General features: G+C 31.1%; 3 protein-coding genes and 1 non-coding gene across 8 annotated transcripts; 2 read left to right on the forward strand and 2 right to left on the reverse strand.

Moving 5' to 3' along the window:
• Positions 1-502: 502 nt before the first annotated feature.
• LOC112789377 (probable glycerol-3-phosphate dehydrogenase [NAD(+)] 1, cytosolic) lies at positions 503-3,258 on the forward strand. 2 transcript variants are annotated; one of them, XM_025831238.2, is made up of 6 exons: positions 521-859; positions 948-1,771; positions 1,981-2,202; positions 2,359-2,606; positions 2,704-2,843; positions 2,933-3,258. In XM_025831238.2, exons 2-6 carry the CDS (start codon positions 1,000-1,002, stop codon positions 3,057-3,059), a joined length of 1,509 nt encoding a protein of 502 aa, XP_025687023.1. In that variant the 5' UTR covers positions 521-859; positions 948-999; the 3' UTR covers positions 3,060-3,258. The 2 variants fall into 2 exon arrangements, with proteins under 2 accessions (XP_025687022.1, XP_025687023.1); XM_025831237.2 differs by having other exon boundaries at positions 503-1,771.
• A 14,978-nt stretch (positions 3,259-18,236) lies between these two features.
• On the reverse strand, positions 18,237-18,343 carry LOC112793687 (small nucleolar RNA R71). Its single transcript, XR_003198388.1, has one exon. It is a non-coding gene; the product is annotated as a small nucleolar RNA R71 (small nucleolar RNA).
• Positions 18,344-25,933: 7,590 nt separating this feature from the next.
• Positions 25,934-32,523, forward strand: LOC112789378 (putative calcium-transporting ATPase 11, plasma membrane-type). The gene is made up of 7 exons (XM_025831239.3): positions 25,934-26,242; positions 28,209-28,263; positions 28,375-30,326; positions 30,438-30,596; positions 30,850-31,021; positions 31,106-31,401; positions 31,967-32,523. The coding sequence occupies exons 1-7, from the start codon at positions 26,069-26,071 to the stop codon at positions 32,279-32,281; spliced, it is 3,123 nt and encodes a 1,040-aa protein (XP_025687024.1). The 5' UTR covers positions 25,934-26,068; the 3' UTR covers positions 32,282-32,523.
• Positions 32,524-37,471: 4,948 nt separating this feature from the next.
• On the reverse strand, positions 37,472-42,660 carry LOC112789379 (zinc finger CCCH domain-containing protein 53). 4 transcript variants are annotated; one of them, XM_025831242.3, is made up of 9 exons: positions 40,363-42,660; positions 40,105-40,284; positions 39,832-40,011; positions 39,625-39,713; positions 39,278-39,529; positions 39,015-39,186; positions 38,601-38,816; positions 38,402-38,491; positions 37,472-38,298 (listed from the first exon to the last, which is right to left on the reverse strand). In XM_025831242.3, exons 1-8 carry the CDS (start codon positions 41,424-41,426, stop codon positions 38,428-38,430), a joined length of 2,217 nt encoding a protein of 738 aa, XP_025687027.1. In that variant the 5' UTR covers positions 41,427-42,660; the 3' UTR covers positions 37,472-38,298; positions 38,402-38,427. The 4 variants fall into 4 exon arrangements, with proteins under 4 accessions (XP_025687027.1, XP_072088443.1, XP_029151772.1 ...); XM_072232342.1 differs by having other exon boundaries at positions 38,379-38,491; positions 40,363-42,652; XM_029295939.2 differs by having other exon boundaries at positions 39,826-40,011; positions 40,363-42,578.
• Positions 42,661-72,089: the final 29,429 nt, after the last annotated feature.

Genomic DNA, 72,089 nt, shown 5'->3' on the forward strand with positions numbered 1-72,089 from the left:
TGATAAGGTAGGAGAGTTCAAAATTTTATAAGATTTTTTTTCAAGTGTTGACCTCTCCATATAGACTCCTTTTTAAAAATTAATCTTATGAGACTATAATTTCTAGTATTAAATTAATGGAATATTTCACACACCATTAAATAATAAAAACAAATTTTAAAATCTGTTCGAGAGAAATAAATTCATCTTATTTATTACTCTCCATGCTTTTTAAATAAGTATTCACAGTCAAATTTTTACTTATTAAAAAAAATTGAAATATGTCAGAATTATAAAAATTGAAATGAATTTATAAAATTATCCTTTAAATATTATATTAATAATTCTTTCTATGATTGAAAAAAAATTATTTGCTAAATGAACACCTAATTTAAAAGTAGACTAAAAACAGAATAAATTCCCATTTTTTATCAATACTTTTATTTAAAATACAAACTAAAAAATAAATATGGTTAAAAACTTAAAATTACTAATAACACTGTTGCGGTAAGTACTAAGTAGTAAGAAACTAAGAACAGATGAAGAGAAGTGTCACGAATGTTCATCATATACTCTCTACTTTCGACAGAGACAACAACATAAACACAAACACAACTTGGTACTTGTCGCTGCTTCAATTTAGAACGAAGGCAAGCAAGGAAGGAAGACACACTCAACTCACTCTCTTCTATCTTCGTCTATGCACATTCCAACCAACCAAGAAAAGTCTCAAACTTCTCTTCACTTTGGGGAATCAAACTCAACTTCACGCCGCCCACTTTCTCAGCATTCAATGCTCTTCATCTATTGGGATTGCATTGCTCATTATTAGTTCAGTAATTCACTGCTTCTCTCACCTCTGATTCTCAAAATCCATTTGGTAACTCTTCATCATTTTCCTTAATTTCCCTTTTGTTTGCGATTGGTACTGGGGCATACTTGATTGACTTTCAATTTCCATGTTTTAGAGGATTTTAGTTTCTTGGGGTTCATAATTAGCTTACAAAGCTTCAAGCTTTGATGAGATTTCCCACCAAAATTTCTGGGTATACTAGATCTTTGGTTGTCAACAATCATAGGCATTTATACTGTAAGCCCTGTGCTCTTTCTTTGTCGTTTGGAACAAATACGAATCAATCAAAGATGAATCACACTGAAAATTCAAATTCAAATGGATCTCTTCATAATGTAAATGGTGGTGGTTTGGAATTGAAGCTTGATGAGCTTCGTCAGCTTATGGGGAAAGTGGATGGTGATCCATTGAGAATAGTTGGTGTTGGAGCTGGTGCTTGGGGTAGTGTCTTCACAGCTATGTTGCAAGAAGCTTATGGTTCCTTAAGGGAAAAAGTTCTTATAAGGATATGGAGGAGACCGGGGAGGATGGTTGATAAGGCCACTGCTCAGCACTTGTTTGAGGTTATCAATTCAAGGGAGGATGTATTGAGGAGGCTGATTAGGAGGTGTGCTTATTTGAAATATGTCGAGGCGAGGTTAGGGGATAGGTTTCTTTATGCTGATGAGATCTTGAAAGATGGGTTCTGCTTGAACATGATTGACACACCTCTTTGCCCTCTCAAGGTTGTCACCAATTTGCAGGAAGCTGTGTGGGATGCTGACATTGTGATCAATGGCTTGCCTTCGACGGAAACAAGCGAGGTTTTTGAAGAGATTAGTAAGTACTGGAAAGAGAGGATCACGGTTCCTGTCATTATTTCATTGGCAAAGGGTGTGGAGGCCGAATTAGGTAGCGAGCCGCGAATAATAACTCCGACTCTTATGATCAATCGAGCAAGTAAGACGTGGCTATATTTGTTTCTTTACCTCCATTATGTAATGGTCTAATGGGCTTGAATTAACTTCACTTTACTATGGTTCTGAGCAACCTGGACTACTTAATTTGTTTTCTTAGTTTTCAATTTAACGTTGTCAGAACATTTATACTTAATGTTTTTGTTGCTTCTCTTTATGGCTCACTTCATTGTCAACTATCATGTTTTGCAGCCGGAGTCCCCATTGAGAACATCCTTTATTTGGGAGGACCTAACATTGCCTCAGAAATTTACAACAAAGAATATGCAAATGCTCGGATATGTGGAGCAGAGAAATGGCGGAAACCATTGGCAAAGTTTCTGAGGCAGCCCCATTTTATAGTATGGGATAATGGTGACCTTGTTACTCATGAAGTTATGGGTGGATTAAAGAATGTATACGCCATTGGAGCAGGTTAGTTTAGTTTTATTTGATCCACACTAGATGTTATTCAGGATTCGGTGCTTTCATGTCCTGTTCTTTGAATTATTTTATGTTATATCACATCGAAAGGCTCTCTTAATGTTTTGAAAACTTGTAATTTGTATTGATGAGTTTAAGATTTGATAGGAATGGTAGCTGCTTTGACAAATGAAAGTGCCACCAGCAAATCGGTCTACTTTGCTCATTGCACATCGGAGATGATTTTCATCACTCATCTATTGGCAGAAGAGCCAGAGAAACTTGCAGGACCTCTCTTGGCTGATACCTATGTAACGTTGTTGAAAGGTCGTAATGCTTGGTATGGACAAAAGTTGGCCAAAGGAGAGTTGAGCCTCGAAATGGGCGACAGCATCAAGGGCAAGGGGATGATTCAGGTATTAGATTTTTGTCATTCAACACTCGATAATGCTCGTTTCAAGTTTCGACTTTGCTGCTTATCAATGATATTTTATGTTGCTTCAAATTTCATAGGGAATCTCAGCAGTTAAAGCATTTTACGAGCTACTTAGTCAGTCCAGCTTAAATGTCCTAAATCCAGAAGAAAACAAGCATGTTGCCCCAGTGGAGCTTTGTCCCATCTTGAAGATGTTATATAGAATACTGATTACAAGGTAAATAAGTGTTTCAAGAATTGAACTAACTAACCAACCAACTAACTAAAATTAACTTTTTCTATGGTTTGCTGAAATCTGATGTTCAGGGAATCTCCAGTACAAGCCATCCTTCAAGCGTTGCGAGATGAGACCATGAACGATCCGCGTGACCGTATTGAGATTGCTCAAAGCCAAGTGTTTTATAGGCCGTCTCTTCTTGGTCAGAACCCTTAGCTAGAACCCTAGATGCATAATGAGTTTGACAGTTAGTTTTGAAGTTTGGTCAATGTATATTTCAGTGAGTTTGTGGACTTTTCAGTTGAGGCAGGCTTTAGTTTAGGGAAGGTGTTTGATTATATATTTAATGAAACCTTAATATTACTCTTTGATTGATTTTTCCTTTCATATATATGAATACATATGCCTTCAACAATTTTATGCCTTCGATCTGGCAATTAACATGATGAAAGCAGGAAATGAATCTGCTGTTGTGTTCATAATTCTGTATAGGGCTGTTGCAAGTTTGAAACACCACAATTAATTTGCCTAGGATCGTCTGCTGAGATAAATACTTCAACAACAATACAACGTGATCTTAATATATTTTTTTTTCTCAAACTATAAAGAGGAATAATATTACAACAATAAGAGATATCTCTGTTCTACTAACTCTCTTAATAGGGAGAAAGTTAACTTAAGCCCGGATTTACTAATGAACTTCACTTGAATAATCCAGTTAAATATAATATTTATTTATTAACTTGAATATGTTCATTTTTTTAATTATTAAGTCATTCCTAATTTTGATAAGTATGCCAACATATGATGACATAATTGTGATAAATTCTAGCCATAAATTCTGACTTTAAACATTGAGTCATACTTGATAAGTTTGGTGCAATTTTTGACTCTTTTTGACTGTCAACTTATTTAGTAGATACCATTCTCGTTTCTGTTGGTAACTTGTAGCATCATCTTTGAATATTTTAAATACTTTAGACTTGTTAATAAAATAATAAGCTTAGTTTAATAGTAAATAGCTATCAAAATGGGTTAATTTTGTCGGATTAATCCATTTAACAATATTAAATGAACAAGTTTTTAGCTTTAAAAATAGAAACGTGAAAATGATATATTTAACAAGTTTAACTAAAAGCTTTGATTGAATGGTTAAATATGTTGTCTGTTAATATGTTACACTTGGGTTAAATGTGTGCGAGTGTGTGATGTCTAAAATTGAGGATTGTCTAATTAATTCAATAAAAAAAAACAAGTTCGGCCTAATTAACTTGTGTATTAAACAGATTCACCTGCAAAATAAACAATTATCTCAATTAATTAGTTTAATTTTTTCATATTTTTTTTAGTTTTTTGAAGTTTTTAACAATTATTTTAATAATTCAATTCAAATATCTCAAATTTAATCCAATAACCTATTAAAAAGATAAAAAAAAAAAGGGGTCAAAATTAATATTTTAGCCAAATAAAAATTTTTTCAAACAAAAAAGTAAATAGTCCCAAAAAAACAAAAAAAGTAAATGGGATGATTTAGTCTGACAGACTTCCTTTAAATGGGTTGGATCTCTAATTTAAAAGCCCATATATATTTTATATTAATTTATTCGATGGGGTTTTTCTTTTTTTTTTTTTTTGAATGGATCCAAACCGAGTTTGGCATCTCTAATTTTCCGTAGCACATAATGCATTTTCATGTGGCTTACAACATTTATGTTAGGTGGGTTGCGAATCTAGAATACAATTAACTTTTCTTTTTCAAGGAACTTATATCTTGTACAAGGAACATCATAATGAGGTCCACAAAGCAACATAGCAAGGGAACTGGAAGGCTTAAAGGTATAATCTTATACAGTTATACCATCTTTTTTCGCGGCTCATTTTTTATAATATGAAAATATTATTGGTGTTTTTAATGGAAATAGGTGTATTTGGTATATTCATAAATCAGTGAACGTATCAGTTAAATAATTTCAACACATGGGGGCATCCTGACTCAACACGTGGGAGGCATGCTGCCAACACGAGAAGAATATGCTGACTCAGCACGTGGAGAATGTGATGTTTACATATCGCACTCTGATTCGTTGGCGATGCAACATGTGGTCTGCGTGTTGAGTAAAATTCAATAAATTAAACTTACAAAAGAGTAATTAAAAATTAAACTTAATTACTAAACCCCTGCTTACTTCTTTCCAAGCATCCAATTAAGTCCTTTGTCCATCATGTCCTGACCAAACCGCGACGGAGTAAACTTATAAGGTGGATTTAGGTTATATAGATGACCCCGAACTGAATTACCGACATCCGCGATGGCCGACCCACCTGCCTCTGTCGGAGCAAATGCACCGGGGTTGTACTCCTCAACAACCTCATGCTCATTCATGTTTAACTCAAAAGTGCTCGACCTAGTAGGTGGTAGATTGAGACGAGCAGTATCGAATACCATCTGAGTAACGATGAAATCGCTCTGTCGGGAATCACACGATGCCTGCCCTGAAGTGCGATCAAAAGCAGATTCTTGTCGACCAGACTCTAGTGGTAAAGGGATAATGCTTAAATCTAGAACAGAACCCACACCAGTGTTAACCCATTACTGAATATGATCATCCCCATCCCCATCAACGGGAATCTAGGATGGGATCGACAAAAAGTCAACCAATTGTTATCCAGGTTGAATGTGCTATGTGGGCTAAATCTGCTGGCTAGACTGACTCTGACGGCTGTACTGATTGTGCTAACTGTTACGGCTGCGACGGCTGGGCTCACCGTGGTTGCTGGACTGGCCGTGTTAGACTGTTGGTTGTATTGACTGTGTTGGCTGCGACGGCTGAGCTCGCCGTGGTCGCTGGATTAGCCATGATGGCTGTGCTGACTGTGCTCTAGTTTCTATGAGAGATAATAAGAAAACGATTCAAACACTTCATACTGAGGTGGTCCTTGAGGTGGATGCTGAGGAACTTACTTCGACAATTTCAGCAGATGCCCGAACAAATCCACATACCAATCACGATACTCAGCCGACGGTCTAAAGTCCCAAGTCGGAAGGGGGTGCAGATCCCGCAATCGAGTGTTATGACGGTTGCTCCATTCCTCTATCCATCCCGCATGTAAAACCATCCAGTCATGAAGTTGCACTCTGTAAAGAGTGATGCAAATCTCTTCCGGTAGAATGATTTTTGCTAGCTCTGCAGTGGGTTGTGCATACCCGAACTGACACATCACTCGGTTCGTAGGGTGTCATTTGACACACTCTAACGATAATAACGGAGCAACGGTGTCACACACCTCGGATATGATTAATCATTCGTATGGCCGTCAGACAAACTTCACCGTATTATTAGAAAATTAGAAACATAATATTAATGTTGGATATTAACACACAAAGCAAAAATATTAACCTCGTCCATGTAGTCTATTTCTTGCCTAAATATCTCTGTGGTCTTCGATAACCACGATGTGTATCGTGCAGAATGACTCCACTTGCAACATATAACATTGAAAAATTTTAAAAATGTGACGTCAATCTAGTATGCATCGTCAATAAAATACACAACTAAAATAAGAACTATTAGCTCCGAACAACTAGTACGTCAGCCGCTGGATGGTACTGTCTTGAAACGGGCGCAATATACGGTATTCGCTCCCTTGTCCAAACAAACAAAAGATTAAGAGGGTCATCCATCTCCTTAGTATCATACCATGATTCACGGCACAGTTCTCTGTAAAGATGCGTGAGACATGCTGCCCCCCAATTGTAGGTGTGGATCCGCTGAAAATTGCGGAGCAACGGTAGATACTTCGCGTGGGTATATGTTGTCGACTTATCGCGAATAGGGTCGAACTAGCAAACAGAAAATCTGGCATCTGACGTATCTTTGAATAAAGTCCAAAGTGTCCGATGACTCTGTGTCTTTGATACGACGAACCCATGCCAGCTTTATTTAAGAGTTGGAGCAACTACTGACAATGGGTTCACTACCGAAAATCGCAATGCTCTGGCTCTGCAAGAAGTCATAACTGCTATCTGTTCAGCTGCTCATAATCTTTCCATCAATGGTAAGCTAAATATATGAGCCACGTCCTCCAATGTAATGGTAACCTCACCCACCGGTAATACAAAAGTGTGAGTCTCCGACCTCCACATTTTCATGAGAACAGATAGTAAAGGGTAAAATTCTCTGATCACCCCAATTCTCGAAACGTGGTAGAATTCAGTTGCTTGTAAGGCGTCTTCTACCATCGGATTTTATGTGTCTGGTAAATCAAGTTTACAGACCATAAATTTCTATTAGACTAGTCCAACAAAAATATACCGTTAAATATACATATTAGTTTAAATGAACGAAGATTATAACAAATAATTATTTATTAACTACACTACTTTACATAAATAAAAAAATAAAATAAAAGATATTATATTATACTATTCACTCACTAGCTTAAATAATATTTAATATAAATATGGTCATAAATAAAAAAAATAAAATATAATAATATTATTATCCTTGATAATTATTATAAAAAATAATCGAACAATTTTTTTATATTGATATTATTTATTTATTTTCATAAATAAAAATATTCATTAATATTCATTAAGTTAACTAAACACAAATTAAAATAAAAATATATTGTGACAACAGAAAATTAAAATAAAAAAATAGAAATTCGAAAAATAATAATATTATTTATTTGTTAATATTTAAATTATTTATTAAATCTAGAGAAAAATAATCACATTATAATAAAATATTCAAAAAAATTTATATGATCATATTTATATTATTTCTTTGTTTATTACTTACAAATATAAAATAAAATAATAATATACTGATAAAATAAAAATATTATCCGATAATAGTTTAATATTTATATTATTTATTAAATTTAATAATTATAAATTTAAATAACATAGTAATATTAATTAGTACAAAGAAAAATAATAATAATACTAAAATAACAATGTTATATCATCATATGATGCTAACACAAAAAAATTAATATGAGTTAAAATTAACAAAATTACATTACAAAAAAAAATTATCAACTTACATGAACTGGATTGTCACGGTCCAAAATGAATCATGACCAGTGCTCAGAGAAACAGTTCCCTAGCAAGCCTATCAGACTCAAATATAAATTAAATAAGAAAGCTACAAAGATTTTAAATAATTTACAAACTCTAAAATAAATAGTTATACATTTTTAACAAAAATTAAAATAATTAAGAATGGTTGAATCCTGCATGTGACATATAGAGCATACAACGTCTAGCAACTCAACAAGAAACAGATACCCATTGCAGGTCATAATTCTTGAATAGAAGGGCTCACATATTCAAGTATTTATTCTTGAAAAATATTTTTAGAAAAACAGAATGAGTTTTGCAACTCAGTGACTAGACAATACATCTATAATTCACATGAGATCATATAAACGTTATTATAAAAATAATTTTATTTAGAAAATAATAATTTATATGAATGAGCGAATCAATAAGGGAGTTCGCATACAGAAATCAAATCAAATAGTCCATACTTGGGTGGCTCCACCTCTAAAGGTAGCCATTTCCTCTCGTGTATCTTTACAGAATAACAGATCCACCGTGTGTCCTACACGTTAGGCTAGTGGTGCCGAAATTTATAACCACAAACTAACCGGCAAGTGCACCGGATCGTACCAAGTAGTACCTCAAGTGAATGAGGGTCGATCCCACGAGGATTGATGGACTAAGCAACAATGGTTGATTAATTTACTTAGTTAGACAAGTAAAAAATGGTGTTTAGAGAGTTCAAAAGCATTAACAGTAAATTCAGAATATCAGAAAGCAAGTAGTAAATAAGTTGCGAATAATATATGGAGAAACAGTTAAGGCTTTAGAGTTATCTATTTTTCGGATTGACTTTTCTTACTAACTATTTTAGTCATGCAATATTTAATTCATGGCAAACTGTATGTGACTAAATCCTAATTTCTTAGACCTTTTTAGTCTCCTCTAAAATTCATCAACTGCCAATTCTTTGGTCACTTAATTCCATTAGATGGTGAAGTTCAATTCTAGTTTATATGCCAAAAAAATCATAATTACCCAAATATAAAAGAATTATATATCACGTATTCCGTTAAGTCCAGATAATTAGAATTTAGGAGAATGTGTTTTCAAGTTGTTGTTCAAGTAAAGAACTTTTCCAAGTTATACAAGAACTCAATTAGAACAAGGGTCATACTTCCGTTCCACCCAAATTCATAAGATAACGAACGAAAATAATTCTTGAAATATAAATCAGTACATGAATTAAAATAGAATAATAGTATCAATCCATACAATAGACAGAGCTCCTAACCTTAACAATGGAGGTTTAGTTGCTCGTGGTTCAGAGAGAAAACTAGGATTTGTAAAACTGTAAAGTACGGAATGAGGTTGAAGAGAAGAGAAGAGCCCAAAGGCTGATTCTTTTTCCTTTTATATCTAATCCAAATTAATATAAAATATATTTTCTAAAGCTAAAATAATATATTTTCCTAATTATAAATAAAATAAAATTAATCAAAATTTATTAAACATGCACAGCCTTGTATGAGTGCATGGGGACCATTGGATTCGTTCAGGTCCACGCTGAACTTGGGAATTCTCAAGTTCAGCATGGGTGAGAGCAATATGTGTCCTTTGGAGCTTTGAATCCACGCTGAACTTGGAAATTCTCAAGTTCAGTGTGGATTGATACGCACATTCCCCTTTTGATTCTTCAAGTTCAAAGTGGAGTGATCGCACAAAGTGGAAGAAAAAGGTATACTATTATATATTGTTGGAAAGATATGGAAATTAGCTTTTCAATGCCGCTGAAATCACGTCAATTGGACCTTGTAGCTCAAGTTATTTTTGTTTGAGTTCAAGGAGGTCAGGGTTGACAGCATCATTTGCTTTCTTCCTTTTCTGCTACAAAACTCCGTCAAATCCATCCAAATGCTACCTGAAAAAAATAGAAATTGCACACAACTCAAAGTAGCATTCATAGTGGCTAAAAGTAGTTAAATCTTGATTAAAAATAGTAATTCAAATGCAAATTCACTAGGAAAAGATAGAAAAGATGCTCACGCATCACAACACCAAACTTGAATTGTTGCTTGTCCTCAAGCAACCAAAATTAGTACATGATTAAGATGTGAATTTGCATGAGAAGTGAGAGTTCAGTTATGCTCATGTCTATTCTTGAAGTGGGGATTATCTCTTGTAATTCTGAACAGTTTTGGCATCTCACTCTCCTTTGAATTAAAGTAGTGTCACTGTCATTTGGAATTAGAATCCGGATTATATTATGAATTCTCTGATCTTTATACTTCAGTTTAATCCTTGAACACAGCAGATATCCTTTAATTCTCAAGGAATTGGTTCTTTTCACCTTGAGTCTAGTCGTGACTTTAAATGTCTTGTCTCAAGCTTCACTTGACACAAAAATACCACAAGCACTTGACTGTGAAACTCTCTTTAAGTTATGATTTTTCTTTCAGTTACTCCCAGACAGTGGTGCTCAAAGCCTTTGGCATACTCTGCTAAATATATTTGGTCTCGACTCTAGATATTCTGTCTCAAGGATCACTTGACACAAGAACACCACAAGCATATGACTAAGGAAACAACTTTTTGAGCTTTTAATCATGTCTGACCTCCTTAGTCATTGATGCTCAGAGCCTTGGACCTTGCTTTTATTTTTCTTTTGCTATTTATTTTGCTTCAAGGATTAAGCTTTCACTAATTTCAGAGAAGTCATAATAGTTTTCTAAATTCCTGTTCCTTATACATCAACATCCTTTGATTTTAATTCAGATATGCATTGTTCATGTCATGCATTCAGGATTACAGAAAACACCACCACATTCAAGTAAATAAGACTACTCTTCAATATAACTCCATCTCTCATGCAATACATCACTTCTTTCTTTTCTTTTTGATTTCAAGCTCAGTGAGTGATACATGAGACACCTTTTTGAATTAAAATCAAATAACAAAATAAAAACAGAAACTAAAATAGAACCTAGGAATTGAAATAACAATAACTAAAACAAAACAACAGAAAACTGGAACATAACATAGTAAAAATAGGAAGGAATATAGAATGAAAGGAACTCAACCACCTCAGTTATCCTAGTGGCCATTTCATTCTTCAGGCTGTACTCCTTCGTGAAGATAATTCACCTCCCTTGGTGCCATTAAAATAAACAGAAAAGTTACAAGCGAAGCGACAATACCAAACTTAAAAGTTTGCTTGTCCTCAAGCAAAGAAAATCTGAAAACAGGGAGGCACAGAAAAAGTGTGTGAAAGATATCTCTGAGGAATAGACTGTTTTGCTAGTGCTTGAACTTGCTTTTCTTGGGAGTGAGAGAAAGGAACGTCGTCTTCTTGTAAGGACGGCGGCGTTGGACACCTGCAAAGGGACTCCAACGCTCAAGTTAGTAAAAGCAGAAGATATATGAAGTTATTCAGAATGAATAACGTACTTGTGACCTAGTGAGTCACTTATATTTATAAAGTTGTACTTGAAACGGATACGAAGTCATTCGGAATGAATAATGTACTTGTGACCTAGTGAGTCACTTATATTTATAAAGTTGTACTTAAAACGGTTATCAGCATTTCCATAACTGTTTTGAAGTGTTATGGCTGATCATGCGGTAATTGTGTTTTAGTGATTCGCTTGGGGTTTGTGTGGAGAGATTTGCAGAGAGATTTCTGTGCCGATTTGGGTTGGCATGTGGTTATTTGATTTTTATCAGATAAGTCGGTAGGAGAGCAAAACACGTACTCCACGTACTACTGATGCAGAATGTGTTTATTTAGTTTTAAGCAGATTCTGATTTATAGGTTTATTTGAGCCGAGTTATAGCCTACGGATCATAGCCCCCAAGCTTGACTTGTGAAAGTTTTCAATTAAACAGGTTGAGCTTATGAGTTTTTGTGGTGAATGGTAAATATACCTCGGAATAGTGATTGTAATCATAGTTTGGAATGGTGATAGTAATAGTAGTAGCCCCCAAGCTCAACTTGTTGTATGTTGAAAAGTGATAGTCATGCTTGGAATTTTGGTGCAGGTGAATAGTAAGGTAAAAAAAATTTAAGAATGATTAAGAATAATGGTTAAATAATAAGGATAAGCTCCCAAGTTTAATCTAATGGCATGAAAAATAAAATTTATTTTTTTGAAAAAAGGTTCTTGGTATACATCGGCTTAATTTTGACTAATTTCAGCTTATAAATGCAAATTTGTGGAGTTGTTCCGACGTATAAGTGTATTGTTTGGATTGAATCAGACTTATAGATGAAAATATGATTGGATTTGTTCCGACATATAACTATTACTGCATGTTTGAGTATAGTGAGATTGACAGAGGTAGCAAGTATATTGAGATTGACAGAGGTAGCATGATTTGCATGATAATTATTCTGTATACCATTTGATGGAAATATTGATGAGAAAAGAGGTAAAGATAGACCTGGTTTGGCAAGTGTCAATAAATAATTATATAAGATAGGCTAAGTGACCATTGTTGATAGGTCAAATGAATGTCGTCGGTTGTTGTTGAGTTGTTTGAAAAATTGGTGAACCAATGTAATAAACCGGTTTAGAATTGGGCATAGCATATTTGGAGTTGTACAACTTATAGATCGATTTACTTGAAATTATTTTGACTCATAGGTGTTGGGTTGTTTGAAATGAGTTCGACTTGTAGATGTCGGTTTGTTTGAATTGATAGATAGCTTGGTAGCTTGCGCATTTGAAAATTGAAGTATAGCTCTGTTTTAATTAGTTGATTAAGCCACAGATATTTGTTTGTGGATAGTATCTTCAGAAGATAGAGGAGTAAAAGTCATGATTTACTTGAAAACCAAATTATAATTAGTAAGGAGAGCTGAATTTGAATAATGGATTGGATATCCTTTTAGATAAGTTTGAGCGGTTGATTCTATGTCAATGGATTTGTAAATTACTTTTAGAATTTGACAATCAGAATTGTAGGTTTGTTTTGGTATGAAAAGAATTGGTGATATGTAACTTGGTAATGTGTTTTATGGGGGAGTATATCTTGGCCGAAGATTTGTACATGATTCTGAAGATTCGTGGCGGAGCGGTCTAAATTTATCATGTATGAGATACTTATATATCAATTAGGAATGACGAAAATGATAGAAAAAATTGAAAGTAAAAGAGTAAAGATATTTCATTAATAAAAATAACACATCACCATATTGTCGTCTTATAAGCTAGGTTGTGATATACCTGTTAGGCTAGCCTTTGTATGTTGATTTTGGTGTCGAGTGGTCGTTGAAAAGTGCAAACTGTCCGAATTATAATATAATCTGCATGGTCTATAGCATGCCATATATGCTTAAAAAAGGTCAATCAACAATGAAATATAGATTGATAATATTGATAATCAACAATAAAATATAGATTGATAATATTGATAATATACAACTAAATATAACATGTCCAAGGTTGTTATATGAAATGGTAAGATACATTAAGGTAAAATGGTTCAAGTAAATAGGTTAATGTATATCTTATAATAGGCCATGTCATATTGAAGATGAAAATAAAAGAATATTTTAAGCGCTTATTCGCCTCTCAATTGACATTCAATTTAATTTTTGAATTTTTTTATTGTATTGTAAATTCATGTTTTGAATTCGTCGGTTAAAACTATAACTGAATCCCTTTATTATGGGAGCAAAATAATTGAAGAAAATAAAAGAAAAAGACTTAAATAAAATAGCATGAATTAAATACTGAGCAATCAAAAAGTTGTTTCAAAAGAAAAAAGAAATAATAATCATTAGCAATAGCAATGTAAACAAGAACGGAAAAATTTTGTTGTCATCACCGCAATAGCAATAGCAATGTAAACTGCAGTCATTATCTTTAAGGTGTGGTCATCACTGTCTCTGAGTTGATTTTAAATTTGTCTTTTTATATTGACCTCAGCATTTCATGATATGGTAATATACAAGGCATTTTGAATTTAGAAAGGAAGTTAAATGTGACAATGCAAACATTGAAGAAACAAATAATTGAAATTACCAAAGGAACAACACAAATAGGACCATATGAATATCGAGCAATTAAAATGCAATTGAAAAATAGGATAGTACTTACTAGCAATAGAAATTTGCGATAGATAAAAATAATTGAGAATAAATGTATCTCATTGTGTCAGTAAAAATTGTTAATAAAAATTAAGTAATTTTGCATTTATGCTACTTTATTGAAAACTAATTAAAAATTATTATAAGAAGGAAAAGAATAATTAGTATAAGAATAAATATTATGAATAGAGTAAAGATTGTAAAGCAATGAGAAATAAAAAATAAGATAGAACTTGTATTCACAAATAATATATGAATTCTAAATGAGTTTGAAAGATTCCCTATTACTAAAGGAGTAGAATATAAGAGAAGTCTTTTTGAACTAACATCTTGAAAGTACGAAATTATTCATGTTCAAATTGTTTAGATTTTATAAAATTTTATTCTTGATCAAAGATAATGAAATTAATTTTGCTATTTGGTCAAATAGTTATATAATCTTACAAAGCCAACATTTTTTATGTAAATATGAAAACCGAAAATGTGTAGCATGTAATTAAAATTGCATACCGCTAAATAATGTTACCGGAAAATTTGAAATTTATAGTGCGTTGTAGGATTTTTTTCTTCCGCCATTAATTACATCCTATAAAAGAAGGTAAAAATCAGGCAGAGAAGATGGTGGGGTTAGATATACGACCCACGGTGGGCGTCAAATGTTCCTGTGTGAAAGATATTTCCGAGGAATAGCCTATTCTGCTAGTGCTTGAACTTGTTTTCCTTGGGAGTGAGAGGAAAGAACGTCGTCTTCTTGTAAGGACAGCGGCGTTGGACACCTGCAAAGGGACTCCAACATTCAAGTTAGTAAGAGCAGAAGATATACGAAGTTATTCAGAATGAATAACGTACTTGTGACCTAATGAGTCACTTATATTTATAAAGTTGTATTTGAAACGGTTATCAGAATATCTGTAACTATTTTTAAGTGTTAAGGCTGATCATGCGGTAACTGTGTTTTAGTGATTCGCGGAGATTTCTGTGCCGATTTAGGTTGACACGTAGTTATTTGATTTTATCAGATAAATTGGTTAGGAGAGCAAAACACGTACTCTACTTACTACTAAATGTAGGACGTACTTATTTAGTTTTAAGCAGATTCCAATTTATAAGTTTATTTGAGTCGAGTTATAGCCAACGGATCCTACATATATATATATATATATATATATATATATATATATATATATATATATATATATATAACCAGGTGGAGGGATAGGTACGTTGTTGTTATGGGGGGTGTTGCTTTGGTTAACGTATATATATGGGAAAGGGATGAAGGGAAGCGGGGTGTATTGTAATGCTGGGAGGGGAGCACAGGTATGGTGGGAAAAAGAATGGGAATCTGGGGATGGCAGGATTGACGTGGGGGCAAATAGTATGGGGATTTGATCATGTAAATAGGAGATTGTGTTTGGATTTGGCTAAGAATAGGGATTTGGCGCCGAACGTGGGGGGTGGGCAAGTTCAGCGCCATGATGCACTTAATGGAACTCTTCTCTCCACGCTGAATTTGGTGTAGCCCAAGTTCGGCGTGGGTTCACTCCTTTTTTTTCTTTTTAACCCCCACGCTAAACTTAGAGGAAGGCAAGTTCGGCGCTACTGCTTGTCGCATGTACTCCCCTTTTTTGACGTCGTTCTCCATGCTGAACTTGGGATTTTCCAAGTTCAGCGTGGGTCTTTGATGCTTGAGCATCTTCTCTATCTTTTCCAAATGAATTTGCATTCAAATTGTTGAGTTTAATCAAGATTTAAATATCTTTTAGCCACTATAGATGCTACTTTGAGTTGTGTACATTTCCGTTTATTTCAGGTAGCATTTGGATGGATTTGACGAAGTTTTGTAGCAGAAAAGGAAGAAAGCGAATGATACTGTTAACCCCAACCTCCTTGCAATCAAATAGGAATAACTTGAGCTACAGAAATCCACTTGACGTGATTCTAGTAGCATTGGAAAGATAACTTCCAGATCTTTTCAACGATATATAATAGTATACATTTTTCTTCCATTTCGCACGGCCTCCTCCACGCTGAACTTGGCTCTTCCAAGTTCAGCGTGGACTCAAAGGAAAACCAAAGAAGAAGCCACTGCCTCCTCCAGGCTGAATTTGGAAATTCTCAAGTTCAGCATGGACCTTAAGTGCAAGAGTGGTCCCCATGTACGTCCAAGGGCTTGCATGAGTATTTAATTAATTTTAATTAAACTTTTATTTTATTTATAATTAGGAAAAGATATTATTTTAGTTTTAGGAAATATATTTTACATTAATTAAGATTAGATATAAAAGGGAAAAGAATCAGCCCTTCGGGCTCTTCTCTTCTACCTCACTCCACAATTTACAGATTTTACGAATCCTAGTTTTTCTCTCTGAACCATGAGTAACTAAACCTCCAATGTTAAGGTTAGGAGCTCTGTCTATTGTATGGATTGATACTATTATTTTTCTATTTTAATTCATGTACTGATTTATATTTCAAGAATTATTTTTGTTCTTTATCTTATGAATTTGGGTGGAACGAAAGTATGACCCTTGTTCTAATTGAGTTCTTGTATAACTTGGAAAAGCTCTTTACTTGAACAACAGTTTGAAAACATATTCTCCTAAATGTCTAATTATCTGGACTTAACGGGATACGTGACATATAATCCTCTTATATTTGGGTAATTAGGATTTCTGTGGCCTATAAACTAGAATTGAACTTCACCCTCTAATTGGAATCAAGTGACAAAGAAATTGGCAGTTAATAAATTTTAGAGGAGACTAAAAATGTCTAAGGAATTAGGGTTTGGTCACATACAGTTTGCCATGAATTAAATCTTACATGATTAAAATAGTTAGTAAGAAAAGTCAATCCAGAAGATAGATATCTCTGAAGTCTTAACTGTTTCTCCATATATTATTCACAACTTATTTACTGCTTGCTATTCTGATTTTCTGATTTACTGTTTACTACTTTTAAACTCTCAACCATCATTTTCTGCTTGTCTAACTAAGTAAATTAATCAACCATTATTGCTATCAATCTTCGTGGGATCGACCCTCATTCATCTGAGGTACTACTTGGTACGACCCGATGCACTTGCCGGTTAGTTTGTAGTTATAATTTTCGAACCAAATTTTCGAAGATTGACTGTGATTGACAACTACTCGTTATTTAATTGCTTAAATTAGATAATTTTTCTTTTAATTGGTTTGTTTTAGCATTATTAATTTTTATTTTCCATTTCTTCTTGTTCCTTTAATTTTTCTCTTTTTTTTTTCATTAGCTTTTCCCCTCTCTTATTTCTTTCTTTTTCTTTTATTTTATTGTTTATTTTTAATATATATATATATATATATATATATATATATATAAAAGACTTTCGTTCTTTTTCTATTATTTATTCCTCTTTTGATATTTCACTTTTTTTATAGCCTCTGCTTTAGTTTTAACTATATTTGTCCCTAATTTTCGAATATTGCAGTATTTGTTTTTTTTTTTATTTCTGAAATTAAGTTTGGTGTTACCTAGTCAATTCTATTTTAATTTTTTACTTAATTTTTCTTTATATATTTCGAATTCTTTACTTAAATTTAGTTATAATTTTCAAAAAATTCCTAGAGTTAATTATTTAGTATTTTTATTTTATTTCTTTACACAGGTTATCTTACTGGAAATTCTCTGCACTATGACGTAGAAAATATCATCTTTTCTTGTCTTCTATCTGTTTATGAGTAGGAATAGGGATAAGGAACCTCTGTTAGACTTTGATCTTGAACCTGAAAGGACTTTCAGGCGGCGTTTACAACAAGCAAGACTTTACAAGGATGCAGAGTCAACTATGGATCAAAATAATGCTGCTAATGCCAATATGGCAAATCCAGTTGGGAATGAACAACCCAGAATAGTGCTTGGCTCATACATTGCTTCTAATGCAGATCTTTATGGAAAAAGCATTGTGGTGCATCCTATAGCTGCAAATAACTTTGAGCTGAAGCCACAGCTAGTCACTTTGGTGCAACACAACTGTCAGTATCATGGACTCCCTCAGGAAGATCCCAATAAATTTATCTCTAAATTTCTGCAGATTTGTGACACTGTGAAAACTAATGGGGTGAATCTTGAGGTGTACAAACTCATGCTCTTCCCATTTGCCTTGAGGGACAGAGCAAAGCTGTGGCTAGATTCTCAACCCAAGGAGAGTCTGGATACTTGGGATAAGGTTGTCACTGGGTTTCTTACTAAATTTTTTCTACCAAAGAAGCTGACTAAGCTTAGGGTGGAGGTTCAGACTTTCAGACAGAAGGATGGTGAGACCCTTTATGAAGCTTGGGAGAGGTACAAGTTGCTGACTAGGCAATGCCCTCCGGACATGTTCTCTAAATAGACCCAACTAGATATCTTTTATGAAGGCTTGGGTGAAATGTCCAAGATGTGCTTAGATAATTCTACAGGTGGTTCATTACATATGAAGAAGACACCGAAGGAAACTATTAATCTTATTGAGTTGGTTGCTAGCAACCAATATTTATACTTATCTAACATGAATCCTGTGAATTCTGAGACTCCTCAGAAGAGAGGCGTTTTGGAAGTGGAAGCTGTTGATGCTCTTCTTGTTCAAAACAAGCTTTTGTCTCAGCAAATATATCTAATTACTCAACAGTTGAGTGGAATGCAAGTTTCAACTGTCAACACTCAGAATGCACATCAAGAGGTCCCTTATGACATGACAGGTAATTTTATGCAAAATAAAAATTATGATTATGCTTAATCTTCTTCTGAACAGGTCAATTACATGGGGAGTGCTCCTAGAAATCCCAATAATGATCCCTATTCTAAGACCTACAATCAGGGGTGGAGAAATTACCCAAATTTTGGGTGGAGAGAGCAACCTCAGAGGCCACAAAATTTTAATAATAATTCTCATGGTGGTTTTCAATAGAATAATTTTAATAACCACCAGTTTCAGTCATCTCAGCAAGCAACTTCTCAGCCCTAGCAAAACAATGATTTGGAAGCAATATTGACAAATTTTAGACAGAAAACCAGAGCATCAATCAAGAACTTGGAGATTCAGATGGGTCAATTAGCCACAAAAGTTAATGAAATTGATCAGAGGACCACTAATAGCCTTCCTGGTAACACAATTCCAAATCCAAGAGAGGAATGCAAAGCTATCACCTTGATAAGTGGACAAGTGGCAAGTACGGAAGCACAAGTTAATGAAGAGCCAGTTGAAAAAGAAGCTCCAGAGGAGAAGAATGAAGAAGTAGAGCACGTCCCTCCAAAGTGTGCGAAAAACCCATTCCCAGACTCTCTTGACACTTATCCTACATTGCCAAAGGCTCCTGAGTACAAGCTTAAAATGTCATATCCTTAGAGACTTCAAAAGGAGACCAAGGACAAGCAGTTTTCAAAGTTCTTGGAAGTCTTCAAAAAGTTACAAATCAATATTCCTTTTGCTGAGGTTTTGGAGCAAATGCCTCTCTATGTCAAATTCATGAAGGAGTTGTTGTCAAAGAAGAAGCCTTTAAAGGGAGACGAGACAGTGGATTGATGCACACATTCCCCTTTTGATTCTTCAAACTAGCGCTGAACTTGAATAACTTCAAGTTCAGCGTGAAGTGCTCACACAAAGTTGAAAAAAATGGTATACTATTATATATCGTTGGAAAGCTCTGAAAGTTAGCTTTCCAATGCCGCTGAAATAAAATCAATTGGACTTCTGTAGCTCAAGTTATTCTTGTTTGAGTTCAAGGAGGTCGGGGTTGACAGCATCATTCGCTTTCTTCCTTTTCTGCTACAAAACTCCATTAAATCCATCCAAATGCTACCTAAAATAAATAGAAATTGTAAACAACTCAAATTAGCATTCATAGTGGCTAAAAGTAGTTAAATCTTGATTAAACATAGTAATTCAAATGTAAATTCACTAGGAAAAGATAGAAATATGCTCACGCATCAGCTAGCAACGCCCCTGCTAGTTGAGGTCTGAGCCAGATGCATCTAGGTTAACGTCATAACCGTTGTTAACTACGGTTTTCTAATACGAGCCTCCCAAACCAATTCAAAACATATAATTTCAAATATAACCAATCTTTTGATCTTTCAAATATATACAATATCAAATCAAATCAAATAATACTTTCTCATCAAAAATTCCTTTCAATCATATGAAATGTCGAATATACTTTACAAATTCAGAGTATATAAGTGAGTATCAATAATATTTCAACATTCCAGAAACAGATATTCAAATAAAATCGAACATTTTAAAATAATACAAAACTTCACCAAACATGTATACAATCTTATGTGCAAATTGAAAATCTGTATTTCATAGAAATAAATATTTAGTTCTAATAAATCCATTATTAAAATCAAATTCAAATCTTTGTTGGTAACTTGTAAGTATAGTCACAAATTCAAGCAGTATATATCAAAATAATTATAGATGTAAAATCAAATAATTATAAATGTAAAGCTTACTCACAATGTGGTCCCAATAGACCGAAAATACCAAAGCCGGAGTGCCAAATTCAAGGTGAGGAGGATTGAAGTAGAATAAAACGAATGACCACAGAATTTGGATCGGAGTAGCGACAAGATAGAGTTGGCAATAGTTCTGGAAATCTAAAACAAGCAAAACTAAAATCGAATTAAAACAAGGACAAGACAGATTAAATGGTGGCATAATAGGACTTGAAAGTTAGAGCAGAATCAAGGAAAAAGGCTGGACCGGGATAATGACAGGAACGGTTCAGCTCCTGCAGCTCCAACAACTCCGGCAGCAAGGACGATGGCTTGGTTCAGAAGACATCCAAATGGCGACAGGAACAACGCAGCAGCGAACGGTCCCTCCTCCTTGGCGTTTCTCTCTCTCCGGGAACTCCTCTCTCTTCGAAGCTCCAAATTTGCAACTATGACAACGACGGTGAGGCTGGTTTCGGCGACGGCGGCTAGGCGTTTCTTGGCGGCAGAGGCGCAGCGGCCATGGCAACAGCAGCAGCGGAGTTCCAACGGTGGCGGAACTTCCCTGCAACCCCTTCTCTCTCCACGTGCGTTCTGTTTTCTCCCGGCGATGGCGACAGATCTGGCGGCGCAAAACGGAGGCACGAACAGCGGCAATGGTGGTTGGGCTTGACAGCGATGACCCTTCCCGCGGCGGCTCTGGTTAGAACGGCACATCTTCCTTCTGTTCTTGAACCTCCATGGACCGCGACGATGAAAACCTTGACGGTGACGACAGCGACGCAGGCTCTACGGGACGGTGACGCCTTCTTCTCCTTGGTTCTGGCCTTCCTCGCGACGACACGACGGCGGCAACGGTGGCAATGACGCCCACCGGCGCCACCTCCCTTCTTTCCTCTTCTCTTCCCTCTCCGGTTTTCCCCCTGTTCTCAGTTTCCTTTCTGTTCTTTTGTTCTGTTATTGGGTAAGGGGTAAGGGCGGCTAGGATTTTGGTGAGTGTGTGTGAGGGAGTGTGTTATGTCAAAATTAGGGTTAGGATTTTGGTTTGGAAAAAAAAGAGAAGTAAGGATATTTTAGAAATTTTACATGGATAATCCAAATAATTGATAATATTTTATTCGGTATCATATAATTACATACCATTTTTTATTAATACAAACTGCTAATTTTTTTATGTATAATCACTCTTTTTTTAAACACACTACTAACCATCTTCTTTTTCACTTTAGTACTTTTCTCTCTCAAAATAGTGATTCTCTTCAACAAATGCATCAAAAAAAGGAGGGTTGAGCTCTATTTAAAAAAGTTCAACCTTGCGTCGCTGATTCTCGGAGAAAGGAGCTGTCCTTTGCATTCAAACTAGTTCCAATACGTTCTCCCGTGTTAAAAGAATACCTACAACTCTTTGAAAATATGCGTAAATCTTTGTAAAGTCTGGTTGGAATTTTTGAGGCAACATATCCCCGACGTGTTAGCAGGGTGCATTTGTTTTTTGGTGTACAATAGTAAGTCATCTTTTAGATTAATTGTAAGTCGGTCACACAATACCAAATCTGAATTTTGGGCCTTAGAGAGCAGATCTCAGAAGTATAATACTATAGTTACCAACGCAAGTTGGCACAGATGGATGAGGGTCTGTGTTCTTTAACCATTTCTTCCGGGTTCGATACTCACTGGAGGATGAAAACGGAGCTTGCTTGCTTGGGAGGGTCGCCCACTTTGTGTGCCTCTACAGTACTCGAAGGATTAGTCATTGGACTTCCGGTCTGATGGATACCCTGGTGCAAACCAAAAAAAAAAAGATTCGTATAGTTCGCCGAATGTTTTTTGGCCTCAAGATAAAATTTGCAAGAATGTGAAAGACATATATGATTATTGAAATAAAATAAAATTATGTTATCATGTTATATTAATATTTAGAACAAAATTCTCGAAAATATCTTAATTTTAAAAAAGTTTATAAAACATTCTAGATAGACAATTTATATTAACAAACATCTATAAAATACGAATATTTTCTTAATTTATCATATTTGTATGTCGAATATTTAAATATATTTTAGACATGATATTCAATGATACTTGTTCGACGCATATATATTTTGTGTCCAACTATGTTTTAATAAAAAAAAACTAATGTATGAACACGTGCTCAATATGAAAAAATTTATAAAAATAAAAAATTATATGTTTGGATATTTTAAAAAAACACAAAATAATTATTATTTTAAAAAATTTATAAAATTATTATCAAAATCAAAGTTTAACTTAAAAATAATAAGTAATATTCATTTTATACTTTTTTTTAAGTAAAATAATTATACATTGATAAAGAATTTAAAATAAAATTAAAATATTTACAATAGAATCCTATTTTTTCAAAAGCTTCTCTATAAACAATATTAATGGTTGAATTTACAGACATTCCTACGTGATTCATAAGTAAAACTTTTAAACCTCTCTTAATCTTAACTCTTGAAGATACCACATATAGTTGGCCATGTGTAAAAACTAGTTTGAGTAAGTACAATTCAACATGAGATAAAGTTTGTCCCTAAGACTTATTAATTATCATGGTAAACGATACTATTATGGAAAACTGTCTTCGTTAAAATCTAAGGTTTCATTTGTTGGTACCATATTCATTTTTGGAATCAAAGCAATATGACCAATGACGGAACTTGAAACAAAATTTTAGAGAACCATATTTAACATAAAAATTTAATAATAATATTTATATTAAAATAAAATTTATAAATATAATTATTTTTTAAGTTTGGTACTAATAAGATAATAAATAAATAATTTTACAGATAAAAAATATAAAATAATTTACAATAACACTCTTCGAATCTTTAGTAATTTAAAATCTTATTTCTTAACTTTGTCTTTATTATTTTCATGGTAAAAAATAATCGTTTTATAAAAATATTAAAATATTATTATAATTTATCTAAACATATTATATATATATATATATATATATATATATATATATATATATATATATATATATTACTTTTGTATCTTATAAAAATTTTAAATTCATAAATACAAGTATACGTATCCTATGTCGCTTGGCATCCAGAATACCAGGGTCCTTCCATCTTCCGTCTATAAGCATGTCTAGAGTCTAGACTCAGTGTTGGAATTATCATTCGGCCATTCTTCTACGGTAAGTGTTGGGGAACTTTCTACGGCACTATATAAAGAGGAGGATTGGAGGATCATACCCAATAAGTCAAGTTAGAAAAGACCTAATAAGTTCTCCACCCATACACCAAGTTCTTTTTCGTTGTACTTTTAAGTTTCCGTGTGGAAATGGGCTAATTATTTTTGTTATAGAAGTAGAAGTGGTGATATATTTTAGTACTGTAATTTTTGGTATTTTTTAAAATTATGAAAAATATATAAATAGAAGGATTCAATTTTTATACCTCAAATTTTTTAATTTTTTTAACCACAAATTAGACGGTTCGATTTGTGTACTTCTCACAAATTAGATGATCTAATTTATGTACATCTACAAATCAAATAGTTCAATTTCTGTATCTCTATAAATCAGACAGTCTAATTTGTGTATCTCTGGAAATCAAACGATTCGATTTTTGTACCTCTAATAAATCAGACGGTTCGATTTCTATTTCTCTAATTAAATGATTTAACATTTGAGTATAACACCTCAACAACCACTCCAATATTTAAAATAAAAAGTTCGTGGAAATGATGTTGGCCCCGCCGGGGGAGAGGGGGCGAAGAAGGAAAAAACACTTGGCGTTTGTGTTAGAAATTAAAATAAAAATATAAAAATATAAAATTATATTTAACAGACAAAATTAGATAAAAATATTATATATAAAAATATTAAATTAGTATATTTTATATTTATTTATTTAATAAAAAATACAAAAATATTAATAAAAATATACTTTTTATTTTTTATTATTTTTATTAATTTTTATAATTATATTTTTTAAAATTTTTTAAATAAAAAAATAAAAATAAATTAAATTTTTATAATTTATTTTAATTTATTATCAAATAAAATATAAAATTACTAATTTTTGTGTTTTTATTTTTTATATCTTATTTTTAATATCTTATATTATCCTATTTTCAAAATCAAAACGTAATCAAAATCCATCTGTTTGTTAATAAAATTTAGAGTAATATCCTGAATGGAATTCCTAAAAGAATTTATTCATACACTTTAAGTAGTATCAATTTTTGTTTGCTGAATTATTTCTTGACTTTTTATTTCATTAGCTAAATTCTTTTATAATATTAATATACAAGTATTGGTGTGAGGATTGTAAAATTTTTTAGAAATTTTTACGTGGTTTTCAAATGATGATAGAACTGGATTGACAAACTTATTAGTTTATTTCTAACATGAGAATTTGACATGAAGACCTATGTTATTTAATAAACTAGAAGCTAGTAATTTAATAATTAACATACACATTAAAAATACGTTAATATACACATTGTATTTATTATTTTCATTTATAAGACTTATTTAGGTGAGTTTTTTTAAAAAAATATTTTTAAAAATTTTTTATTTAAAAAAAATAAAAAAATTTTATGTTTAAATCTCTCATAAAAAAAATATTTTTACTTATCAATTTTATTTGTGTACAATAATATAAAAAATACTTTGTTGTTTATTTATTATGTAAGTTTTTAATATTAGTTAAGTACCAGGTTCTACAACCGATTGGCACGCAATAATGCCTAAAAATATTTTAAAAAATGAGTAAATTATAACTTCTTAAAGAAATAACTTTTAAAATTTTTTAATGTTTTGACTTTTATTATTAAAAATTTAATAAATACAATAAAAAATAAAAATTAAAACTTTTTTCATTAAAAAAATATTTTTCTATCAAGGCACCAAAGAAGTACGTAGTCTTTCAAAAGAAGACAACTTCATAATAGAACCTTTGAAAAATCACGCTAAAATTTAAAATAAATGTACATTCAGAAAAATTGAAAGGAAAATGCATGGAATGGAAGAAACTTCCTTCCTTAATATTTGAATTTTAAGTTTGGGTCGAGTCTCACTCTTAACTCGGATAAATATATATGATGGAAATTATAGTGAATTCGACTTTACGTGGAGTTGATACCCGAGAGTCATTAGATGATTTGATTGATTTGACTAAATTTTCATCTAACGGTTTTTAGATATCAACTTCACGTGAAGTCGACTATTTTCACCAATATATATATATATAGAGAGAAAATATAGGGAGCCAATGGAATGTTTGTACAATGTGTACAATAGAGATTTACGAAGTATTAGAGATATAATCATTAATGTTACCTTTTTCCATCTGTTGAAGCTTTTGGGATGAGTGGTATCATGGCATGGTATAAAAATATAGGTAATGTTTATTTTATAACTCAATAGTCCATTGTACACATTGTATACTTAAACCATTGACTCCCTAGCACTACCCATATATATTTGAATTTCCATGTTTACCCTTATTTGTGATTGCCATTTGCCAGTGCAATCTAGTTCCCGCTATCTTCGGCGATGTTTGAAAGTTTCCTCATCTTTCTTTTGTGTTTGAATGTTATAGCAAAACAAAATAATTTGCATGGTTTGATCAGTGATCAGTAACAATGGAGAGGTACCTCAGAGACAACTTTTACGTTCAGCCCAAGCGCCCTACCTCCGACGCCCTCCGCCGATGGAGGTCCGCCGTCGCCGTCGTCAAGAACCCCCGCCGCCGATTCCGTATGGTCGCCAATCTCGCCCAACGCGCCGAAGCCGAACAGAAGCGCAAGAAGAGTCAGGTTCCTCAATTACTTCCCTGCATTATTATTATTATTCTTCTCTTTTTTCTTCGTTCTTTCCTTCCTTCGTTTTTCTTTTTCCTCTCAACACTTCTCGATCCAATTTTAACACTCAATAAAAATCAAATAGCGCGCGCCACAAAGAAAACCTAACTGCGATTTTTTTTACTTTTTAATTTTGTTTTCATTCCGAGTTTGATTTTCCTAGCGTGCAAATGAAGCTAGCTATTTAGTTCTTCTCTCTCGACTTAAACCATTTCTAGTTTAACAATTTCTACTTAGTATTTCAGCTTCCAGTTTCTGATCTGTTTTTTTCTACTATAATTAATTATGGACGAATTTCAAATAATGAACTAGTTCAACGAATTGTTTCAACCTTAGTTACTATCTGATTGACATTTTAGCTTAACATATAAAATTATGGTAGCTAGGCTCTACACAAAATGTTACTATATTAATTAGTGATGCCATGAGCATAATTTATTTAAGTGTTTTATAAATACCAAACCATTTTTTTTCATGCAAACGTAATTATGAATGGATTTAAAACAAAAAAATTATTTGAATGGCTATTTTTGCTTAGATTAATTACAATGATTTTTTGAAACATTTTTCATGTTAAAATATATGTTTCTACCAACTAATTTGGATTGGTTCATTGGTCAGCTACAAATAGCGGTAGTAGTTTAAATTCTGTTTTGCATATGCAGCAACTCATTGTAGCGATATACTGTTAACTAGAGTTGTTTGCAACAGATTAGTCATTGGCTTATTGAATTAGGAGGATATTGTGGGAAATTCTACCTTAATGTACTGTTATATCCAAGATTATCCTTGATTAATAAGTTTTCTCCTTAAACTTGGCTATGATTGTGCCTGTATTTTATGTTATCCATGGGCCCGTGACTATGGACCACACTTAACCCCTTATATGCTGTAATTATGTCAGAATAGATACGAGGTATAGCACTACCTTTGAGTCGTTTTCTTCTTTTCTGCAATACTTTCCCAGTTGATCTGTTTCACAGAACTTCTTCTGCAAGTAACATTTTCTTATGGCAGAAAGATAAAATTTATTGGAAACCACAATAGTACAGTTATAGTAACTAAATCTCAGTTATCGTTATGCTTTCAATGTCAAAGTAGTGTCCATAAACCTTGTATACAAAGGTTTCCTCTTGTGTATGCTAATCAGCTAATGATTCTGTCATAGTAAAGCAGAATTAACAGAATAATTATAGTTATATTGCTATAGACATGGAAAAACAAGAAGGTAGAGATCATTTACATCCTATAGGAGTAGCCATGGATTTTCATATACCCACCGGTCAACCAAAGCAATAATTTTGCTATTCCATCTTTGTTTATTTGTTAAGAGTCACGTCAATAGTTTGTCCTGGACCTAGATCACATGGTGCTGAAGAGTGAAGATCACGATCAAACTTTGCATAGTTAGAAATTTTTTTTTCTTAAAAAAGTCCAATTTTCAGTAAAAATACAGAATGAAACTTTTATTAGTTTAATAACATGCTATCATGATCTTTGTCCGAGCAATTCACAAATGATATCAAACATTTACTTTGCCATGATGATAGCGAAAATGCTCCTATATGCTCTGCCTGTGACACTTCTATTTTGGAAAATTTCATATGAACAGAATTGGTTCACCTATGTTTCCCTTTTTTTCCCCTTTAATTTCCAATAATGGTATCATACATATATCTACACTTTTGGTTGTTTCATTAATGGTGTAATAATATTAATTTGTCTGTCATCACTGTGCTTATTCTTGAACAAGAAAATACTATATTATGATCTTGGTGGCGTAAGCAGAATGTTTGTAGCTAGAAATAGTATTCATTTCCACGTGCTTCCTAACTCTTTCTGATTAACGTTGCATGAAATGCATTTATTATCCGTCTCTCTTATCACACCATGCTTATGCCTCAACTATATTTGACCACAGGAAAAGGTCAGGGTGGCTCTCTATGTGCAAAAAGCAGCATTGCAATTCATTAGCGGTATTTGCATTTTTTGAATCCCATTATTCACTCGTCTTTTTCTCATGTCACCAACACAAATTCCCCCTTCTTCTGTTACTTACTATTTTGTTTTTCCAAATTCTCACACAGCTGGAAACCGTAGTTCTGAGTACATGCTCTCCAAAGAGGTACAAGAAGCGGGTTTTGGAATTGAGCCAGATGAATTAGCGGAAATTGTTCATTCCCATGACACCAAATCTTTGGAGCGCAATGAAGGAGTTGAAGGTTTAGCTAAGCGTGTTTGTGTGTCTCTTCAAGATGGTATTCATTCACAAGATATTTCACACAGACAGAAGATCTTCGGTTGTAATCAGTACACAGAGAAGCCGCAAAGAAGCTTCTGGATGTTTGTTTGGGATGCAATGCAAGACTTGACACTCATGATCCTCATTGTCTGTGCTGTGATTTCAGTAGGTGTTGGAATATCAACGGAAGGTTTTCCAAAAGGTATGTATGATGGAGTTGGAATTATACTTTGCATTCTGTTAGTGGTATTTGTCACTTCAATCAGTGACTACAGACAGAGTTTGCAATTCAAAGATTTGGATAAAGAAAAGAAGAATGTCAGAATCCAAGTCACAAGAGAGGGTAAAAGACAGAAGGTTTCGATTTATGAACTTGTGGTGGGAGACATAGTTCATCTTTCAATAGGAGATGTAATCCCTGCAGATGGAATTTTCATATCAGGTTTCAGCTTGTTGATTGATGAATCAAGCTTATCTGGTGAGAGTGAAGCAGTGCATGTTGATCATGAGAAGCCTTTTCTTCTATCAGGGACATCCGTTCAAGATGGTTCTGCAAAGATGCTAGTGACTTCTGTTGGTATGAGAACTGAATGGGGAAAACTGATGGATACTTTGAATGAAGGAGGTGATGACGAGACACCACTTCAGGTCAAGCTCAATGGTGTTGCCACAATTATAGGAAAGATAGGACTTGGTTTTGCAGTCCTAACATTCCTGGTTTTGACTGGAAGGTACTTGTTGGAGAAAGTAAAACATCATGAGATTGCTCATTGGTCCATGGATGATGCATCAAAGCTTCTCAATTTCTTTGCCACTGCTGTGATCATAATTGTTGTGGCAGTTCCTGAGGGACTTCCTTTGGCAGTCACACTAAGCCTTGCGTTTGCAATGAAGAAACTTATGAATGATAAGGCACTTGTAAGGCACCTTTCGGCATGCGAAACGATGGGCTCGGCCGGCTGTATCTGCACGGATAAGACAGGAACCTTGACGACAAATCACATGGTTGTTGACAAGTTATGGATATGTGAACAAACTAAGGCAATAAAAAAGGGTGATGGTGAGAGTGTCTTGAAGAATTTTGTTCCTGAAGAGATATTTGATCTCTTTCTGCAGTCTATATTTCAGAACACAGGCTCTGAGATTGTCAAAGGGGAAGATGGTAAGAACAAGGTCATGGGAACTCCCACGGAAACGGCATTGTTGGAATGCGGATTGATGTTGGGAGGTGATTCTAAATCTTACAATGACAAGTACAAGATAATGAAGGTTGAGCCTTTCAATTCTGAGAAAAAAAAGATGTCTGTGCTTGTGGCCCTTCCTGATGGCACCATCAACAAGTCTAGAGCATTTTGTAAAGGAGCATCAGAAATAGTTCTCAAGAATTGTAACAAGGTTATTAATGCAGATGGGAAAGTGGTGGATTTGAATGAAGAACAGAGAAAGAGCATCATAGAAGTAATAGATGGTTTTGCTTGTGAGGCTCTGAGAACACTCGGCATTGCCTTCAAGGATATGGAAGGATCTTCTTCTGAAAGTAATGGCATTCCTGAGGATAACTACACATTCGTAGCAATTATTGGAATCAAGGATCCAGTGAGACCTGGAGTTAAAGAAGCTGTGAAGACTTGTTTAGAAGCTGGAATCAATGTTAGAATGGTAACTGGTGATAACATAAACACTGCTAAAGCCATTGCTAAAGAATGTGGCATCTTGACAGATGGAATTGCTATTGAGGGACCAGAATTCAGGAATAAAAGCCAGCAGGAGTTGGAGGAGATCATACCAAAACTCCAGGTTCATTCCAATTCCACATCTTGATTCTCTTATTTATATGTTCCATAGCTACTTTTTTAATGTTTAGCAAACATGGTAACCCTAAAAAATTTGTTTGCTTTATTTGTATAGGTGATGGCTAGGTCCCTGCCTCTTGACAAGCACAAATTAGTAACCCATTTGAGGAATGATTTTAATGAAGTTGTGGCAGTGACAGGTGATGGGACCAATGATGCTCCAGCATTACATGAGGCTGATATTGGACTCGCCATGGGTATTGCAGGGACAGAGGTTTGTCATGCACACAATCTATATATCATGGATTACTTCCATTGTACTTCCTCAGTTCCTTTTTACCTAACTTTTTGGTATATCATTGGATTAATGAATCTGAATATAATTGTATCTGGGTACTTTATTAAAAAATTTACCAACAGATAGTATATTTCATCATTAATTATTCCATGCTAGATAAATGTGTGAATTCATTACATGCTCCATTGCATGCTATTGTGCTAAGCATGTAAACCTCCATGTTCTGTAGGTTGCAAAAGAGAATGCGGATGTGATTGTAATGGACGACAACTTTGCCACCATAGTGAATGTTGCCAAATGGGGTCGTTCTGTTTATATAAACATACAAAAGTTTGTTCAGTTCCAATTAACAGTCAACGTTGTAGCTCTCATGCTAAATTTTGTTTCAGCATGTGTCTCAGGTATTACACATAATATTATTTTCAATTTTCAATCACTTTCAAGGTCATAGTCATGCTTCCTAATCTCAATACAAAATCTATCAGGCTCTGCTCCTCTTACCGCTGTTCAAATGCTTTGGGTGAACATGATCATGGACACACTTGGCGCATTGGCATTGGCTACTGAACCTCCCCATGGTGGACTCATGAAGAGGCCACCTATTGGAAAGGACACCAAATTCATAACCCCTGTCATGTGGAGGAACATAATTGGTCAGAGTATTTATCAAACTATTGTCCTGTTGCTACTCAAATTTCGCGGCAAGCAGATTCTCAAGCTCAGTGATTCTGATTCTACCCTACTCAATACTGTCATATTCAACGCCTTTGTATTTTGCCAGGTACCATATCAGTCAACTTACTTTTGCATTCAAATTTCTTTCCCTAAGCTTATGTGTAGTAAATGTGTCTACAATTGTCTTAAGCTTTTATCAAAACTATTTTTATGGTAAAAATGTTGTTACTTTTTTTGGCCAAGTTTCAAAAGTCTCTTAAAATTAGGTTACATTAAAGATGACACCCCTTGATTTGTGATACCTACATTCATCCACATAAAGGGAATGTTAATGACATGTTTATAAGACATGTTAGTATCACCATTTTACAAAATATAAAATTGTCGAATCTCATATAGGTGGTAATTTCCAAAAAAACATTTTTATCTGAAGATGATATTATAAACTGTTAGATGGTTTGATATGTTTGACCGAGCCATCTAACATCTCACAATATAATAGAACTAACCACCTGTCATGTAATCTTAATCTTGCAAAAGTTACTAAGTATAATACACTTTTAACAGATAGAGAGTTGACATATTACATTGTTTTGCTTGCGTTCATTAAATGATGTGGTTGAATACACCCATATTATTACATAAATAATATGTATATTTGAAATGAATAGGTGTTCAACGAGATAAATAGCCGTGACATGGAAAAGATAAATGTTGTAAGAGGCATGTTGAGCAGCTGGGTATTCCTTGTGGTGATAGCATCAACAGTAACATTTCAAGTGGTAATAGTTGAGTTTTTAGGAACATTTGCACAAACAGTGCCACTGAGTAAGGACTTGTGGTTATTCAGCGTGTTAATTGGTGCGGTTAGTTTAGTGATAGCTGTTGTCCTAAAATGCATTCCTGTTGGTACCACTGACTCCCATTATCAACCTGCTTCTCATGATGGCTACGAGCAGCTACCAAGTGGACCTGACATGGCATGAACCATCACACTATGATCTTCATTATAAGCTTTCATAATGAAGATATATCATAAATTCCTCTTGCGCATTTCTCTCCATCCCAATTCCAATTTTTTTGGGTGCACTCTCATTCTTTTTTATTAGGGTAGCCATTACTTTCGGAAGTTTATAAGAAATGAAAGGGAAAAAAAAAATCCATGGTTCTGTAATTTTGTAGTAAACTTTGTATTGGACTGAAATTATTATTTATTAGGGGTTTAAGGTTAATAGGCTCTTTTTTTGTTCATAAAAAAATATTTATAGTTTTTTAGTTCCTTTTTTGAATGAAGGAGTGAAAGCCCTTGGATATTTTTGCATAGTTATTCGGCCGAATTTGAAATTGATTTTTTTTTTTGGAAGTAAAAGAGCTCAACTTGAATACTTATTACTCTATCTTTTTTTCAATTGTTATTTTTGTCCTTTCTGCCATTATTTTTTTTTTTCTCGTGCTTGATGTCTTCAACTGAGTTAATAAACTCATTACTCGTTAGTTAAGAATAATCATTAGTTAGTTTAACATTGTTAGAGATTACTATAGTATTTTATTATTTTTGTATTGTAGTGTAACAACTATAACTACAAAAGTTTAGGATTTTACATAACTCAGCTTTTAGCATGATTTCCAAGGCGACTTGTTACTGTTTAACAACATGCACTATTTTTTAAAAGGATAAAATATATTTTTTATTTTAGAGTTTAATAAAAGCTTAAAAAAATATTTTTAAATTTTATTTTATTTTAATTTTATTCAAAAAATTTACGATTTGCATTAAATATATTTTTGGTAGTTAATTTTTTAAAAAAAATTATGATTAATTAGTAATAATTTTACAAGAACAATCTTCAAATAAATAAAGTAGATATAGTTGTCATGTATTATTGCTAGATTATCGTAATTTTTCTGAAAATTTAGCTATTATGAGTATATTTGATGCAAACAAAAAAATTTAGAGAAACAAAATAAAATTTAAAAGATTTTTTAAAATTTTTGATATATTTCAAAGATAAAAAAATATTTACTTAAAAAAAAAACATGCATGTCTGATGACTCGCTTGAGTTGTATGTAAATGAATTTATTTATTTTAATCTTTTTGCAAGGATTTAGACATATTTGGAAACACGTGGTTCGTTGTGTGAAGAATATTTATAAGCTTAAAAGATATGGCGATTCCTCGTGAGACAAGAAAGAAATTTCATCTTTAAAGAAAAGCTCCATGTTTCAAAGCATACATACCTTCCTATTGTATTGTCCTAAATTAATTATTTGACGTATATATCAAGTATAGTTTCATTAATTGATTTGAAGAAATGTAAGACTCAGAGTAATTACTATTTTATGTGTGAGAACTCGGACAACTTCAGCCTTCAGCTAATATTCTTATTTTTGTTTCATAAAAATAATAATAATAAGATTTGTATTTTTCTCCAAAAATTTGTCTTCATCAATCTCAACTTCCAACCGACCATCCATATACTACTAACAAAATAATTTAGCAGATTCTTCTACTTTTTTAGCATGAATAATAATAACTGAGCTTTTTTTTTTTTCAACAAGATATAGTTTTTTTTTGGGGGGGGGGGTGTTTGTGTGAAACTTTTTAAGTGTTGTCAACGACATTTATATTTTCAACACGAGGTTGTCTTTTAGTGCAAACAAAGCAATTGAGCTGTTAAATATTGGTAGAATTGATATAAGTTTTGCTAACGGATATACTTATTATTTATAAAGATTATCAATGTAAAATGTTTATATTATTCAGAAGATGAAAAGCTCTGATTTCAATGAATTTATGAAGTAAATTGTTATAAAATTTTGCATTATAATAAGTAACTCAAAACCTTGATAGAACTGAATCCTTTTGACCAACTCAGTTGTTGGGTTTTGATTCTAAAAGAAGAAGTATGATGTGTGTTATGTGGTGTTAGCATGGCACATTCTTTCTTCTTTATCCTCAACATACACTTTGGAATAGTGGTTGTATATAAGTGCTGACATGTTTACGTGTGTCCATGTGCAATTTAAATTTGTCTATCTATTTATAACATGCACACCCCAATATTCTTGCAAAACTATATGCCAACATTATCATGTTCATGTTATTATGTTATGCACATTCCATATAATATCTTTGACCTTCCACCAATCCCTCTTTTTTTCACCACTTCATTCTTTTTTCCAATCACCTTCATTCTATTTACTGATTTCATTAAATAATTTTCACACTACAAAAAATTATCGGAATAGCGACCGATTATAATGGTCGCTAAAACTTTAGTCGATAATTTAAAAATAGCGACTAATTTCAATCGGTAACTATTAGCGACCGATTTTAGCGATCAATTTTCAACCAATGCTACTAAACTAATACCAAATGATCATATATCTTATTAATAAGACAATAACAACATATGGAATGTAGATCCTATCATATTCTTGCTACAAAACACTTGTTAGAGCTATTGGACTATATAGACACCTTTTATTTCTCAATTTAATATTTTATAATGAATAATTATTACTATGAGATGGTGATGTAACTACTTTATTGCAAATTGCAATTGTTTTTGTTTAGTTATCAATTCCCTTTTCAGGTTTATTCATGCCATTCTTCCCTTTCCGAGATTTCAATCTACCAAAGATTTTTCTTTTTGTTCGGTACACATAAAGTCTAATGTCATAGACACAGAAAATATGGGCTATTAATGACTTTTTTAAGAAAAAGAAAAGGAGAAAAAAAAAAGATCAGTGGTCACTATCTTCAAAATTAAATATTAAATATTATTACTACATGACAAAAAAGAAGCCACGATATATATAAGCTGTATCCCCTATCCCCAAAATCATGCATATATATAACAAAAAATGTCAATAAAACATTAAAACTGTTTCTTTTGACTTCAAGATTTAACTCAGCTTTTTAAATTTATCACTCACAAAATATATAAAAAAATCTCTTTCCTTTTTATCAAACGTGATGTAGATGGCAAGCCATTAACATGCATCAATTATATGAAAATGGACAAACTTTTTTTTAACCTAGTTATGTCGTGCTACTTTATTTTGCAAGACAAGATTAGAGTTACAAATCTTAAAAACTAGGTGAAGAGAACCAAAATTTTGTCTCTATGATGATTACTTAGTTACTGAGCACAATTATCGATGATAATATTATGTGTATATAAAAAATTAATTAATACGTATATTTATATATAAATATATAATGACTGAAATTTTAGTCTTAAAATATCAGTTTTGTATGATTATTAGTAAAAAAATTTCCAAAAACATTTGAGTATATATAAAAAAAAAAACACTGTCCCATGTTTTCTAGAATTCTAAGCCATTAGAATTTAGAACTAACAAATGTAACACATGCCACATAACAAGGCCATGACATGTGAAAACATGTCTTCGTCAAAATCGGGAACAAGATTAATATCATTTATTTATGCACACACAACTTAGTCCCCAAAACCACAATTCATCAGTTCGTTAACTCCCAAGAAAACTCGAACCTGGGATTCACCAAAGTCACTGCTTCTAGTCACATGTTACCAATCACCACCATTGAGGGTAAAATAGTCTTGCATGGTTATGACATGATCCTCAATATAATTGAATCAATTTAGTTATCAGCTAAGTTTCTGCTTCGTTATGAAAATTTGATCTTGTTTGGCTTGTAACTTTGTATTTTAAATAGTCTAACCTAAGTTTCCCTCTATTATTATTATTATTATATAGCCCAAGGTCAAATTGGGAAACCTAATGTTGATACTTAAAGTGATAAACTATGTAATTCTTAGAGCCTAATAATCTCTTTCGAACTTAAAGTGTAAATTTTACATACGTCTTTTTTTTTAAATCTTTCTTTTAAATTATTAAAGCAGATATCATGTACTAAAATTACTTATTTCAGTAATTTAAACTAATACATATAAATTATCTTATACCAATGAACTATAACTCAAATGACATTGTCATTTCATACACACCTAGAGATTACGGATTCGAGTCTCACTCTTAATTTTGAAAAATAATTACTTTGTTTCAACCAAACAAAAACCCTTCTCAAACTCAAAAAAAAAACATTCAAACCAAACTCAACATAATTCAACAAGTTAAAGTAATTTTTACAAAAAGTGATTCTTCTAAAAAAAAATGGAGCCAAACACACACCAACTTGTCAAGACAAACCAACTAACATGACGGCTTGTGCTTATCCACTAGGTGGTGCCACTCCTCTTTTCAAAACCCCTTAACCCTACACAATACATCACCTAGAACTATTAAAAACTTCACACATAAATATAGATTTTTAAACATGGTAAATGAAATAAGAGAGAGAGAGAGAGAAAAGGGCACAGTAAGTAAGTAAGAAAAACAAGTGTTTGTACTATTACTATGACTATGTGATAATTTTGATGTTATGAGAGAGTCACAAGACCACAGAGCCCAAAAGATTCCCCAGTAAAACTGGCCACTTTTGTCATACGTGTGGGCATCTACCCCTACTTTTAGATCTGTGTATGTATGTCCTTTCCTGTCAAGGAGAGAGATTAACTAATGCTGTATCTATAGATTTTTATATAGATATAGTGAGAGAAAGTGGCATCACTCACATGGGTAGGTGCTGGTGGGTAGGACCCATTCACAACCTGGCAATATATAAATGTTAAATGGCCCACTTGCAGTGTCAGCAACACCCCCATGTGATCTTGTGCCCTTCTTCTGGGCCCCACACCCTTCTTTCCCCCCCTCCAATAATGGCAAAAATTTCTGATTACACCACCATTGTTTTTTTGTTCAAATTCAAACCCCTTATTTTTAAATCATTAGTTATCATGGTAGTTTTGTATTTATTGTGTAACAAACTCAAAATTACACCTTTTAAGTACAAAGTGAGTAAGCAATAAAAATAAGGTGGTTAATAGTTAAATACTCCTCTAGTGATAATATTCGTTAGATAATTTCATATATTTGTAATGCCAAAATCTCTTTATAAGAATATCTCCCAAATGAGCTATACACATGTTGAGCTTGAATAATTGGAGGAACAAAGAGACAAATTCTCATCTTTAAGAAATCAAAATGATTAAAGACAGAGAGAGAAAGAGAGAATAACTAGAAAGAGGCAAAAACAAAAATAAGAAAACAAATTAAGCTCTAAAAATTAAAGAAACTCACTTTTGATTCATTCTTCCTTTTTTTTTTCTAAAATCTTTCTCTTTTCTTTGTCTTCTGGTAATCTAAGGAGGGGTTTCATAACTCTGTGTAACAACTAAGTAGAGCAGTGATACAAGTACAAACATAAAATCTGCAACAGAAATATTGGAACTTAAAAAAAAAAACACCCTTCCCAGCTACTAATATAATAAGATTAACAAATTATACATGTTCCTTTTTTTTCTCACTCACTCACTCCTGGCCTTGAAACTCAAATTTCCCATCATGGGGTAGGTGGGATTTGAATCAATCAGCCTTGTAGTTATACAAACTCCAACTTTAATTTGCATGCATGCTCTCTTTTCTTTCTTACTGAGTTATGCTTCAGCTGTACATTAATATAAGGACTTAGAATTTAGAAATTTTACCTGTGATGGCAACATAGGACACTAAAGAGGATATCTTCTAATAACTACTACATCATCCTCCAATGATAAAGGGAGGGGAATAAAAGATAAAAGAAGAAAATTACACTGCCAGGAGTTACACTACTACACATTGGAGACTCTTGATTCCTTTTTTTTTTAACTGTGTTATTTTTTTTAGACCTGTGGTTCAGCTTACTACAGAAATGAAAAAGAAGAAAAGAAAAGAAAATGGTACAATAATGCTACCAAAAGAAAAGAAGGAACACATGCCCCACTTTCCTTTACTGAAACTGCTTTTTACGTATGCATTTTGTATGGTAGTAAGTAGTATAGTATTGATGATTGATGGTGATGGCCACGGTGCTGGTGATTCTCTACAAGATTTGTTTTTGTGTTTCTTCTCTTCCTGCAAAATCATATTTGGAACCATATAAAAGATTACTTAAATTCAACAAAGTAATCTCCAAATCAAGAACTTGGTCTTACATAAAAGGGTCCGAAGTTAATACCCGAAAATACTCGGGGGAACGGGGTACTAAATGCCGATGGCGCCGCCGGTCCCGGCTAACATCCCAATAGTTCCATGGCCAGAAGAGAACCTAAAGTTTCAAAACAAACCCAGATGAAATCATATTCCAAAGTTCAAAACTTTATTAATGGTTACTGAAATTCATGGCTTAAATAAATGTAACATCAGTAGTTGAGTACCTAGGTATTTGGCAGTTAAAGGATTTGAATGAACCCATGTCAAGAGCAGATGCTGATGGAAGTAGAGAGCTAGTTCCAAATTTGGAGTTGGCAGAAGAAGCTGAGGGATCTGCATCAATGGCCTCATTAGGTCCATTGTTGAAGGCAGCCATGTAATCCCCAACAGCAGCTTTTGTAGGTGAAGCAAAAGGGCTATCAGGGAGATTATGCTCCAAACTGCATTTTATTCATACAATAATATTTAACTACTTTAATTAAATAATAAATAAAAAAGGGAAGACCTGAATAAATGCACAAAATTTTTGTGCATGGACTAAAAGAGGGAATTTGATGCAAAAAAGAAAATAAAGGCCTTTTTGCTATTCTTGTAGTACCCTTTTGGTAATTATTCTAAATGAGAATAAAATTCTATACCATTCTTGTAGATCACTGTCTTCATGACTTGAACTTTGCTTGCCATTGCCATCACTATATCCATTCTCTCCATTATTGGTTCCAACTTCCTTGCCAACAGATATGTTGACTGTCTGTTGACCAATAACCGAAACCGGTGCCGTGCTACTTGGAGCAGAAGCTGATCCATTCTCTGTAACAATTAAAACAGCATAAATATGTGTACATAAACAAATTTGTAGCTGCAAGCAACGGCATTGTGTCGTGTGTGCACATATACATACCCTCCGGCGAATCCGGGGTGCCGTGAAACGAATGATGAACAAGAGTTTGGTTGAACATGTTAGGAGAGTGTGTTGGGGATGGTATCGGACTTCCGGCGGAGAGGGCTCGATGATGGTGCTGCTTCTTGATGTCAAGGAGCTGCAGACCCATCAACCTCCTACTTTGGAGCTCAAGAGCTTGCTGCAAATCAGCCTGCTCCTCCATCTTCCTCCTCCAAAGCATGTCTTGAGTGTTGTAGAACATTCTCCCTCCTAAAAACACAACAAATTTTTGCCAATTAAGGACTAATAATCTAGATTACAAATACCAAAAGAAAGTTATATATATGAATGCATTATGAATCTACCTAGTTGGAGATCATATTGGTCTCTAGCATCTAGTCCAGTAGGAGTGCCACAAGGTGAAAAATCCCTATCTACCTGTTGCTGTTGCTTCCTACAAAATCAAATTCAAATTCAAAGCATTATTGTGTGAGACAATTAAGAAAGAATTAAAGAAAGAAAAAAAAAAGACAAGAAGAAAAGACTATAGAAGAATGAGTAGGTGCCTGTACTTGTCTGGAACTTTGCCCTTCTCCTTGTAAGGCTTAACAAGCACTCTTGCATCACACACAAAATGAGGGTTCCCTTTCGAGAGAATGAGCTTCACTGTCTCCGGATAAACGAATGTAACAAATCCGAACATGCGCTTCTGCTGGTATGGGATTCTCACATCTTGAACTGGCCCATAAATGCTTCAAGTTTCAACAACAAAAAGATAAGTCATGAAGTGAGTATACCAAATTTGAAGTTTAAAAAGAGTAAGCTAAGTAGCAACAAAGAAGAACCTGAAGTAGTTGGAAACATCTTCCTCTCTAAAAGTGCTGTCAGCTGGGAAAGTCAAATAGATCTGCCTGGAAGCTGGGTTGACCATGCCAGGGCTGTTCAAAGAGAAGTCACTCCTTTCAAGCCTCGATCTTCCGAATTTGTGCAAGTCCTCGCTCATCATCAAAGCCGCAGCCGCAGCCCTATTAGCAAATTATGCAAACCATTATTAGAATTCAACTTGTTTGAGAACTTGAGTACATGAGAAATTAAAACCTCACCTTTGAGTATCATTTTGCTGCTGCTGCTGCTGCTGCTGCTGTAAGAGGAAATTCATGCACTTTGAAGAGTAAGGAAAGCTTGAAGATGCCATGAGTTGAGAAGCAGCAGCAAATCTTTGTTGCTGAGCAGTTTTAGATCTGAGAAGTTCATGACACTGCTCCATCATCTCAATCTTGCTTGGAGAACCAACCATTGCAGCAGCAGCAGCAGCACCATCAGCTTCTCCAAGTCCACCACCATGGAGGAACCTGCAGCTAGTGCCATTCTTGCAGTACCCTCTAGCAAAGTAAAGACAAGGCTTCCAACCAAACCCGGAATTGGGATCCTCCGAAGCCAAACATGCATCATTCACTGAACAACTTCTCCTATGAAGAGGCCCTCCCCAGCCATAAGAAGGGAACAAAGAGGGGTCACCAGCACCAGTAGGACTAGAAGCCATGTCTGAGTGAGGGTAGAACAAATCATGGCTCTTGTTATGGTGTGAACCACCACAAGCAGCCGCAGCAAGAGTAGAATTTGGAGAACCATCGTTCAAGAATGAAAGCTGGTCCTGTAACTGGTACTCATCAATTGGATCTGACCCTCCATTTGCATAAAAGGGTAGAGAAGATGAAGTTGTGGAAGAAGAACCAACAACCAAGTTGTTAGGACTCATCAAGTCCTCAGGGTTTTGAAGGTCAGACATGGCAGCCCAAGAAGCTGAAGAAGAAGAAGGGTTTGGTATGGTTAGAGCAGGTGGAAGGTTCATCCCACTACCAAGCCTTGAAGAAGAAGAAGTTGAGTTCTGCCTTGAAATGTTAACCGGGTTGGTAGAAGCTGAAAGAAAAGGTGATGGAGATGGTGGAGTTGAAGGTGTAGGAGGAGAGTTTGAAGGTAAACCCAAGTCTTTTCTAGCTTTGGAAATCACAGAGTGAAGTAAAGCTTCTGGTCCAAATGCTAACCTAATCATCTCCTTCTCACCATGGTCTTGAATCAGAAGCAGACCCATGATTTTTGAAGCGTTTTCAGGGTCCATGCTTTGGATCCTTGAGAACACTATCCTAGTTGCTTCGTAACCATCCATGGCAAACCAGCAAACAAGGGAAAAAGATTGCTACTTTCTTCCACAAAGACAAACTTTCAACTCACCCCACTTCTAAAAATCCAATTTTTATGTGCGTGCGTGTGTATGTAACACTCTCTCTCTCTTTCTCTCTCTTTCTCTTTCCCCCCTTCTCTCTCTCTCTATTACAAGTAAAGTTTCTTTCTCAACCACACACAAGAGCTACCTACCAAGTTGAGATGAGTGGTGGCACAGTGTGTTTCTTTCTCATATTCTTCCTGCAAAAAGAGGCACACAAAGAGAGAGGGAAGAAAAAAAAGCTAAGTTAAAGAAGAAAAAGAGAGAGAGAAAAGAGAGAGAGAGAGAGGAAGATGATGATGAAGATGAAGAAGTAGTAAGTAGTAGTAGAGAAGGGGGAAAAAGTGAAGTGTTAAAAAGGAGTATTCTCGTGTGGTTGATTAATATGGAGAAGGAGGAAGAAGGTGATTACAGTTTACCCTTTGATTAATAAAAGAGGGAGAGATAGAGAGAGGGACATAACATGGTGGTTGAATTTCTCTATAAAGAAGTAATGAGTGCTAAAGTTGCAGACAACAAAATAAACAAAAAAACAAAAACAAAACAAGTTACCCTTTTTTTCCATTTTTATTTATTATTATTTAAATCATTATATTACAATTAATAAGCTCCTTCTAAATCCAAAACTAAATGTCAATCAAAATCCCCCCTTTTTTCCAAATTGAATACGAAATATAAGAGTAAGGCCTTACCCAATAAAGGGTATAAATATATATAGGGACTAGTGTTGTGTTTGAACCTTGAAATGAAGAGAGATGAAGGGTGAGATTATTAGTTCAAAGATTGAGAGTGGGGTGGTCAAAGAGAGTGATTAATATTACTAGAAAAGCCAAACCACCGCCTTATTTAAAACCTGGTGACAGATGCAAATGCAAACAAGTTGATGCAGTTGCAGTAACAGTTGCAGTATGCAGAAGATGGGTGCAGTTGTTGCAGAAACAACAACAATCACCATGAATGTGAATTTCCCCTCGATGCCCCTTCTTCAATCCTCAAAGCTTGTGAGTGAGTGAGTGTCCTTTGAGAGCATGGTAAAAGGCAAAGGACGACTAGGACAACAACAACATCATCAACAACAACCAACAAGCGCGAGACGCCGTGCGTGTGCTCCTGTCTCCTTGTATTTGGAGAAAAAAATATACCTTCTCTTACTTCTTTCAATAACCCCCACAAAAATAACCGAATTCATCAATTCTTTTATTATTCAATACACACTAACTAAATCAGGTAATTTTTTTTTATCTAGTTTACTCTGTTATTTTTGTTACTCTCTCAATTTTGTTATCCCATGTCAAAATTTTCTTATATAAATTATGAATTTATTTATCAATTTAATTGTTAAAAATTGATATAATTCCAAGCTAATTTTTTTAGGTATTAATTAAATTTTTGTGTAGTACTCAATTTTTAAATTTTTATAGTATTTTTTAAAATTTTGGAAACGTATTGTCTCGTTTTTAAAATTCTAAAAAATATTTTAAAATTTAATAACTGAGTATTACATCAAAGTTTGGTTAATATCTAAAAAAAATTACAACAATTCCATCCTACAAATTAATTATGTAAAATTTCATAAAATCTTGAAATAATTTGATATTTTCTAAATTTTAAAATAACTGTTACCGAATAATTCATCAAATTCAATTTCAGTAAGTACATCCTTACACAACCAATAAGGAAGTGAATAAAAGAGTTGGGTTATTATTTCTTGAGAATTTATTCAAATATAAGTTCAATTGAGTTTATCACTATTTAAATTAGATTTAATTATTTTATTGATTTCTATAGTTTTGCGAAATTTTCAAGTAGGTCCTATACTTTTTTTTTTCAATTAGATCCGTTGTAATAGTAATTGGCTTAATTATATAGGGATCTAACTAAAAAAATTTGGTACAGGGACTTAAATAAAAAGAAAAAAAAGTATAAAAACTCAATTGAAAAAAAAAATTGGTGCAGGGATCCAATTAAAAGAAAAAAATATAAAGACCTAATTAAAAATTTCGCAAAATTATAAGAATCAACAGAATAATTAAACCTTTAAATTATTAGTAGGATGATTAATTGAAAAGAAGAAAAATACTAAAGATAACATGTTTTAAAAATAAGAAATAATATATCAAAACCAGCTGTTACTATTTAACTTCATTTAATGTCTTAAACTCTTTGATAACTATGTTTTATTCATACTTTTCCTAATGTAATGTAAGTATGTCAAATTATTGCTCTTAACTATAGTTGTAGTTTAATGACTAAGTTCAACAACTCTCTTAATTGGACTAATCACGTTAATGGAATGAGAATTCATGATAAGACCACATAAACAAGCACTTTTTTCGGCAAGATATACTTTAATTTATGATAATTTGTTTGTTTAGCTTGTTTTAATATATGAGCTTAGATTTATCAATTAGAAACATTTTAGGTTCATTGCTCCTAAAAAAAGACATTAAAAAAATCAAATAATTACATAATATATTAAATCAAAAAAATAAAAGACGAACAAAAAATTAAGAGAATAAAATAAAAAAAATCTAAGGTAATAAACAAAAATTTTTTTATAACTAAGATATATTATATCAGCATTCAATTTGATATGTCAGTATTTAGTGGAATAAATTAATAACAAAAATTAGAATAGATAACTTTCAAATATAATTAAACTAAAACTAAAAGAAATATTTATAAAAACTAAAACAAAAAAACATATATATTTTATTGGAAAAAAAAACTATAACGAGTAGTATAACAAAATATGAGAGAGTAGATATTTGAAAAATATTTCTCTTTTCACATTTTGTCTTGTCGCAATATGTGGGGCTAATTGCTAAGAAAATATTAAGGCCTGTGTATACTATTTGTGAATATAGGATACATGATAAGACAGTCACCAAAAAAATGATACATGATAAGATACTACATTGGTTTACCATTTATATTTAGATTTAGATCGAATGGTTTGGAATAAATTTGGTGTAAATATATATGGTATTTTACATTTTATATTATATCGTACATGTTTAAATTACAGTCTAGTTTTTCTAATTATAAAATGTTGTTAAAGTATAAATATACCTACATCATATTTTACTTTTGTTATAGTGTTTGTAACTAATATTCTAAAGATTTTTATTAATAAAATTCTAATCTTAAACATTTTTATAATAAAAAATATAAATAAACTTTTGGTTTTTACAAAATTAGAATATATATATATATTACAAAGATAAAGGATTTTATTTCATTATTTATATATAAGCCATTGAAGTAAAGACGTTATAAACAATATTTAGAGAGGACAATAGAATAGAATAGAATGTATATTTTAATATCAACATCCGTTCCAAATATTAATTATTTGTCTGTCTCATTATCCATAGGTATTTTATTTATCACTTTAAATTTATACATAGGTATTTTACAGTCTTGTATTCAAACATCAATTTTTTATCTTTTTTTAATAACATTTTTTTGTATAAAATATAGGATAAACTATATACTCCAATTATCTTTGTGCGAATAAAAATATTTTTAAATTTTATTATTGATGAAAATATTTTTAAATAATTTAAAAATATACCAAAAATACTCATTTGTGATAAAAAAAAACATGTTCCACTAATAAAAAAAGTGTGATATACCTCACTTGTCAATGTTAGAGACTTATTTATTACATAAAAAATTATGTTTATTACATTACCATTAACCTTTTTTATTAATGTAGAATATCTTAGTTCACAAGTTTGTATTTTATAATTTTTTTAAATAATTTGAAGATATTTTTGTAAAAATTTAAAAATATTTTTGTTAGTAACAAAATAATTTAAGCATTTTTCATAATTTATCCTAAGATATAATCCATGGTATATAAAAGCAAAATATAAAGTACTAAAAAGATTATGTATACATTATAAATTATAAATAATCTTAAAAGAAATCAAATTCATCAAAGTTTAATTTATTAAATCTGATCATTCATTTTAAACATTTATTTATGTATGTTCGAAGCGAATACGAAACATATACTGATATATGAGAAAAAACAACTATCTTTTACACTTATTTCATATTGAAATAAATACTATCAAATACTCTTTAGTACCCGTTTTAAACCTCAATCAATAATTAAAAATTTAATCCAAATATGTTAGAATAAATCAAATTAGGTCAAATTTTGTTATTCTCAATAATACCAATGCCTCTTAATTTTTTAATCAGTATTTTAAATAATAATTTTATATTATATTATATTATATTTATTAAGATGAAAATATAAATATGTAAAAATGATTAAATAATATACAATCACAATTTATAAAAATCAATTAAAATAAAAAATTAAATATGCAACAAAAAGTCTAATATAATATAATATAATATTAGTGGTGGTTGTTTGAGGGGATCTAGATCTATGTTTGAGATACAAAATTGCAAAATATATAGACTTCACTTGGCTTGGCCTTTGCCCCCTCCCCACCCCTAATCTCTGACACGCTCTTTGTTCTCTGAATAGAACACTCGCGGTGAAGGAGTGTAGTGTTCACGCTCCAAGCTAATCAGCGTAGTGTGTGGACCCTACCATTCACGTTATTATCAATCACCATTCATTGGAGAGTGGTCAGCACGCTCTCTTGATTGCCTCATCATGTGTCTTTCTTCCAAGGACAGAGTAGTCAATGCCACAATCAACACCCTCCCTTCCTGTCTTTTCTCTCTCCATATTTAAAGCTACTATATTACTAATCAAAAATACTTCATAATTAGTAAATTTTTTTATTTTTAATCAGCAATTAATTATTCATATTTAAAAATATAAATAAAAAATATATTATTAAATTATTAAATTAAAAAAATAAATTAATAATTAAAAATAATAATAAATTGTATTAATCCTTTAACATTTTTCTAACAAAAAAATAGTGATAACAATCAAATAATCTTTATTTTTAAAATTATTGTTATTCAATAAAAAAATATAACTCTTTAAAAATTCTTAAAATTCTTAAATTAATCCCCGCATATAGATGAATAATATGATGTTAGAGACTAATTTAATTTGGATGACAAAATAAAAATTTAAAAGACTAGTTTAATAATTAAAATTTGTTAAACACTAAAATATCGTAGTATCTTTTGAAGATTCAATCAGATTATTACTTTTAATATTTTAATAAAATAAATTTAATTATTTAATTATTTTTAAGTATAATCATTATATTAATAATAATTATTTTATGGTGTCTATTAGTAATAATCATTTTTTAGGTAACATTTCTATTTTCAAATTTATTTCTTAACATATATTCCCTTCCTTAAAAAAAATTAATACCAAAGACCATTAAGAGGTATAAATTAAGTAAAAGAACCAATTGTATTTAAATTAATAAAAAGATTAAAATAAAATTTAATTATAATGAAGGACTTGGTAGATATTAATACTTTTGATTTTGTTCAACTAAACATTTACCAAATTTATTCCAATTTTTTGAATATTTGAGAATGTTTTAAAAGATTTTAAAAAATTTTAAAAAAAATTTAAAATTTCTAAAAAGTTATAAAATATTGTAAAAAAAATGTAAATGTATATAAAAATATGGAAAGTAATATAAAATAATCTAAAAGTATTTAGAGAAATATGGGAGAATAAATATTTGTAATAAAAGTTTTAAATAATCAATTTGGATCGTTAATTATATTTAATTCTAACCATCAATTGAGGAGGTGGATGGCTATCAATAGGAGTGAGACTTTGGGTATGTTTGGCAAAAACGTTAAAAAAAAAGAAGTTTTATTTTTATGGCCGATTATCTTAGAAAATTAGGTGAAAAATTTATTTCTTTTTAACTAATCCCATCCTTCATTTTTTTTCTATAAAAAGGATACCAGTAACGATTACTTTCACAGTAGTTTTTTGTAGTTCTTCCTATTTCTTCATGGTTCTTAGTTTTAATTTTTTTCATCAAAATGGTTTAAATTTGTTTCAATCACTAACAAAGTGTAGTGTTCTAATTTTTTATGTTATATTTTTATATGAATTTTTTTATTATTTATTATACTATTTTTTATATGTATATTTTTTATGAAATCTTTTTTATTTTTGTTTGGCTTTATTCATATGATTTTTTATTTATTTTATTGTATTTCTTTTATTCATATGACAAATATTGTTGATTTTTTTATAGTGCTCTAATTTTTAGATATTTTATTAATTTTTGTGATATTTTTATTATTTTTTGTGTATATGAATTCTTTTTTTCCATCCTGCATTGTATTTATATTGTGTATGAAATTTTTTTATTTTTTATTTGATTTTATTCATATGAATTTTATTTATCTTTTATTATATTTTTTTGTTCATATGATATATGTTGTTAGTTTTATAGAATTTTTATTTTTTATCTGTATTATTTTTTTATTCTTTGATGTACTCTATTTTTATTTTGTATTAATTTTTTTATTTTTTATTTTGATTTTGTAAAATTTATAATTATAATTATTATATACTATATTTATTATCCAAATTTTATGATATAAATTATGATCCTATAAAAAAAAGATAAAATAAATAAAAAACTAATTATAAATAACAATAGAGTCATATATAATGAAAAATAGTTGATACAACAAAGGAAATGGATTATAGTCTAAAATAATACTAAACTAAAGAATACTGACCGTACTAAAAAAAATATAAAATATTTTTTTATATTATAAAATTTATAGTACTCTCTTTCATATTTTATTTTTATTGTATTTATTTTATTTATATGATAAATATTTTTTATATTATTTTTGTTAGCGTTTTGATTTTGCATGTATATAAAAAAATTATTTAAATTGATGTCTCTTTTGGTAATTTTTCATCTAAAAGTGATTTTGAGTAGTATAATCCAAACAACATTTATTTTACTATAATCAATTTTGATATAAAGATTGCCAAACATAAATCACGTTAACACAAACTTACTTTTTATCAAAATCAATTTTGCAAAATCAATTCTATGCAAACTCCTGCAAACTGTAATCCAAACACACACTTAGAGTTTAGGTGTATAAGTATGTGTTTGGATTACAGTTTATAAACCAGAGTTTGCATATAATTGATTTTGTAAAATTGATTTTGATGATAAGTTAGTTTGGGTTAACGTGATTTATGTTTGGTAATCTTTATATCAAAATTGATTATAGTAAAATAAATGTTGTTTGGATTATACTATTCAAAATCACTTTTAGATAAAAAATTACTAAAATAACATCAATTTTATATACCTGCAAAATCAGAATACTATAAAAAATAATATAAAAAATATTTATCATATAAATAAAATAAATACAATAAAAAATAAAAATATAAAAGAGAGTACTATAAATTTTATAATGTCACACAAAAAGAAAATATTCTATAATTTTTTTTAGTATCGTCAGTACTCTTTAATTTAGTATTATTTTAGACTATAAATTTTTATTATTTATGACTCTATTTTTACTTATAATTAATTTTTTATTTATTTTGTCCTTTTTTATAGGATCATAATTTATATTATTCAAAATTTTGATAATAAACGTAGTAGATAATAATTACAATTACAATTACAAATTTTACAAATTCAGAATAAAAAATAAACAGAATTAATACAAAACAAAAATAGAGTACATCAAAGAATAAAAAAAATTATACAGATAAGAAATAATAAAAATTCCATAAAACCAACAACATATATCATATGAACAAAAAAAATACCATAAAACGTAAATAAAATTCATATGAATAAAATCAAATAAAAATAAAAAAATTTCAATTTGTTAGTGATTGAAATAAATCTGAACGATTTTGATGAAAAAAATGGAACTAAAAAATTATGAAGAAGTAGGAAGAACTACAAAGAATGACTGTGAAGATAATAGTTACTAGTATCATTCTTATAGAAGAAAATGAAGGGTAGGGTTGGTAAAAAAGAAATATTTTAGCTTCTCCTAGACATGAAACGTGAAACGTGAAACGCAGAAGCTACAAATTTGAGCTTCTCCTAAACGTGGGTTCAGAGGCAGAATTAATTCTGCGTTCACAAAGATAAAAATTGCCAAACATCAAAGTGAAACTTTCAAAAAGCTCAAACGGACTTCTCTCCTCCCCAACGTGTTTGCCAAACACACCCTAAATCATTTGTAACAAACACTTGAGCAATAAAGTATTCTTTTCACCAAATCTTTTTTTCTTTTGTATTCTTAGATTTCTTGCGAAGTATTGAGAGTTAGGCTGACTTGGTTTTAACTCAAGAGGTTGAGTATGTCCGAGTGTCAACATGGTAGCGTAGGAGCGTGTCCAAGGCCGTGACAATTTGACATCAAAACAAGATTCGGGAGAGAGCACAAGTGGTTTGTGGGTATGACTTCTATGTTAAAAAATGTTCTATCATCTATGAATGAGCGCTTCTAAAAGGTAGAACATGACAAGGAGACCTTCGAGTCTCACGTGTTGGGAGAACTAGATGCTTTCAAAGAAAGCATGCTCCAAATCGAAGAGAAACTTGAGAATTCTTTGAAGTTTTTTGAGGAAGTTCAAGTTTAGTTTGAAGAGGCAAAATCTTAACTAACTATTATAAGGGAGACGACAAAGATTAACCTCTCAGAGCCAAAGGAGTTCAAGGACGTGAGGGAGGCTCGAGAAATGGAGAACATCCTATGGCAAATGGAGACGTACTTCGAAGGCCACGGGGTGGTCAAAAAAGTAACAAAGATACGCACAGCAACTCTCTACCTTTCTGATAATGCTACTTTATGGTAGAGAAAAAAGTGCGTAGACATAAAAAATGGTACTTGTAACATAGCTGCATGGGAAGATTTTAAAAGAGAGTTAAAAATGTAATTCTTTCTTGAAAATGTGGTCTATAAAGCAAGAAAGAAATTGAGAGAGTTGAAGCACAAAAGTAAGATTAGTGACTACATAAAGGAGTTCACTACTCTCACGCTTCAAATCTCCAACTTACCATCAGAGGATGCGTTGTTCTTCTTCCTTGGGCAAAGCAAAAATTACAAAGGATAAATGTTAAGGATGTTAACGAAGTCATCGTGGTGGCCGAATCATTCACTGAGTATCATCGGAGAGATTCTAAACCCAAGTCTTCCTCCAAACCTAGTTCTACTAAAGTTCGGAAAGACAAGAAAAAGTGTTTCTCAACCAAAAAAGAAAGAAAGTACTCTTCAAAGAAAGAATATGAGAAAAAGAAGAAAGCTTTTGTATCCAAAGGAGGATGCTTCGTGCGCAAGGGACCACACCAAATGAAGGACTGTCAAAAACTATGGACTCTGGCATCTATCGCTGAAGAACGAAAAGTTCAATCGCAGGTGACTGAATGTGTTGGATCTGTCCAACTCATAAATGCTATGAAGGAAAAAAGGCAAGTCCTACATAAAAGAAAGGCCTGATGTATGTCAAAACCTTTATCAATAAAAAACTTGTTATGGTTATGATTGACACTGATACTGTACACAACTTCATCACGCCTGATGAAGTAAAGAGGCTTGAGTTAAAGATCATCAAAAAGAATGGCTGGTTTAAATCCGTGAATACCAACGGTGAACCTCTTAAGGGAGTAGCAAAAGGGGTTGAGATGACCCTTGGTTCTTGGAAGGGTCTTGTGGATTTCTCAGTACCATCCATAGACGATTTTAAAATAGTCATCGAGATTGATTTGTAAAGGAGAGCAAATATAGTATCTACGTCATACTACGACATAGTATGCGTCATAGAGAAATGATCTTCATGCATGGTTCCTAAAGTCTCAAAAGCCGGAGGAATCCCGATGCTCTCGACTATGAAACTCAAGAAATATTTTAAGAAGGGAGAGATGATGTATTTAGTTCTACTACAAAAGAGTCAACATTCGGGAGAAATTGTTCCCCCTAAAATCAAGGAAGTCCTTAAAAAAATAAGGATGTGATGTCTCCCGAGTTGCCAAAATAACTACCACTTAGAAGAAAAGTGGACCATAATATTGAATTGAAGTTTGAAGCGAAGTTGTCTTTCTCAGCACCATACAGGACGACAGTCATTTCCATGGTTGGAGGAGACATTATATGCATCATCAAGAAAAGGTTACAAGATGATCCATTAGCCACGGAGTTGGTAGAGTTGGCTAGAGAATGTAAGACCAAACAATTTTGACTAGAAAATGACCTTCACTACACCAAAAAAAGAAGATTATACGTCTCCAAGTGAAAAAATTTGAGGAGAAAGTTAGTGAAGGAATGCCACGACACTAAGTGGGCCGGTCATCAAGGACAACGAAGGACTTTGGTGCTCATTGAATCTTCGTATTATTGTCCAAAAATGAGAGATGAAGTGAAGAGTTATATGAAAACTTGTCTTGTGTGCCAACAAGATAAGATTAAAAATAAGATACCAAACGAATTGTTGGAACTTCTACCTCCGCCAGAGCGACCATGAAAAAATGTATCTCTATATTTCATCTCTATCTTACCAAAGTCCGAGTGGTTTGGATCTATTCTCGTAATAGTGGATCGATTCTCGAAGTATACTGCTTTTATACATTTCCCTACTGATTGCACTTCTGAGGAAGCAACACGATTATTCTTCAAGAATGTGGTGAAGTATTGGGGATTGCTTAAGAGTATCACGAGTCATCGAGATCCACGGTTCACAGGACGACTATGGACAGAGATATTCAAACTACTTGGATCTATCCACTTCTCGACAAGCTTCCATCCTCAAACTGATGGGCAGACTAAGAGTAAATGCCTTATTCAAGTGTTATTTGAGGAATTTCGTAAGCGCTAATCAAAATGATTGGACAAAAATTTTAGGCATTGCTCAATTCTCATACAATCTGTAAAGGAGCGAGTCCATAAGGAATAGTACATTCGAAATCGTGACTGGACAACAACTACTTACACCACACTTTCTTTCTTCCTCTTACTTAAAGAAGAGCCCCGGAGTCTATCACATGGTCAAGTCTTGGGAAGAACAAGCAGATGTCACTCGTTCTTACCTTGAAAAAGCCACAAAGAAAATGAAGAAGTTGGCAGACAAGAAAAGGAAACACGCTAGTTATCAAGTTGGAGATAAGATAATGATTAAACTTCTTCCACAACAATTTAAAATCTTTCGCAAGGTTCATAAGGGCTTGATCCACAAATATAAAGGGTCATTTAAGATAATTGGGCTTGTTGAGGAGGTTGTTTATAAAGTACAACTATGAAGATCCATCCCCTCTTCCATGTGAGTATGCTTAAATTATATCATGGAGACCAAGAGAAATCAAGTAGAGGTGACTTAAGTCGTGCTCCACCCATAGTGATTAGATCATTTGATAAGGAAATTAAAAATATCTTAGCTAATCGTATTGTGAGACGCAAAGGAGTACTACCAAGTATCTAATACTTGACTAAGGGGAAAGAACTCCCAATAATTAGTGGTGGAGGTTAAAACAAAATTTTGGGGGGCCAGATAGAAGATAATTGTTAAGATGCTTTTCATATGAACCCCATTTAAGATAAACTCGTCTAACCTCATCTCTCTGATTCGGGTGATATTACCAAATTTGAAGCCGTTTTCAAGGTTTCGTTCCAAAGAATTAAGGTCAAACTCATCAGATGCAACTCTTTAAACTTTTGAAGGTTGTATCTCACTTAAAGGTAGAGGGAGTGTTGCTTATTGAATATAGGAGCTGCGAAATGCAAATACACTCAATTCATTCCAAATCCAACATGTTTGAATATTTAAAACTAAAAACTATTGTGTAATAAAAGTAAGAGATGAAGACTAAACTTTGGTATTTTAAGTTATAGTAAAGTATTTGAGCCAACTGAACTATTTTTTATTTTTTGAAGAAGTATTACTAATTTTTTAACAAAATTTTGGGGGGGCCATGGCCCCCCTTTGTCTCAACTAAGCTCCGTCCCTACCAATAATAGAGGCTACCTGAAAAACTCATGAAGATTTATAGCAATTTCAAGAACACCTAGAACGCTATCATGAACAGAATGTGATGAGAATGTCTGCGCAATAGGTGAGGAAGAATGTTACAGTAAATTTTAGAAGGTTATATTTAACGGTATCTGTATACTATTTTAGAGTATTTGAGAATGCTCTAAATGGTTTCGAAACATTCTAAAAGGCTCTAGAAGGTTTTGTAAGACTCTGAAAGGTTATAGAGTATTTTAAAAGAGTTGGAATGTATATATAAGTATGAAGACAGAGTAGTATGAAATAACCTAAAAGTATTTAGAAAAATATGGTAGGATAGATATTTATAGTAAAGGTTCTAGATGATCAATCAGGACTGTTGGTTACATTTAATTCTAACCATCTATTGAGGAGGTGAATGACAATAAATAGGGGTTAGAGTTACAGTTTAGATGTGTGAGTTATTTATAACAAACAGTTAAGTAATAAAATATTCTTTTCACCAAAATTTTCTTTCTCTTGTGTTCTTAGTTTTCTTGCTAAATATTAATGCTGACTTGATATTAATTTAAAAAGTTGAATAAATCCAAATATCAGTACAGTAATATTGGAGTGTGTTCAAAATCGTGACATTCCAACAATATCAAACCTAATACTCACCAAATCGTTGCTTAGTGTTCTTCATCATCCGTCCATGTATGAAGATTTGGCAAATAAAACTTCAAAAAATATAAAGAACAATGAGATTAAATTATTTATTTTACATTTTTAGAAAATTTGGAGATTGCTTGATGTATTTTCTAACCTTTTTTTCCCTCCTTTAACTTCCATACTTTGTGAGAATATACGATAATTTTAAAAATAGGATTGAATTGATGATTCAATTAGGTTAATAAAAAATTAAGGACAAGTTACTTAAATAAAATAATTAAAACCCGAAATTATCAGATTACAATTTTTTTAAACTGAATACGCAATTGAGATTTTCTTATATCTATACAAACAGTTACTATTAGCAATGAATTCAAAATTAATATAACCACTACTACCAGTAGCGGTCTACGTGAAGAGAGACTAAAGCAGAAATCGCTATATACAGCAGCGATTTCTGAAGGAATAATAATAAAACAAAGCATAAACTGCTTTATGCAGTTTATGTGTCATACTCATTATTCTCGTCAATCTTGGAATCATAATTATCTCATCATCATTCATACTCATCACATCGTTTTTTTGATTATTGTCAAAGTCACTGCCTACAGAGTCATTGGAATAACTACTCTCCTGATCAGAATCATTGTGTACAAATATGCAACAATTCAGCACCAGAAATATCAGTTGTAGCACTAAATTTTTCATATACTTTTAATCTTATCTTATTTACTGACATGCACAAAAAGACAGGAGTAAAGAGAATAATCACCTCTTTGAATAAGTCAATCAGAGATCGAGCTACTACTGAAACTGTCTTCTCGCGTGATTTTTTATACAAAGCACGGTCTTGTAATAAATGTGTGTTTGGTTTAGCAAAAATTAAATAAAAATAATAAAATAAAATAAAATGAAGATAGAAGATGGAGAAGAATAGTTGAGAAATAAAATAAAAATGACCTCGCATGTAAAAAGATGAGGAAGATGAAGAAAGATATTTGATAAATAAAATAAAGATGACTTAAAAGTAAGAAAGTGAAAAAAGATAGTTGAGAGAATAAATTTTACTATCAATTCTCAGCAATAAGAATTGAAAACAAAAGCTACAAAATATTGCTTCAAGTAAACATACGTTTGAGGATAAAAATCATGTTAAAAAAAATTATCGAAACAAATTTGATCCAACATTTAAGACTTTTGAACGTTAAACAAAACATACACTAAGTTTTCATTCATTAACTACATTTCAAAATCTATAATAAAGGAGAAACTTAACAATGCACAAGACATTGGTGATAGAAGTTCAAGAGTAAAGAGGGCATTTTTCAATTTCAAGACCAGAGTATACAACAATATGTAAATCGCTGCTGCTTTCAGCAGTTTACACTAACCTTCATTTTCAGATTTATGTTTTGTTCTATTCCTTAAAAAATCGTTGCTGCATATAGCAGTTTCTGCTTCAGTTTCTCCTCACCTAAATTGCGACCGGTAGTAGCGGTTTGTATAGATATGAAAAAGTTGTAATTGCGTTTTTAATTTGAAAAAATTACAATCTAGTATTTTGGGTTCTAATTATTTTATTTGAGTAACTTATCCAAAAATTAATTATCAATTATTGATTTTAAAAATAATACGAATTAGTTTAAACTAGTCTAAAATTATTTTATTTTATAGTTATTAATTATTTCTAAAATAAATGCATAATAATAAATATAATAAATATATAATATTAAATATTATATATATATAATTATAAATATTAAATTTAATAAAAAAATTTATATTATTTTTTAATTTAGTTTTCTACACACATATACACACACATTTTTCATTCTTTCCCTCGTAAAGATAAATATTAAGGAAAACAATCATAATAAATATATATTTAAATTAACTATCAAAATTAGTTATTAGTATAAAATATATATTAAAGTATAATTTATATTAAAAATAAATAAAATAATATATAGTTATACACAATATATTAATAATTAATTTTAATATATAAATAATAATTTTATTTAAAATTTATTTTTTAATTTTTTATCGAATCATATTGTCAAGTATGATTTTTTATTATACAATATCATCTTCACGTGTTTATTTTTTTACTCTTTTGAAATGGATATGATATGAAATTACATTAATCAATATCAACTAATTTTTTTTAAAAAAAATCTCTATTTCCTTTCTATTTTATTCACATATATTAATAAAATATTAGTTACTAACTTTGACCATAAATATCTCAAACAGAGTATGTGCCTTTATTTTCTTTTAATTTTGGTATGATTTATACTCTTTTACTTTATATAGGTATATTTATTTTGGATAATTATGGTATCTACATAACATGTTTAACTCTTTTTTATATTTTATTTTATCAACATAATAATTAAAGAAAATATGATGAAAGTTAAATACATAACTTTAAATTCAAAAGAAATATATAAAGACAGTTTTATTATATGTTAGTTGATAGGTTATTGATCTTCTAAATCATTGTTTCAAACATCTTTTAGCTTCTGTTAATAATAAAAAAAAAGAGTACTGATAACTACTATTTTTTTTTATATATGTATATCAAGACATATTGGGTACGATTCTTAACACATTTTCCTGTTTAAGAATTAAGGGACTAATAAAAATGTATTTTTATTATTTATTTTTAATTAACGTGAAATATTATTTTAATTTTTAATATTTAGACTAAATTTTAATTTAATTAATAATATTTTAAATATTATATTTCAATCTCAAAAAATTTTAAACAAATTTAATATTGTTCTACTGTTAAATTTAATTCGAATAATTAATAAAAAAATTTTATATTAATAATTATTCGTGAGTCGATTTTATTTATATACTAAAATCGAATATTATATTAACTCGTTTTTAACTATAATAATTGTTGTGTCAATTCTATCTGTAGAATAATATTAAATCTATTTAAAATTCAACCCGAACGTTAAAAGACTAAAATAAGTTAATTATTTATCTGGGACATGCAAGTTCTTCCTTCTCTCATATGATCTTCTTCCATACTCTACTCTCTTCGCTGTTCATCTAATTAAGTATACTTAATTAATTAATTTAGTGAAATTAATTAATTTATTTACAGTAGTTGGTGTGTGATGGTTACGTGATAATATATAATGTATGTAATTATATGTAAGAAAAAGAGAGAAGGTTTCTCACTTTCTCTAGTTGGTATAAAATTACAAAAGGGTTATTATAGGGTTTTGAATAGAGATAAGAAGAAGAGGGGTAGCCTTCGGTTATGCTGCATTATTTTGCTTTCTCACTTGTCGTCTTTCAGATACCCCACATAAACAAATAAAAATGATCACTCTCTCTCTTTCTATCTCTTTCTCTCCCTCTCTTATATTTTAATTTAAAAAAATATTATTTATATACTAAAATTAGTTATTAAAATTAATCACTAATATATTTATATATAAATATATGTATAATTTAATTTATTTTTAATATATATTTATATTTAATTTTAACATATATTTTATACTGATAATTAACTTTAGTTACCAATTTTAATATACACATAGAATAAACCCTTAGTCTTTCCAAATCTCGGCGCCCAACTCATATCTCCATATATATAATTTTTAATAATGTTATTGTCATACTTGTCTTAATAACAACTACATTTGTATTCTTTAATTGTGTAAGTAATAATAGTAGTTAAAAACTTCATATCAACACACCTTTTCATAATTACTCGTGTAGTTTAGTTTAAAATAAATTTCATCATAATTTAAGCTCACCATCACTGCTTATATTACTGATTGTTGACAAAATATATACTATATGGTGATATTTAACCATCTTATATATTATATACTTTTGAACTCCACTTGTCCTATATTATTTTACAGTAAAAGGCTCAAACACCTTTTTTATTCGGCCTTTCTCATTTTAAATAGGAAAAAAATATTACTTAATTTGTAGTTTAGAATTTTGTTATGTTATTTTTAGGTATATAATATTATACTATAATTATTAATTAAACTGTGATTTCTACACTTTTTTATTATATCTTTTTCTATACTTAAACTCAATAAATATATTAAAGACAAACTAATAAAATAATATTCAAAATTTATATTATTGATAAAAATAATTCTAAAAAATATGAACGATAAATAAATTTCAAAATTTTAAAAAATCACAAAAATATTTTTTTTTATATATAGCAAACAAATTTTATATTTACAAACGCCTTGTTATTTAATTCAAATTGTTGTAGGAAGATTTGCATAAATATTTCACTAGATATCTGTTTTATTTAAAAAAAAAAGATTATTCAACAAAAAAGTTACTTAGTATAAAATTACAAATTTTTAATCACGCTTGCAAAAATATATTTATATATTATTTATTTATCATTCGTATCTTAAAAATTATTTTTTTCAGGAGCGATATGAACTTTGAAGGTTATTTTCATATAATTGACCCAAAATATATTAAAAGAAATATCAAGTTGGGAATGCAAGTAGCATTATGCTATGAAACAACTTAGTACCATTGATATGTACAAGTGAGAAAAAGGGAATGAGCAGTTCCCACATGCCGAGTGACACTAAAAAGTTAGGGTTTGATGAATAATAGTTGGAGAAAATGTAAAAAAGGGAGAAGAAGAAGAGGCACTTATGCTATTGTTAGAGAGCTTCCCACATGGGATGTTTTAATTTGCACTCATTCTTTATCTTTGAAGTCATACTCAACTCAATCATGCCATGCATTACACTTGAACCCCAATCTCATCACCAGACAATATGCAAGTACAGCTAAGCTTTAAGACAATCTACAAATTAATTTATATTTATATATTTATTATGTATATCTCTCCCTCACTCTTAATTAATTGGAAACAAATATCTCACATAAAGTAACAAATACTATTATTATTATTATTATTATTATTATTATTATTATTATTATTATTATTATTATTATTATTGTGGATGTTTATAAATTTTAGGTTTAATTACTCTGTTGGTCCTATAGTTTTGTGAAATTTTTAATTAGGTCTCTATACTTTTTTTCTTTTTAATTGGGTCCCTGCACTAACTTTTTTTTTCAATTAAGTTCCTCTTAGTAGTAATTGACTTAATTTTATAGGGACTCAACTAAAAAAAATTGGTATAGGGACCTAAATAAAAGGAAAAAAAATGTAGGGATCCAATTAAAAAAATTTTGGCGAAAGGACTCAATTAAAAGAAAAAAAAAGAGTATAAGTACCTAATTGAAATTTTCGCGAAACTATAGGGACCAATAGAGTAATTAAACCTAAATTTTATTTTATATATTTTTAATAAAATAATCAGCTATTAAAATAATTAATATTTTACAGAAAAATAATCAAATATATTATGATAAAATGATCAAATATTTTTATGAATAATATATACATCATTGATTATATTATTGCTTCATTATATTTTCAGTTGCTTCTTCACTTTTCCTCTGGTTATAGTATGAGAAGCAAAATTAAAGAGAGCAATGGCATTCTACCGTTATTCTAGTTTGCTATGAATGTTTTGAATCATGGAATATTATAAGAGGTGAGAAATGATAAGATAATCTTGTTCCAGCTAGCCAGCTATTATACTTAACCATGCGCTTTTTATACTCCATCATTTTTAAAATAAGTACAGCTTTTATACTTTAGTTTTATTGAAAAATAAATATATTCGGATAATCTTTTAGTTTAAATTTGTTACATCTTTTAATAAATTTTAAAATAAAATATTTATTTAAAAAAATATTAGGTTTTGTTAAGAACGAGAGTGTTGTTTTTTTTATGTAAACGAATAAACGATGACATGCAGTAAAAGGCACGTGCATATTTGAAACCACATACATGAGCTTTTAATACCGACAGATTGAAAGCTTCAAAACGACATAATTATTGCACGTGTTTATTAAGTGTGTATTTTGCTGTTATAAACTTATTCGTAAATGCTGTAGTGTGAAAATTCAAACTTACTATGACACGTTAATCGGGCCGAACAATATGATACGAAATTGAATTTACCCTTTGAAGCACCTTTATTGTTTCGTTGCGTAACTAGTTGAGTTATTTTCCTCATTTTTTATTTGTAATAATGGATGTATGCGTATCTAATATTATTATTCTAATAATGTTATATATCTAGATGGTTGAATCAATTTCAGTTTGCATTTATGTAACTCAGTTAGGAATTAGGGTCTAGTTCATCTCCTCGATCTAATCGAAGATTCAGTGTCTAAGGGTTTCTTTCTAAGAAGTTTCTCTTAAAGTCATCAAGCTCAAAAAATAAATTATTTGGGGTTTTTGCCATACAAAATTCTTTTAAAATTATTGTTATAATATTAGGACAATTCACCTCATTAAACTAAATACATATCAATATTACTTAAATATCCTAAAATAAAAAATACAACGTCAAAATCTCAAAGCACATTTATATATAAATTAAATTGATTAAATTTGATTTATTAAAACACAAAATAAATCGAATCCAATAAATTCGAATTAGGTAAAAATATTGCTGAACAAAAATGGAATCAAGTAGATTCGATTTAGGTGCATGGTTAAAATAGAAGCAAATCGAATGAATTTACGTCGATTTATAAGTAAGAGTAAATCGAATTCAATAGATTCGATTTAGTGCCCAAGGTAATTTAAAATCAATAGATTCGATTTGATGGTTTTGACACCCATTATTTTAATTTACTAGTTATTTCCGTGTCCCATAATTCAATTTATACATTATTGACGTTTCTTTTTATCATTTTACCACTGTATCACATACAATTTTCATAAGTACACTTTATTTTTTATTTATTATTTCATTAAATTGCATTGAGTGTCTATCATGTACATCTTTATATTTTATATATAATATTTTATATATAATATTTTTACTTTATATCAATTTTAAATTTATAGATTTTCTACTTTATAAAAAATAGTGATAATGAATAGAAATAGTATCATTTATATAAGTATTTAAAATAAAAAATTAAGTTAAAAATATAATTTAGACTTTAAAATAAGTTAAACAATATTTATACATAATTACATAACGATTAATTTAGTATTTAATTTTTTATGTATATATAATATTTTTACTAAAAATATGAGTACTAATAGTATAAGAATATAAAAAAATCTCTAAAATAATAAGTACACAAAATACCACAAATTTATAATAATAAAAATTCAAAAGTATTAAAATTTTTGTTTTTTTTATTTTTAATGCTCTTACTTATAAATCGAAGCAAATTTATTCGATTTACTAGCATCTTAACCATGCACTTAAATCGAATCCACTCGATTCGATTTTTGTTCAGCAATATTTTTTACCTAATTCGAATCTATTGGATTCGATTTACTTCGTGTTTCAATAAATCGAATTTAATCAATTCAATTTGTATAGAAATGTGCTTTGGAACTTTGACGTTGTATTTTCTATTTTAGGACATTTAAGTAATATTGATATGCATTTAGTTTAATGAGGTGAATTGCCCATAATATTATCTATATAATTTTAAATAAAATTATGTTTTCTAACAAAGTCAAAATAATTTGAGTTACAAATTAAATAATAAAAAATATTATTTATTCTTTAAAATATTAGTCTTTAAACAGTTTTTAAATCTAATCATTTATTATATTAAGAATTTTAAATTTAATCGTTTATTATATTAAGAATAATGCTTTGCATCCAAGTGATTTCCCTAACTAAGTCCATCCAAATGATTTATTCTCACGTGTCGCGTCACTTACTTATAACAGAGCTTTAACGTAAAACTTCTATTATTCTTCAACGTAAAGCTTCTATTCTTCGTTTCTCTTCAAGGTATCAATTCTTTGTTTTCTTCTTTAGATTTTTTATTTTTTTCCTCTAATTTTTTATCTGTATTTACGTTGAATCGAATAGTGTATTATTCTTTTGAATCGAATGTATTATTATTCTTATTAAAATAATGAATGATTCAAGTTCAAATAAGAGAAATAGCGATTTGGATTATTCTTCTGAATCGAATCAAGTGGACGAGGTTTGATGATCACATTTTTTCGGTTCATTTGTTATTACACAATGGTCTTGTTATGATAATATTTTCAGTTCATTGTTTAACAATTTTAATTTGAATGGAATAGAATACAATTGAATAAAGTGATAATGAATAATTTCATCATTCTTTACTAAAATCAATGTTGTTTATTAATTTGAATTTGGATAGAATACAGGAGTTTCTGAATTTGAATAATGCTCATTTTTTAATTTATTTATTTTTAGACAATGATCTTGTTATTATAATATTTTGGTTCACTCTTCAACAATTTTGAATAGAATGGAATGGAATTGAATAAAGTGATAATGAATAATTTTATTATTCTTTGCTAAAATTAGTATTATTTATGAATTTGAATTTGGATAGAATGCAGGAGTTTCTGAAGTCATATAATGCACAATTACACAATGGCCTTGTGTATGATAATATTTCGGTTTATTTTGCAGTCCAAATGTGTTGTCGATGAACAATTTGTCCCAAAAGTTGGGATAACTTTCAAGACACTTGAAGAAGCTAGAAAGTTCTACAAAAATTATTCCAAACTTACTGACTTTTCTACGAAAATAAGGAACACCACTCGGAAGGGAGATGAAATTAAGAATCAATCAATTACATGTAATAGAGAGGAGAGATGGAAATCAAAGATATATCTAACTCTGAATAAAAATTGGAATAATTTTCCCATAAAGTATGGTGTTGGAGGTAATAAATGACTTTTAGGTAACCGTGATTTCATTCGAATTAATTGATGTTGTTATTTCTTCACTTCAAACAGGTATAACTTTAGGTTCATTTTTTGTTTGATTTTTGAATTGTGCCCCATTTTGCAGAATTTTTTGAAGATCATCATTTATGGATTTCAATTTATTTCGATCACACTTTTGGGTCAGGAATCAGGATGAAAAGCACACAAAGGAACGAAAGCATGCATACTTTTTTTACAAGTTTATTACACGCAATAGCTCCTTGATTTAATTTGTGAAGTAATATGATAATTGCCTAGAAAGCAGAGAAAGAGAGATAATTCGATGTTGCAGATTTTTATATTGTGATATTGTGTGCAACAAAATCACCAATAGAGGCTCAATTTTAGCATGTGTATACTCATGAAAAGTTCAGAAACGTTCAAGTACAATTTAGAGAAAAGGTGAATCACATCACAAGATCAACGCAATTTGCTCTAAGTTTTAGGTCATATGAAATTGTAGAGCAGGTTTCTAACTTAACATTCAACAAGTTTGTTATTACATACGATTCGATATCACGCGAAGTAAAGTGCCATTGCTTATTGTTTAAGTTAGGAGTGGCAAGTGGGGAAGCCCGTCAGAAGCCCGCCCTTTAGCGGGCTGGCCCGCCCTTTGGCGGGCTGACCCGCCCGGCCCCCTTAGTGAGGCGGTCCCAGAATCCTAGACTGTCCCGCCTAACGGCGGGCTAACGGGCCGGCGGGCTAAGCCCGCCAAATAACCTCTTCTTTTTTTTTTACTTTTAACTATTAAATAATATATATAAAGGCATAAAAAAATCTCTCTTATTTTTTACTTTTAACTATTATAATTTCTAAAAGTATAGATAAATTATAATTTTTATATTCACAAACATTAAAGTCTTTGTAACAAGTTTTTGTCCAAAACATAATTATAAATATTGTTCCCAAAGCAAAATAAACATAATCTAAAACATAATTATAAATATTGTCTCTAAAACAAAATAAATATAGTCCAAAATACTCAATTTTCATCTTCATTCTCTTGTAAGTTGGGTTGGGGGAAGTTGGGTTTTGGTAAAAAGATGGTAAAAATACCCCTTGCTAAAAAAATTCCAAGCCTGGCGGGGAAGTCCGCCCCGCCCCACCAAAGCCCGCGGTTTAAGCGGTGCGGGTTAGGCGGGCTTTTACTATTTGGAGGTCCCAATTTTTCAACCCAGCCCGCCTTTTTTGGCGGGTTACGCGGGTCGCCCCGGCGGGTTTAGACCCGTTTGCCACCCCTAGTTTGAGTCAAGGGATATATTGTGCCGTTATTCTCTGAGTGTCTTAAGCTTTGATAGAGTAGATAAAGTGGCACTAAAATATATTGGAATACTGGAGTAAGAATGTAAGAGGAGGCACACATATATCAAGAACACTCAAGACGAGCCTTTATTGAAGCTAAGAAGTACGAGGTTTGACGATTTGGTATTTTGGTCACACAATATTTATGAATTTACGTCAGAATTTGAGGAGTTGACTGAAATTTTGTACCAGACTTTTGATAATGTTATGGTTGAGATGCAAGAATATCAAGTAAAAAGTAAAGGTAATTGTTCATTATCTCACGAAAATGCTACGTTAAATGATATTAATGACCTCCAAAATCCTTTACGTGTTAGAACAAAAGGACATCCCAAAAATAGACTGGAATTAAATTTGGAAAAAAGGATCATAAATGCATCAAAGAAAAAGAAAAAGTCAGTTATAAATGAGGTAACATTGATTTGTTTTTGATTGGAAAAAAATGTGTTTGTGCATGTTAGTAAAATTGCTAATATATGATTTATTTCTTTTGCAGTTGATCCTTTTATATGGTGGATCAATGATTTAGTCAAGCTCCACCTTTTATCATGCACAGAATACGAATTATCTTAGAGAGAGTGATAGAAATTTCAGTATTTATTAAAATAAGTTTCGGTTCATTTGTGTTTTAGTCATATAATATTTTTTTCTTTAATGAAAATAAGGGTTAATTTTTTATTTGTGTTATGTTTCATTGATTAGTCACATTTTAGTTTTTCAAATTAGTTTCTTTAATTATGTTGTGGTAAATAATTTTAGGTGTTTATTAGAATACATTTCGATTCATGTATGACTAAATTTCGGTTCATTTAAGTTCTAGTTATATAATATTTTTCTGTTTGACGAAGATGAGGATTAATTTCTGATTTGTATTATATTTTGTTGAATAGTCACATTTTGGTTTTTCAAATTAGCTTCTGCAATTGTGTTGCGACAAACTGTTTAGGCATTTCTTAGAATACAGTTTGGTCATTTTATGTCTAAATTTCAGTTCATTTGTGTTTTTGTCACTCTTGAGGTTTGATAAATACATTCAATCTATTCAGTGTGAATCTAGATTCATTCAAATTAATGTGATCTCAATACAGCCTAGACATTTCCAACAAATAAATCAAAAGAAATTTAAGTAAAGATTTTCAAATATATACATTAACATTTACAACGAGTCAAAGAAGTATTTGCCTCTTTATCATTCCTTACAAAATGTGTTTATTACAATTTTGCAGATTGAACATATTTACTTTCTATATTCCCATATGAGAATTTACAAAAAGGACTTGAGAGGGCAGCATATGGGTTTAGGATTTTTATGCATTCAGATGCGTTGATGACTTTGTCTTTGAATTTACCTTGTCCAAGAGAATGGTTGGACCATATTCTCGCCAGAAAGCATTTACTTCTTCCTACAATTTAATTGGAAGAAATTATTTAATATGAACCCAAATGAACTAAGAAATGAACCGAAATTTATTAATTTAGAAGTAGAGGATCAACTATGTTTAATGATACTTATCTATTTTTAGTTTTTACATTTGTATTTTCTATTTTCATCTTTTTGGAATCAATTTCCAGTCATTTTATGACATATATTCCGCAATCATTACTAAGAAATAAATAAGAAAGTAAAATATGATTAATAGGACAGACAGAGAAAAGCATAGTAAAATATATTAATAACAGTACTATAGCAAAGAAAGAATATCAGGAAGATTGATACGATGTTTGTTAACCGCTGATCGTAATATGGTGATTCAAGGTCCTTTTCGTTGTCCACCAAAAATTTTGCCCAATATAGATCTTCATTTGAGATACTATTAAGCCCTGAAAAATATACAAAGAGTGTACTTCTGTAATAATTGAAAGAAACTAAGTCCACAAACAATGCTCAATTAGGCACAAAGAGTGATTGATATGATTTAATTAGCAGAATGGCTAGAAATAAGAGTTAATTTACAACAAAAATATGTATTATGTAAATAACTAACAATAAATTTATTCAAAGCTATTCTTTTTTCATGTATATCTTTTTTTATAATGGGGTCAATCACATGAAGGACCTTCTTCTGAACATCACCAATCCACAATCATCAATGGCCTCCATGACAAATTGGTGTAAATAGCTGAAATTTGAAAAAATGATAGAATATTTCAGTCTAAATGATAGCAAACAACAAAATTATTAAAGAAGCTTTAGAAATCACAACTTACAAATAGATGGGATGCTAGTTTTTTTTTTGTCAAGAAAAGGTAGGTAGTCCTTAAGTTCACTGATCTGGCAATGTATTCGTGGTTATGCTTTCCCAACATGAAATTTTGCAAAATGAACCGAAATAAACTAATAAATGAACCAAATTACTTAAGAAATAACAAATTTGGTCAATACTTATAAGGAGTATCAAGTGAACCTCAATTAACATACAAATGAATCGAAATTAGTTCAAATATAAACAAGCAGTGAAAAAAACTCAATCATTAATAAAAACATATCGAATTCATTTTTGGATTCAAATGAACCTCAATTAAACTAAGAAATAAACCGAAATTACTTAAGAAATAAAAAATTTGGCTTATCACAATATCTGTTGGGACGCAGTATATTTCTTCATCAAATTTGCCATATTTTCTGTTGTTGAAAATCATATACAGTGCGGAGACGACCTATAGGACCAAAATTTATTAGATATATGGGAATATAGTTTTTTAGAAAAATCATTAATGTTAATGTAATAGCTGAAGAATTTACCGTATTTTTTACGTCTTGTTTTGGGTATTAGAGACATAAAGTGGTATCTATTCCCCTCTAAATGAGCTTTGTGGTCCAACATAAATATGGTTTTGAACTCATTGCTTGTCCCTTGCTTGTCAATCTTGATTTGCATCATTCACTGATAGCATTTTTTCTTCAGCTCCTCTATTATTTCGTTTTCTTTCACTGGAGTCTTGTACTCTTCAGGAGTGTTCAAATTGGCTCCGCACTTATTTCCTCTGCATATTGTAATGCTGCTGTCACCCCAGCATCCATCACCGTCTCTATCAAATTTTTAAGTTGTATGACTGTTGGTTGAGAGGTTGGTGGACTTATGCCAAGGCTGAATGAAGGTATGTCATCTTCCCAATGTCCAGGACGGGGAGAATTGCAAGATGACAGAGAAAAGTTTTTAAAATAACCAAAAAATATTATTATATAACGTCAAAACTAAAAAAAATAATTTTAGGTAAAACTTACACATTAAGAGGAGTTTCTTGCTCTGATTGCCTTGCCGAAATTTCTTCGTAGGCTTGCTGTTGGGGTTCGGGAGGGCAGCTAAATTATACAAAAAAGTATTCAAAAATAAACCAAAATTACTATTATATAGCATAAAAAATAATAAAAATAATTTTAAGTAAAACTTACTCATTTACAAGAGCTTCTTGCTCTGATTCCCTTGCCAAAATTTCTGTGTGGGTTTGTTGTTGAAGTTCCAGAGGGCAGTTGAATTACGCAAGAAAGTGTTTAATAATGAACCGAAATTATTATTATTATTATATAGCATCAAAACTAATAAATTGGATTTTAAGTAAAGGTTACTCATTTACAGGAGCTTTCGGGTCTGATTTTCTTGCCGAAATTTTCTTGTGGGCTTGCTATTAAGGATTCGAAGACAGTTGGACTACACAGAAAAGTCTTTAATAATGAACTGAAATTATTATTATATAGCATTAAAACTATTAAATTGAATTTTAAGTAAAACTTAGTTATTTATAGGAGCTTCTGGCTCTGATTCCCTTGCCAAAATTACTACAGGGGCTTACTGTTGAGTTTGGAGATGGTAGCTGAATTACATAGTAGTGTGTTTCAAAATGAACTGAAATTATTATTATATAATATGAAAACTAATAAAAAGTGTTTTAAGTAGAACTTACTCATTAACAGAAATTTTTTCTGTTTGAATTTCTAAAGAAACTGAAGTAAAGGTTTTTTTTGTTGTCTGAGCTCTTCCACAAGAGAACTTAGAAGAGAAATTGCAATAAAAACTCTAATAAAGATAAACAAGAAAGGAGTTAATGTTGAATGATTAGAATAGAAAAGTAAATTAAAAATTTGCACTAAGTAAAATCTGCACATTAATTAGAATAGAAAAGTAAATTGAAAAATTCGAATATCAAGAGGTTGAAATTGACTTTCTTTTCGAACTACAAGAATTTGTTCTTGGTGATAAGTTGTTGGGCTACGGATGGTAAATAAAATTCTGTGTCAATAATTAAAAAAAATTATTACCTAAATTTAAAAGACTAACATAAGTATTTCAACTTACATAGTTGGAGGTTGTAAATTCTGTTTTTCCTTTTTTCTCGTGGCATTTTTTTGTGTAAAAAATATAAGTGGGGATTTAAGAGTATTTTTTCTATTAAAAAAGATACAAAATTAAAATCATCAACCAAGATATTCTAATTAAAAGTAGAAGAAGTAAATAAATGTTAAGAGAAATTACTTGGTATTGTTCGGTGCATTTACAGACCGTTCCAAGCTTGTTTGTGTTTGAAACACAGGTTCATTTTCACTGCCCAACTTTACAGTTGACAGTCTAAGCAAAAATACATATTATTCAGTAAAACCAAAGAAATTACATCAGGTTTTAGGAAAACTTAGCAGGAAAAGAAAAAAAAACTTTATATAAGAAACTTAATCTTACGTCTATGATAAATCATATTGCGCGTCCGTTGAGTCAAATCATTTCTATGTTTCATCCGAAGCAACATTTGTTTTTGCAGCACTGTCATTCTTTATCTTTATTATTTTTTCTTTTTGTTTTCTTTTTTTATTCATCTCCTCTACTTCTTCGCCTCTAACAATTCATACAAAAGTTTATTTTGATTTAAAATCAAGATGAATCTTAATTTAAAAAGAAATAAGCCAAAATTTTTAAATGATTTGAACATACAATTCATGTTAAAAAACAAGCAGAGAATAAGCAATTAAGTGAAACTCAGTTAATTTACAAATAAACTGAAATTATTTTAGATTTGAACAAGCAGTCAAATAAACTCAGTCATCAATAAAAATACATTATTGAATGTATATAGCTAACAAGTATCAGAGCTATAACTAACTTAACAAGTACACATGAACAAGTTCAGCAAATTCAAGTGAAACTAAACCAAATGAACGTCAATTAAACTTAGAAGTGAACTGAATTATCAATACTTATTATCAGCGTCAATTAATTCACAAATAAACCGAAATTATTTTAGATTTAAACAAACAATCAAAAAGACTCAATCAATAAAAATAGAATATATATTTATAACAATAAAATAATTATTTCTGAATCTTACTTATTTTTGAATTTAGTTTTGTTTTCTAAATCCGTCTGAACAATCTTCATTTTTTTAATTTATTTTTTGTCACTTTTGTGGTTTTTTTTTGGTGGTGTTTTTTTTATTTTTCTTCTTTTTTGTAATACATATAAAAATTTTTGTTTAAATAACAATATAAAACTTTAAATAAATAGATAATTTTTGATAAATAATAATAAAAAATATATTCATATTTAAAAACAATTGTTCCTTTTGAAGACGAATAGCCTAATATATTTATATAATAGATATATAGAATATTATTCTAAATTTTCAATTTTAATACATGATGACAAGTTTTTTTTTTCCTTCGTTTTCCCCTTCGATGTGTAATTCAACTGCAATAATATGTCAACAATATAATATATAATAAAAGACTTTGCCATAAGTAGTCTTTTAGATGTTGAAGAAAAAGACCCAAATCAAGTGCAATACTACTGGTGGTTGCTTTGAGGGTAAAGTAAAATGTAATCAATATATATGTCTTATCATTAAATTATTATTTATTTTGATCATTTCTCTGCTTGCCCTAGCTATGCACATGTGGATATCGTTATTCAATAATTTGATATTTTTTCACTAATCTATGTGGCACTTAGCTGTGAGAGACTGAACACTTGGCAAATCATATTGGATCACTAATAACATCAACGTGTGGGGCTAAATCATTAAGACAGGTAATAGTAATAAGACCCTAATAGTTCATCAACTCTCAATAATTAGGATTTTACTATATTAAAAGAGGGTAAGGCTGTAAAATCGTAAGCTATAATGATGAGCTAGATTTTACAGGGATTTTTTTTCTCTCTTAATTCCAAATTTGAAATTGAGTTGGATTGAATGTGAGACAAGGGTCTTCTTGTAATTACCGTCAAATTAAAGAGGAATTTTTTCTTTTATAAAATATAAAAAAATAAATTTTAAAATAAATTAAAAAGACATTATTTTTCATGATCTATTTTTTTATTTTGTGTTTTTATAAAGTTCGTCAAAACAAATTTCTACAATGCATACAAAATTCGTCTGTAAATTTGATAAACTTGCTTACTTTATAAGTTTATAGTATGATAAAAATCATATTGATATATATTTTTTAATTAATCTAATTTTATTCACATAAATTAAATTTTTAAATTATAAAAATTTTATTTAAAATTTAAATAAATATATAGGGCAAAAAACAGAAATAAGTTAAGGGAGCAAAAAAATTACTTGAATTAGCCAAACTGAAAATTGCTTCACGAATTAGCCAAAGCACATTATTATGTAATTCGAACTAGCTTGGTTCGAACTCCATAAACATATAATTCGAACCTACTTGGTTCGAACTACATGTAGTATAATTCGAACTTGGTTGGTTCGAATTACACTTGTGTTCCACTCCCCTAGTAATTCGAACCGAGTTGGTTAAAATTACTCTCAAATTGCATTAAATCGTAATTCGAACCAGGCTAGTTCGAATTACTTAGTTTTCGGCTATATAAGGAGTTCGAATCACCCTCGTTCGAACAACTTCTCCATTCCCATACCCCACCCAAATCCCAGAGAAAACGACCCAGATTCCATCCGACAAAGACTCGAACAGAAAACTCTGCCGATGGGAGACGATCCGGCAAGGCTATATCAGTTGGACGGAGTCGCTCATATAGATCAACGACGAGGTTAGTGGATAGAACACTTCTTTGCGATCAGTTTATCTGAGTTAGTGATTTTGCATGTGGTTTTAGTGGCGGTTTATGTTAGTGGTTTATCGTAGTGGTATTGCAAGTGATTTCTTTTAGAGGTTTTGTATGTGGTTTTAGTTAGCGGTTTATATTAGTGATTTTTTTATAGTTGTTTTGTTGATGGTTTATGTTGGCGGATTACTTTAGGTGGTATTGGAAGAGGTTTATCATGTGGTTTTATGTGCAGTTTATGATAGTAGATTCGCATGTGGTTTTTGTAAGTGCATTAGCTTCTGATTTATGTTAGCGGTTTAAGCATGTGGTTTTGTTGACGGTTCAGTTTAGTAGTTTTTATTAGTGGTTTACTATGTGCCTTTGTAAGCGGTTTGTTATATTGGTTTCATATGTATATTGTGTTATTTGTTTCGATAAGTGGTTTCTGTTATTACTCATTTTTGTTACTGGTTTTCTATGTCGATCTACTAATGCGGTCCATGTAATGCCCAACCACAGAGATGCATCAGGAGCATGCGGCGGCAACAGGGCATGCAACTCGATGAGCGGTATGTGCCGTACTTGTAGATGGCGGGGTTATACCATCTAGCAAGGTTAAACGATAGATGGTTCCGGATAGATGAGCCCCTTCTCAGTGCCTTCGTGGAGCAGTGGCGTCTTGAGACGCACACTTTCCATATGCACTTCGAAGAGTGCACGATCACGCTTCAGGACGTGGCGTACCAGTTGGGGTTGGCAGTGGACGGCCGTTATGTCAGCGGTTGCCTTATGGATTTCCATATATATATCGAGGGTGGACGTCCTGCTTGGGTGTGATTCGAGGAGTTGCTTGGAGTGATTCCTCCTCCAGGCCAGGTTCAGAAGTTTGCAGTAAACTGCAGCTG

Source organism: Arachis hypogaea, chromosome 3 (assembly GCF_003086295.3).
Source record: "Arachis hypogaea cultivar Tifrunner chromosome 3, arahy.Tifrunner.gnm2.J5K5, whole genome shotgun sequence".
NCBI lineage: Eukaryota > Viridiplantae > Streptophyta > Magnoliopsida > Fabales > Fabaceae > Arachis > Arachis hypogaea.

Coding starts and splice junctions, on each gene's coding strand:
- LOC112789379 (XM_029295939.2), bottom strand. CDS start 41,426: ATGGATGGTTACGAAGCAACTAGGATAGTGTTCTCAAGGATCCAAAGC. Junction 38,817..39,014: donor GACAGTGATCTACAAGAATG/GTATAGAATTTT, acceptor AATAAAATGCAG/TTTGGAGCATAATCTCCCTG. Junction 38,492..38,600: donor TTTAACTGCCAAATACCTAG/GTACTCAACTAC, acceptor TTGAAACTTTAG/GTTCTCTTCTGGCCATGGAA.
- LOC112789377 (XM_025831237.2), top strand. CDS start 1,000: ATGAGATTTCCCACCAAAATTTCTGGGTATACTAGATCTTTGGTTGTC. Junction 1,772..1,980: donor TCTTATGATCAATCGAGCAA/GTAAGACGTGGC, acceptor CATGTTTTGCAG/CCGGAGTCCCCATTGAGAAC. Junction 2,844..2,932: donor TATAGAATACTGATTACAAG/GTAAATAAGTGT, acceptor TCTGATGTTCAG/GGAATCTCCAGTACAAGCCA.
- LOC112789378 (XM_025831239.3), top strand. CDS start 26,069: ATGGAGAGGTACCTCAGAGACAACTTTTACGTTCAGCCCAAGCGCCCT. Junction 28,264..28,374: donor AGCATTGCAATTCATTAGCG/GTATTTGCATTT, acceptor ATTCTCACACAG/CTGGAAACCGTAGTTCTGAG. Junction 31,022..31,105: donor TGTTTCAGCATGTGTCTCAG/GTATTACACATA, acceptor AAAATCTATCAG/GCTCTGCTCCTCTTACCGCT.